At 46.2% G+C, this 70,667-nt stretch overlaps 2 long non-coding RNA genes across 3 annotated transcripts; one reads left to right on the forward strand and one right to left on the reverse strand.

Annotated features, from left to right (window-relative positions):
* Window positions 1–34,929: 34,929 nt before the first annotated feature.
* On the reverse strand, window positions 34,930–52,236 carry LOC125160289 (uncharacterized). Of its 2 annotated transcripts, none has more exons than XR_007150195.1 (2): window positions 52,103–52,236; window positions 34,930–35,252 (listed from the first exon to the last, which is right to left on the reverse strand). It is a non-coding gene; the product is annotated as an uncharacterized LOC125160289 (long non-coding RNA). The 2 variants fall into 2 exon arrangements; XR_007150194.1 differs by lacking the exon at window positions 52,103–52,236 and adding an exon at window positions 51,497–51,680.
* Window positions 52,220–55,562, forward strand: LOC125160290 (uncharacterized). The gene is made up of 3 exons (XR_007150196.1): window positions 52,220–52,308; window positions 53,549–53,617; window positions 55,254–55,562. It is a non-coding gene; the product is annotated as an uncharacterized LOC125160290 (long non-coding RNA).
* The last annotated feature ends 15,105 nt before the right edge of the window (window positions 55,563–70,667 follow it).

Below are 70,667 nucleotides of genomic sequence, written 5' to 3' on the forward strand. Positions count from 1 at the left end.
CACTGACCTAATTCAAAGTTCTCTGCAGCTTACCTCATGGTACTGACAACTGGTCCCCTGCTCTAATTTGGCTTTTGCTGCTGCTTCTGAGTCTCCACAGTGCTGGGAAGTTTCCCTGAACCTTTTTGATGAAATGAATTTTTCGATTTTTTTTTTTTTTCTGGCTCACCTGGGAACCTGGTGCATTTTACCGCATCTCTCTTTAATAAGAGTGACGAAAACTGCAGTAAACATTTTTTTTTTTCTGTGCCAGAAGTTGAAATTGAATGTGTGTACCATTCCGCAAAACAAAAGCATAGCCCAGAAACTAACATCATTACGACCAGGGCATTGGTACACTCCTATCTCATTCTAGAGTCGAGCCAATGAGAAAACAAGCTCGATAGTCAGTGATGGATCCATCTCAGAGGAGCAGAAATGCACACGTGTGTTGCTCTGACCACAGATACATCAAGAAACCAATCCGTGGGGCGCCTGGGTGGCGCAGTCGGTTAAGCGTCCGACTTCAGCCAGGTCACAATCTCGCAGTCCGTGAGTTCGAGCCCTGCATCAGGCTCTGGGCTGACAGCTCAGAGCCTGGAGCCTGTTTCCGATTCTGTGTCTCCCTCTCTCTCTGCCCCTCCCCCGTTCATGCTCTGTCTCTCTCTGTCCCAAAAATAAATAAACGTTGAAAAAAAAATTTTTTTTTTTAAATTAAAAAAAAAAAAGAAACCAATCCGAGGTGCTGTCGTATTCGCCAGCTATCCCAGGGTCATGCTGTCTGAGATTCTGGAAAAATGCAAACTGTAGAGACGGTTACTCCAGCCTTGGGTGGAGTAAGAAATAAATAGTACATCGTCTGCAGGGTGCCTGGGTGGCTCAGGCTGCTAGCGCAGAGCCTGCTTGGGATTCTCTCTCTCTCCCCCTCTCTCTCTGCCCCTCCCCCACAGGCACTTGCGTGTGCTTTCTCTGTCTCTCTGTCTCTCTGTCTCTCAAATAAACTTTAGAAACAGTGCGTCATCTAGAACTCAGCATCCTTATTCAGTTTCTGTATCTGGTGGCGTGTCCTAATTAGCTCAACCATCAGGATTTACCTTTCCCCAGACTCACCTAGTAGATTACTAACGGATGTACGCCAGGTAGAGGTAACGCGATTCAAGATGGGATTGTCTGAAATATAAGAAGATGCAAAGAACAAAGAAAGAGATAAATCTGCAGACTAATGCGAATATGGACTCCCTAACTCTCTGTAAATTAGTAGCAACAATGTCCAGGGGCGCCTGGGTGGCTCAGTCTGTTAAGTGCGTGACTTTGGCTCAGGTCATGATCTCGCGGTTTGTGAGTTCAAGCCCCGCATCGGGCTCCGTGCTGGTGGTGCAGAGCCTGCTTGGGATTCCGTCTCTCCCTTTCTCTCTGCCCCTTCCCCACTTGTGCACACACTCTCTCTCAAAATAAATAAACTTTTAAAAAAATGTCTAGTGAGACTTAAAAAAGAACTAAAGTACATGACAATATGTAAGTCAAGAAGACTGATACGTTACATTAATGCTCAATACATTAGAAAAGCAGTATTAAATATAAAGCCAAAGAAACAGAGCCAGCGGCGGGACGCCTGGGTGGCTCAGTCGGTTGAGCGACCGACTTGGACTCAGGTCATGATCTCACAGTTTGTGAGTTCGAGCCCCACGTCGGGCTCTGTGCTGACAGCTCGGAGCCCGGAGCCTGCCTCGGATTCTGTGTCTCCCTCTCTCTCTGCCTTCCTCCGCTCATGCTCTGTTCTCTCTCTCTCTCTCTCTCTCTCTCTCTCAAAAATAAACATTTAAAAAATAAAAATAAAATAAAATGGAGAAGAATGTTGCCATGATCCCTAGGTGAGGTTAAGCTAAAAGAAAAACCAGCACAAAACCAAAGCAACTGGGGCGAGGTTTTCCATACCTTTGTGCATCCGTGTCTGACCCGTGAAAACAAGTCACTGTTTGAGGAACAGCAACCAGCTGAACTAGCATCCAGGCATTACAAAAAGGGCATAAAAACATTTCTGAAAAAGAACTCGTAGTATATTCATAGCATTGCTTTTTCGTTTTAGCAAGGTCTGCTAAATACATTTGGACACTTTCCTTGGACTCGTCTTCTGCAGACTCTGGGTTTCGCCTCTCTGGGCGGAAGATCACTGTTCCACACCTACCTTCCCGTTCTTTTCATTCTCAAACCACTCAGATATTTTCTTTTTTATTACTTGCTATAGGAAGTACATAAAATAAACGTCCTTAAAGTAGGACTTAGGTTTATTCGCGGTTTAAAGCATACTTAAGTCTCGTCGAAAAGTTTTTTGTATGTGAAAGAGATCATTTGTTTCCGAAATATTTCAAATAGGGCTTCGTATGTGTAATTACATTATAATTATGGTTCCATTCATGTGCTTACTTGGTCTGTTTTTACAATATTTCTGAGTGACTATATAAAAACAAGTTAACACATACAACATGCACGGTTTGGTGTAGAAAAAAACTGTTGGCACCCTTCGCCTAAAAATTGAGGCACTGATGGGGCACCTGGGTGGCTCTTCTGTTGAGTCTCCAACTTCAGCTCAGGTCATGATCTCACAGTTCGTGAGTTCGAGCCCCACGTCGGGCTCTGTGCTGACAGCTCAGAGCCTGGAGCCTGCTTCAGATTCTGTGTCTCCCTCTCTCTCTGCCCCTCCCCTGCTCATGCTCTGTCTCTATCTCTCAAAAATAAACTTAAAAAACTTTTTTTAGCAAAATGTTTAAAAATTGAGGCACTGAGGAACAAATTTGAACGTTTTATTTTTTTAAGGTCCCTTTAAATCTTGACCAGTATAACTATCAAATAATTTAAATAAAATTTGTATTTTCAGTGTTTTCCCTGTCAGTGTTTCTGCCTGGAATTCATTCTTCTTCACCTCCCCAGAGGAAGCGGAGCCTGTAAGAATATTCGTATCCAGCCCCCACTTTGTTATAAAATCAAACACCCGAGTAAATAAAGAGTAGTTCTGCTTCACGCTGAGAAAGCTGTCATCACGATCAGACGGCAAAACAAATTTACCAACAAAAAGCGGTGAAGCTCGAAATTCTTGTCGACAGCCTTGCGTCTCCTAAAGCAGTGCTTTATTCTGTTTCCTACAGTTAGGAAAATGCAGATAAAATTTCCACTACCTGTTATTAGAATAAAATAAATATTGCCCCACTTCGTTTTCTGAATTCTGTCCCCATTCTCTTCAGCAAGACTGAACGCTGTGCTTACAAAAACAGACACACCTAAGAATATATTTAGCTAGATGGCATTGGTGCTCCTGGGTGGCTCAGCCGGTTAAGCATCTGACTCTTGATTTCGGCTCAGGTCATGAGCTCGCTGTTCTACGGGTTCAAGCCCCCCAGTCGGGGGCTCTGCGCTGGCAGGACAGACTTGCTTGGGATTGTCTGGTGTCTCCCTCTCTCTCTGCCTCTCCCCTGCTTGTTCTCTGTGTCTCAAAAATAAGTAAATAAACATTAAAAAAAAATGCTGCAACTAGACACTAGACTGCATTGATCCCACCTTTTAATTTCAAGGTGAGATTTCAGATTTTAAAATTGTAGATTACCAAACTGGGGGTGTAATGATAGACTGCATTTATGATTATTGATGTATCTTTTTATAGATTCATTTTTATGTGGAACTACTTATTTTATATGCATTGATGAGCATAATTGTAATTAGTTGTCTAGCTGGGTAAATGAGTAGCTGAGATAATTTATGAGTGTTTCTAATTTTTAGTTCGGAGTTGACATTTTGATATTGACTTGAGCTTTTTTACATACCTAGCTGGATACATTTGATAACTCGCATTTACAACGAGGGAGAGAGCTACGGATATTTATAAACATAAAGGTAAGCCTTGAGTTTATCCATTCGGTGCTTATTTTCTTTAAAGTGTAGTCAGGGGTGCCTGGGTGGCTCAATCTTTAAGCAGAACCTGGAGCCTGCTTCGAATTCTGTGTCTCATTCTCTCTCTGCCCCTCTCCCACTTGTGCGCGCACGAGCACGTGCTCTCTCTCAAAAATAAATGTAAAAGAAAAATTTAAATTAAAGAAAAGAAAGAAAGAAGAAAGAAAGGAAAGAAAGAAAGAAAGAAAGAAAGAAAGAAAGTAATGAGCTTCTCCAGCCCAGAAAGGACTCTCCAGCCTGGGAAGGAATTCCTAACAATATTTTTTCTCAAGTTAAATGTATTAGAGTTATAAATTGGAAACCTAATGTCTTTTAAAGCTTTAAGCTCACTGAGGGCCCCTGGGTGGCTCAGTCGGTTAAGCATCTGTCTTCGGCTCATGTCATGATCTCACAGTCCGTGAGTTTGAGCCCCGCGTCGGGCTCTGTGCCGACAGCTCGGAGCCTGGAGCCTGCTTCGGATTCTGGGTCTCCCTCTCTCTGTGCCCCTGTCCCACTTGCGCTCTGACTCTCTCTCCCAAAAAAAAAAAAAAAATTAAAATAAAGCTTTAAGCTCAATTTCTAAATCTTGCTATTTCACTTGGAAATCTAACAAATTTTATATAAAAAACAGCAGTCGCTTTGATTTGTTCCTTTGTTAGTGTTTCAGTGAGCTCAACTGACCAAATCATCCTTATGCATTTAACATTACTTAGAAAATTAAATTCCCTTAGACATTTCAAAGTCTAATAAATGCTTCTCTCAAATACTTCCAGCACCTAAGAAAATGTCTTCGGTTGGATTCACCAATAGCACATTCCTTGACAAAAATTCATGTAAACGTGATTTATTAGGGAAAACATTGGTGGGGGAACTGGAGAATCAGGAGCAGAAAAGAAGGCCATGTAACAGGCCTGCAAACTGCCAGGTAGGGCAACTTTGACTCAGTCCCACACAGCAGTGCCACAGGTCACGCTCGTAAATTGTCCTAATTAGGGGTTTCTGGGCAGCTCAGTGGGTTAAGCATCCGACCTCGGCTCAGGTCATGACCTCGCAGCTCGTGAGTTCGAGGTCATGACCTCGCAGCTCATGAGTTCGAGCCCCGCATCAGGCTCCGCGCTGATGGCTTAGAGCCTGGAGCCTGATTCGGATTCTGTCTTCCTCTCTTCCTGCCCCTCCCTCTTGTTCTGCTTCCTCTCTTCCTGCCCCGCCCCTGCTTGCTCATGCTGTCTCTCTCTCTCTCTCTCTCTCTAATATAAATACTTAAAAATTTTTAATTGTCCTAATTCACAGCCAAAAAGCCGGAATACTGTATCCAGGCCTGCACCTAGCAAAATGGAAATTCTCAGACGCTTCCCGATTTGGCGGCCTGAGGGCAGCTCTCCAGCAGAGATTGGGTCCTACCCCTTGAGAGTGAAAGCCTGCCAGGAACCAGAGCACGCCAAAATGGTAAAGGGATCTGAGGGCACGTGGGTGGGTCACCACTCAGAGCCATCCATGCCTCTCCCAAGGTCACTCCACTCACACCTCCTTAGCTTCGGGTCACAGTTCCAAGAAAACGGTTGGGGGACCTCCGGCTGGTTGGTCCTCAGGCTGTAATAGACTTTGATCTCCCTCGTCTACTCCCCCTTTGAGATTCCCCTCATTCTAGGCCATTATTGGCTGATGAGGTGCCCCAGACCCTCACCTCCGAGGAGTCTGAGCCCCTTGTCCCACCATAGTTGCTATAATTGCCTATTCGCAATTCAAAATCTAGAGCACGAAGAGATGTCCCAGAGCGTGACATACTCCTCTCTGCCCCCGCTATGTGGCAATAAGCGGACCTCCTCATGATAGCCTGTCACTGTATTAACTCCCTCTTTGCCTGCCGGTCCGCCGTCAGGAGGAGACCGAAAGGACCTCGACCAGGCGGCACTCACAGCTTTAGGTAGACGGGAAATGTTATTCCGTCCTGCTAGAGGGCGTCCTCTCTCCAAACCCTCACCATCCCACCAGACGCAAAGTTGCAAGGGCAGGAAGCACAAATGACCCCAAGTGCGTCACCAAGAGTGATGGCCAGGGGGGCCACTCGTACCTTGGGTTCCCAGGGACAGCGCGCATGTGACGGCTGTTGGTCCCAAGGTCTATACTGCACCCTGAGGCACTCGAGCTGCACAGGGGCTCATCTCCAAGCTGATGCCTTCACTGTGTTTTTCAGAGGATGCTCTAATGTTCTTTCGGGTCGGGAGCTGGACCTGATTCATGCCTCGGTTAGCTGAAAACAGACCGCTACTGTTCTACGACCTACCCGAGGCGTGACCCTGAAGATCGGTGGTGGGGAGAAATCCGCACAGCAGACGCAGCTTTCCATCAAAGTACCCTGAGAGGAAGATGAGACGACACATGGACTTGGTGGGGTGGCCAGGACCTTGGAAGGACGAAGACTGGATGGCTGGGGAAAAGAGGTTGGGAAAGAGGCTTGTGACACGGGAGAGCCTGCCAAGTGGAGTCCTGGGGACCACTGTCGCACCTCCTTAGCTGTAAAGAGGGCTCTTGGTGCGAGGCAATGTTTCACAAGACCCCGTAGCAGTATTCTGGGCGTTTCTGTGTGTCCTCGGCTAGTGGTAGTGACTGAGACACTTAGGGCAGAAAATTATACCCGGGGGATATGCCGGTCCTGGTCGCAAAGAAATCACTGCCACATACTTCCAGGGTGGAGAGTGTCTAATATAATCAACTTGCCACCAAGTGGCTAACTGGTCTCTTCAAGGGATTTTAGCAGACCCGGAGCCCGGGATTAGCCTCTGCCACTAGCAAGCAGCTCGGTAGCTAAATTAGCCTTGGTGAGGTATGCGGTTCCATGTGGGGCCCATACGTAGCCTCAGCCTCTGCCACCAAAGCTATTCCATTCGCCAGCCCTGAACACGGGTGGCTGAGGACTGGGGCCGGCTGACACCTGCAGCCTGAGGCGCGTTATTTGCCTGGTCATTTGTGCCTCCTCTGTAGTGGGCGCTCTCTGGTGAGGACCAACATACGGCACCCAGACCCTCCCATGTTGGATCCCTCGCACCCACACGCCTCTTCCCTGAACCTCCGGGCAGAGGACTCCTTCCAGGGCCCTGACCCACCAGACGTTCCTCCGCTGCTGCTCAGGGGTCCGTGCGGGTCCTTACTTGTCTCTCCCCATCAGGCAGAAGCTCTCTGTGTGGAAGGCATTTCCGCTCACCCCAAATTCCAGGGCCATTTCTGAGCAATGTCGTATCGCAGCGAGAGTCCATTTTGAACTTGCCCCAAGATCTGAAGACAACCTTCCGCGTGAACCAGGCCCAGATTTTTGTCCTTCATCAGTTGGCCCTAGGGAGCCCCTATGAGGCCGTAGGTATAAGCTTGGGAGAAGAATGAATGCCAGAGTGGTCAGTAAGTGATGGGGTCTGGACCCATTTTTTGTGGAACTTAATCATGCCCCCTAGACATGCTCAGGCTCAGTCCTGGGCACCGCTTTCATTTGGTCATGAACCTCTGTTTACGACTTGGTGAGTCTGACAGCCCCCGGCACCCCATTCATCATAGGCAACTCTGACCACGTATCAGTTGATATCTCTTTGTCAAATGCTCGGTGCCCAACAGCACCAGGGATGGGGGGGTGGTGTTCTTCCAATGGTGGATGGTTTTCTTCTACTGGTGGCATGGCCTGGCTTCCGTCCCAAAGGTGTCTGCACAAGGATTCTCTGATCGGGGCTGGTCAGGGGCTGTGTCTTTATCTACCAAAGTTCCCTCTGGTGTCATGGGACCTTCTTGCCGTATGTTCTGCAGCCTGGACTGCTGCATGGCTCCCTCTCTTGCTCTGGAACCCATGCAACACTGACAGCTTGATGGCACTGTCCCGTAGGCAGGTCCCCTCTTCTGGTCAGAGAGAAAATCACCGGGCACAGTGTGCCTGAAAATGGTAAAGGGCTCAGAGGGGAGGCTCAGAGCGCAGCACCGACAGCGCCTCCCAGAGAAGGCAAATGCTCCCCGAGCTCATCAGTCATTTTTGTAATTCTGATCAATCGTAATTATACATTTAGCAGATCAAATTGTCTTCAATGTTTCCATCGCGCCAAAATCAGAAAATATACTCAAAAAATTCAAAGATTTTCACCGCACCTTGTAAACATTATCTTTAAAATGTGAACTTTAGGGGCACCTGGGCAGCTCAGTCGGTTAAGCCTCTGGCCCTTGATATCGGCTCAGGTCGTGATCTCATGGTCTGTGAGTTCAAGCCCCGCATCGGGCTCCACGCTAACAATGCGGATCCTGCTTGGGATTTTCTCTCTCCCCTCTCCTGCGCGCGTGCGCGCTCTCTCTCTCTCTCTCTCTCTCTCAAAATAAATAAATAAAATGTGAATCATTTCTTTATCATCTCTCCTCCCCCCCCAGTACCTTCCTAAGCAAACAGTGACTTTTGAGTGGCTATGGTTGTTTCCAAAGGAACTCCAGACCATTAGGGGCAAAGCTCTGAGGAGAGCCTAACAAAATGCACTCTTCACATGGAACCCACTGAAACCATCACTTATTTGCCAGGTCAACGGACTTTCCTCCCCTCGTGTCCTTCAGCTGGGTTTTAAGCAATCACATAAGTTTCAGTTTCTTGAAACTTAATTCCTTTCCCCAAATGACCCATTTTTTTTAGATAATAGGGACTTCCTAAAGTCCTTAGGTTTCACTTCATCTTGCCAGTAAAACCTTTTCGTGTGACCTCCTGATTTAAGGCCTGGTGTGTGCTAATATGGCTTGAACTTAGTCCCCATTCTATCCTCTTTCCCCCTTATTAGTTTTACGCATTTCATTGGCCACCATTCTTTGGCTTTGCTAATACAAAGAAATAAAACGTATCAGTGTAATTCCGCTATTATGCCTCATACTGGCTAAAGGCATCTATGTATCACAAAGACTATCATACCTGGAATATAGCCAGTCACAATACAATGCTAACACTTCTTGTTGGGAATATTTTGAATGTGTAAAAAGGCAGCCTCCCTTGGATAAGCACCTGAAGGTTCCCACCTCCTTATCTCCTTTCCTCTTCCCTTCTCCATCCTTTGGTTCCTCCCTACAGAACCAGGTATATCTTGTGGAAGCCCCTGGGGCCCCGGGCTGGTAAGTACCACTCTCACAGTGTGCAGAAAACCTCTTCGCCCCGGGCGGGACCGTTGCATGTTGTGCCCAAGGCCAACAAGGCTCGCTCCCTTTGATCTATACTTCAAAGCGAAGCGTTTTTGAACTTTCTTTCACTGTCATTTTTATGGCAAGCAGAAAGGATGCCTAGACAAAAGATAGGAGGTGATAACGGGAAGAAAAGACCAAGAAGCCATCGTGTCTTTAGCTATATCTCTCTACATCTCTCGCTGCAGCCGGGACCTCGTCACTCCCAAAGCACCTACCATGATGACAAGGCTCACGGGTCCCGCTGCCTCTCCGCTGTGATCATTCTGAGGTGGTCCAGGTTCACGAGGTAAGAGTAAGAAATCAAGACGGAGAGCTGAAACCCTCACATGGCCAGATCTTGCCTCTAAGTATTTCGAGTGATCCGTCCTAGGGAGTTTGCATTTGTGGATTATTCCAACAGTATATTTTATGGACTTGGGGCTTGTCGCCAGTCTGAAACTCCTTGAGGAAACTTGGGGCTTTTATTTTCCTGCCTGTCCCCAGTTTGTTCCTCCCTGGCAAAATGTAAAACACTTTGCTGTGTAATCGAAATGTCGCCTGGCCTCACTGCTTGGATATCTACAATGACAATTAGATAACATTAGCTTTTTTTTTTTTTTAAGAAATTTTAAAAGTATTTATTTATTGATTTATTTATTTATTTAGAGAGAGGGTGATCAAGACGGGGGGGGGGGGGCGGGGGCAGGGAGAGAGGGAGAGTGAGAATCCCAATCAGGTTCCTCGCTGTCAGTGTGGAGCCTGACACTGGGCTTCATCTCTCTACATGTGAGCTCGTGACTTGAGCCGACATCAAGGGCCAGACGCTTAACCCACGAGCCACCTAGGCGCCCCAACATTAGCTTCTAATGCCCAAATTATTATAATACCTCAGGCCTTTTACTAGGTTTCCTTCTATAGGTATTTTGAAAACTGCAAAGAATAATAACATGCCACCACCAATCTATCCAGTTTGAAGCTTGCTTCCTTCACTGGCAATCTGACTTGGGATTACTGTCTCCTACTTCCCTGCAGATTACTTCCTGTAGAGTCTGTACCTTCTTCCCTAAGCTGTGGCTGTTCTCCCACTATGCACTTTACTCCCAGGATGGGTACAGACCTTCCTGAACATCCCACAGTGATGGATGAGACGTGGCTTATACATTTAACAAGATATCTTCAGGAACAAAGGACAGAAGCTCCGATTAAAACTGACAACCCAGAGGCACCTGGGTGGCTGCGTCAGTTAAGCATCCGACTTTGGCTCAGGCCATGATCTCATAGTTCATGAGTTCGAGCCCCGCGACTAGGCTCTGTGCTTACAGCTCAGAGCCTGGAACCTGCTTCAAATTCTGTGTCTCCCTCCCTCTCTGCCCCTCCTCTACTCACATTTTATCTCTCTCAAAAATTAATAAACATTTTTTGAAAAAAGTGAAAAAGGAAAAAAAAACCCGAATCCAAAAAAGGGATTTATTGCTTCACAGAACTGAAACACTGCAGGCATATTCTTAGTTTGGGCGTGGCTATATTCAGAGGCTCAAAAATGTCCTCAGGATTCAAACTTCCCTTCTAGACTGTTTTGTCCCGTACACTTTAATCTCCCATGGACGGCCCCCAGCAGCTCCAGACTTGTTCACCCCAGTTTTAAGAGGATGACTTTTCCACACTTGAGCCAGTAAATTCTAAGGCTGGCTCTGATTGGCCCAACGTGGGTCATATGCTCAGCCAGGAGCCAATCACTGTGGCCAGGGAGGCACAGCACTTTCACTGACCAGACCCGTGTCACATGCACAGCCCTGAAGCTGGGGGGATGGGGGCAGCCCTGGCTGAGACCCATGGAATATGCGGGGAACCCAACTGCCTACAGAAAATAGAAGGTGCTGTCCCCGGAAAAGGGTAAAATGAATATTGAGAAGGCAAAACAACAGATGTCCACCACTCTTGGGGATAATAGAAGGGAGCTGCAGTAGGGCAATCCTTTAAAACTTCATTCTACAAGTGGCTGCTTTCAGAACTTAGAGGCGCAGATCAGTCCACATGCATTGGACTCAGCCCCGTGAGGCCTAGGGAGAGGCAGTTTCTGCCGTCTTCCGGGGTAGGGCCCACCCATTCCCTGTCTCAGAATTAACCTCTTCCCAGGATGAACTGGTGGCGGGAACAGCCACTCCTTTCAGGGAAAATTCAAGTCCTGCCGACGGTGTGATCTGGCCATAGGATTCCAAGACATTCATCTGCAAACTTTAGATTTCCCAACATCTGACTTATTCAGCCTGAACCAACACCACGAATGGAACACAGCATTTCAGGCCACATCGGGCTTAGCCAAGGCAAGCCTGGTTCCTTTTCTCCCGATGAAGATTGGGCTTATATGTCTTTCCTTTCCTCCAAAGCTATGGGATCAGCCGCTCCACGAGGAAGCCATGTTACCCAAAGAACAAGCTATAAGTTATGCGTCTGGAATGGTCTAGCTGAAGTTGTGGATAGTTTGTTGGGGGTGGGGGGGGAATAATTCACTCGAATCGCTTAGCACTTACGAGCTCAAGAAATATTAGCTATCGGTTTTTTCAGGGACAGTGACAATGTTCTGGGCAGGGGTTACTGCTGTGGTCATGTTGAGGCAATGCTGAGGATGGAAAAGGCCTCCAGTTGGGAGAATGGGAGGGAGAGGGGGAGGAGGCAGCAAGGCCACTGCCCTCCAATACAGCGAGCAATCCCATAAGGAAAGGTCCGGAAGTGGCTCTTGAAGCTTTGTCCGTCCGTTTGGAGGGGGGTTCCCAGCCAGGGGTCACGATCCTAGGGACTGCTGCGCCTTGCTTCTGCAACAATTCCTAGACTTGGTACATTAAGTTCATCAGGAGAAGCAAGTGACCGTAAACCTTTGTCATATTTCTCGCAAGACAAAGATCAAAGGTCTCGCGACCCCATCGATGAGAAGAGGAAGTGTTTCCGGTGATAAAAAGTGAGGGCTGCTCCTAAGTGTGTTTCAGTTTGACTTTAAATAGCTCAGCCACGATATGCTGAGTTCATCTGTGGACTTTGGATACCCGGTGAACTCTGGCACCTGCTTATGGGGCTCAATCGAAATAGCCACCAATGGCATTGCTCTTTATAGCGTGCAATACCATATTGGGCCTTTCTGCGAAAATCAACTTGTAATAATATATTACTAAACAGTGACAGCATGGGAGCGCCTGGGTGGCTCAGTGAGTTAAGCATCGGACATCGGCTCAGGTCATGATCTCACGGTTCTCAGGTTCGAGCCCCGTGTAGGGCTCCGAGCTGACAGCGCAGAGCCTGGAGCCTGCTTCGGATTCTGTGTCTCCCTCTCTTTCTCTCTCTCTCTCTCTGCCCCTCCCCCACTCACACTCTGTCTCCCTCAGTCTCTCAAAAATAAATGTTAAAAAACTTGTACACAATCACAGCATAAATATTAACTAGTTGCTAATTTAGGCAAAGAAACATCTCTCTTCGAGTAACAGTGAAGCACACACCATCCCAGAGCCATCTACTGTTGGTAACAACACTTACTACCACCCTGGTTTTCCCCAGTCTGTTTTTTTTTTTATAAAAAAAATTTTTTTTTAGTGTTCATTTACTTTTGAGAGAGAGAGCGGGAGCGGGAGTCAGAGGCTTAACCGACTGAGTCACCCAGGGGCCCCTTCCCCATTCTACTCTAAAGGGAAACCTCAAACTCTCCCTTTCATCAACAAAACTTTGTCATTTGGGAGTCCAGAATGTTCCAATGATCATGTTCCTTAAAATTAAGTGGCAGTCTTCGCTTTTCTTAGAGTCAAAAGCTTTCCAAACTTTCTCACAGAGAAAGAGCATTGGTTGCCCTTCTCAAGTCCTCCAATTAGCGGTCTTGGGATCTGCTCCCTCGGGGCCTTCTGTGCTCTGTGTGAGCAGAGCGTCTGGTTTTCTGCTGGAAGAGTTGCTTCCAACCTTGTCTCCTGCCCACAGCCTCAGTTCTCTGCGTGTTCACGGCTGGACAGCATGGGGAGCCCACGCATATGCCGTAAATAAGGAGGTTTACTGCCCAGTTTCTACCAGAACTACCGAGATCTGATTAATTCAAGGGACGTAAGGTACACTTCTCACCAGTAGACCAGTCATTGTTCAGATATTTAAATTTCACAAACAGAATCAATGGCCTGGTGGGGGCGTTGTGGCTTACCGGGAGAGCTGGGCCATCTGTCGCAACACTGACACTTTCAGGCATTTTAGGTGACAGGGTTGCAGGATCTTTCTGTTGGCGGGTTTTAGGATAAAGTCCTCCAGTAGGGGCTGCGTGACTCGACCAGGTTTGGGTTCCTCATAATGTGCCCAGATGGGGCCCCGGTAATGAGACCCCATGCCACAGCAATGAGAAGATCATCTAGTGTAAAAACTGGTTCAAGAGCGAGAGGCAGTGTCCCTGGGGAAAGAGATTCAGCAGTGGAAGAGAAATCCAGATCTCCGTTCTAGAAGCAGAGATTTTTAGTTTTCCCTAAGAGGTCTTGGCAGTTCCCGCTCTCGGTTATGACCTGAGGAAATCTCAATGCCAAGGTACCAATCACAGAAATGCCCAGATACTCCCTGAATCCAACTTGGGTCATTAAAACAAGTTAGACTTGTACCTTGGCTCGCTGCACCACTAGGTGACCAGTTGTCTCAAATCCAGGAGTATTTAGGAATAACGTCTTCCACCCTGGGAATTCTCTGACTTAACTCTCCTCTGGGACCCACTGGTCTCGACCAACTGTTAGGTGCTTGCAACCTAAGGTGTTAACCTTTTTAGAAACAGCTTGGGAAATACAACTACGAGGTTTGTCCATGGCTCTGGTGGCCAAAGGCCAAGTAGCCAAAAGGCAAGGCTGGAGTCAGTGTTGTTAGCTTCGGGTTCAGGCTTCCACAGAAAGTTCTTGGCGCTCCAGCCCCACCTGCTATAGGCAATCACGACCCCTGCCATCCACGGAAGCATTTATAGAAAAAAATATTCTCCCCTAGCTTTCCCTGAGGGCAACGTTGAGCCCGTCAAACTTTCCCCAGTTAGTACACAAAGTAATCTAGGGGAAAAAAACACCCCAAATTCTCTTCTTTATGTTTCTTCAGATGGCCCTAGGGCACAGACGCTAATCAGGTTCCAGGAACAGACTTAGGTATCCCATAATTCCCCAAGGTGGGTCTGCAAACTCGCTTTCATAACAACACTGCCTTGTAACGAGTCTGCCTTTCTTATAATGTTAACCTTTTTGGCACTTCCCGGAAACTCTAACATTTCTACCATTTTGACCCATCCCAAGGGGTTAAATCACAGTGCATGATCTTCCTGCCAAACAGTGTTTCAACCGGTAACGTAGGAAAAACAGATCTTCAGTAGATAGGCTGAGCCCATCCCTGGTGATTCATGAAACCGTCAGTCCGGGTGAATATCCTTCCATTAATTCCTCAAATTATAAGAGCAGCAATGGAGGGAAAAACCATTCGATTAAGTGACAATTCCAATGTGTAAATCTTACGGTATCTTTGCATCTGTGACGTGATCCTACAACGGAAAGCGTAACTTACCTAATCTAAATGAGACTTTTCAGGATGCAAGTCCCAATATTTTACTTTTGCCTCTTGGTTTAGCAAACCCCCAACCACTTTTTCTTTAAAAAAAAAAAAAGTTTCTCATTAGGATCCGAGCCATTAATTCTGATTTTAGCGGTTTTGGATCATTTCCTCTAGGTGTTAATCAGTTCTGGCCATATGGTGAGGGTGAGGTAATTCATTATTACTTTGCAATGAATGCCCTTAATTACATTTTCAGTAGTAATATTAGTCCTTCTGTTTATTTGAGTTTCTAGGCGCTGCAGGCAACGTGATCCGAATTCCATGGAGGATGAGCCCCAGCTGACTTTCTGTAAATTCGCATTAGGATTCTAATCTGAGAAGACAGGAGCAGGTGGGGGTAACAGGGCCCACGAGCCTGCCCATTATCCCGCCCAACCGGCCCCTCTTTCACCTCCAGTTCGCTGCAGGCATTTTGTACTTAGCCATGACCTCACTTGCAAGCATGCCAATCTGGTGGTCAGGAGAGGGGCGCCGTCCTGTTTCTGAATCTTCCAGCTGCCCCTGGGCCGAGGGGTGACTCGATTTCAATTATTGGTGGGGGATTGTTGCCCTCCTTGGCAGCCTCTGGGAAAGGTCATTACCTTCCCAAGAGGCTAGTGGGAGCTCACAAGCCTCAGCCTTGAAAAGTGGCCCTGGGGATCTCCAGGTCCTGAATGGGAATGGGAAGAGCTCTTGCCCGACGGGGACAGGCACCGGAGGGACCTCCGCCCGGGGGGCGAGGGCAGCTGCCGTTTGGGTCTCTGGCCGTGGTGAGCCAGGTGGCTGTCACACTGCCGCAGAAGACGTAAGGTAAGTTTATGATTCTAAGATGGACCGACTGCTGTTGTAGCCGGAATCATGCAGTGACTCCATTCGTCTGTTCACCGGGCTGACGGTGTGTGGCTGTCAGCCGTGTGTCTGGGCACCGGGCTGAGGGACGTTGAAGACCACAGAGACCCGTTCGCTTGCCCTCAAGAGCCTGGGGATCTCCTCTGGGAAAATGGTTCTCACGAAGCCGCCCACTCGGTAGTCTTTTGCTTAACCCCTGAGTCATGGTGACTTGAAATTTTCCAGCATAAAGACTGTGTATTTGGACCCACTAAGGTAGAAGGAGTAGTGCTGTGCCGCGTCCTTCTCTGGCCAGGAACCAGGGCTCGACTCCCAGACGAGATCCTGCCCGGGACGGAAGTCAGTAGCAAGCCTCCGTCTCGGTCGCCCTCGGGCGCGGGGCCAAGCGCCTTCCATACACAGGCTTTGTGTCTCTTCCAGATTTCCTTCCTAGTCCCTCTCTGTAAAGACCCAGACTTGGACCCATTGCTTACCTTTATTTTTTTTATTATTTATTTAAGTTTCTGTATTTATTTTGAGAGAGAGAGAGAGAGAGGCAGGGAGGGGCAGTAAGAGAGAGAGAGAGACAGAATCCCAAGTAGGTTCTGCACGATCCGCGCACAGCCCAATGTGGGGCTCGAACTCCTGAACTGTGAGATCGTGACCTGCGCAGAAATCAAGAGTCTGGATGCTTAATGGACTGAGCCACCCAGGTGCCCCTGACCCAGTGCTTACCTTTGACCCCTCTCACCTCATCTCAGGCTTTGCCATGCCTGACTCCCCACACCTCTCCCTGCTGCCAAGCATGCATTTTTGGAGCCAGTATGAGCCCTCTCTGGATCTGTCTTGATCCCACGTGTCCAGTTCAACGGACAGGCTTTGTCATCTAGCCTCCTGCCATTTTCCAGATATTGGCCCTTTCCAGTCACCCACGCTCTGTGGCATATCGCCCCAAACCGACACATGCCACAGGCTCAGAGTATCTTCTGGGCCAGTCATTAGAGGGCAGAATAGCTTAAGACCTTCCCTTGAAAACAGCTGCATGAACTAAAGGGTCAGCAAGAGAGAGAGAGAGAGAGAGAGAGAGATCTGCCCACCAATAAGGGCTCAGCTGAGGGCAGCCATAATTGGTCTGCTCCCAGTGTCAAGGAAAGCCCATCAAAAGAGCAAAGAAAAGAAGAAAACACCTTCTAGGCCAGGGGTATTTTGATGTGAACCAATGAAATTCGTCTTCGAACTATGAATACGAATGATAATTAAATGACATGTGTGTTAAGAAAAAAAAAAAAAGATGAAGAAAGGGGTGCCTGGCTGGCTAGGTCAGAGGAGCAGGAGACTTGATCTCAGGGTCATGGGTTTGAGCCCCACTTTGGGTATAGACGTTACTTAAATAAATATTTTAAAAACTAAATAAGATAAATTTTAAAAAGTTAAAAAGATGAGAAAAGATGATCGCTGCCCAATCCCATCTTTTGAAAGAGGCCTACAAGTGGGTGGGTGGCGTATATGGGGTAGATCTGATTGAAATCTAATTAAATCACTGGAATATACATCACAATCTCAACAGTAGTTGTCTCTGTATGCCACTGTGGCTTCTTTAAGACTTTTCCAAAATTCAGATTATTCTCAATGTTTAAAGATTTTTTTTTTTTTTTTTTTAGCATTTGTTCACTTTTTGAGAGGCACAGAGAGACAGCATGAGCAGGGAAAGGACAGAGAGAGAGGGAGACACAGAATCCGAAGCAGGCTCCAGGCTCCGAGCTGTCAGCACAGAGCCTGCTGCGGGGCTCGAACTCAGGAACCGCGAGCTCGTGACCTGAGCCGAAGTCGGACACTTAACCGACAGAGCACCTTTTTATTCTGAATTTTTAAAGTAAAAGAATATAAATACAATCAACCCTTGAGCAACACGGATTTGAACGGTGCACATCCACTCAGATGCAGGGTTTTTTTCAGTAAATACACTGCAGTACAGTAAATGTATTTTCTCTGCCTTACCATTTTCTTAATATTTTCTTTTCTCTAGCTTATTTTACTGTAAGAATATAGTACATACACAAAATAATATGTTAGTCAACTACTTATATTATGGATAAGGCTTTGGCTGACAGTTTTGAGAGTGTCAAACGTTACATGCAGATTTTTGACTGCACAAGGCATCAATGCCTCAGCCTCCGTGTTGTTCAAGCATCAGCTGTGTATATGTAGATGTGTGTGTGTGTTTATGTGTGTGTGTTACATGCATAATAAGATTTTTTAAATTACCTTTTATTTACATTGTTAATTAGGGGCACCTGGGTGGCTCAGTGGGTTAAGCGTCTGACTTTGGCTCAGGTCATGGTCTAGGAGTTCGTGAGTTCAAGCCCCACATCAGGCTCTATGCTGACAGCTCAGAGCTGGAGTCTTCTTCGTTCGGATTCTGTGTCTCCCTCTCTCTCTGCCCCTCCCCCATTTGTGCTCTGTCTCTCTCTCTCTCTCTCTCTCTCTCTCTCTCTCAAAGATAAATAAACATTAAAAAAATTTTTTTGAAAAAAAATAAACATTAAAAAAGCATAAAATGTTAATTAACTTATTTTTTTATTTTTTTTAACGTTTATTTATTTTTTGAGTGACAGGATGACATCTATGCAAATGTCACTCCCATCTCTGTGCCACGACAGAGAGGAGAAAGGTCACTCCCCACTCCAGACACTGCCTGGCCCTGAGACTCATCAGGGGCTCCAGCAGGAGAGGCCGAGCAAGTCCCGGCCACATAACAATCACTAGTCAGGTTTCCGGGGTTATTTTCTGAACATTCATCAGGTCACTTTTGGTTGGATGCTTGTTTGCTTGCTTGCTTGCTACTTTTTTTCAGTATTTTTGACTTCTTGACCTTCTTTTAGCCTTAAAGCTGTTTAGATTCAGTATTACAAAAGGAGACTTTGCCTTAACCAGGTCGTGACCATCCAAATTTTACCTTTTCACAATTTAGTGAAAATACTGGCAAGAATTAGCAATCACGAAATTACAATGGGACGTGTGCAACTTAACATTTTTTTTTCCCAAATAGATTTTGTGTTCACATGAAACATTCCAGAGTTATAATCTCTATTCTGTGGTTGAGGCATTTGGGTTTGAAAAAAGAATGAACTTCTGCACAGGAATGTGGATTTTTAAAATACCTTTTTCATGAACAAATTTTGTTTTAAGAGCAGTTTTGGGTTCACAGCAAAATAGAGCAGAAAGCACAGAGAGTTCCCATACACGCAGCCCCCCCCCCATCAACATCCACGCACACAGCCCCCCACCGTCAACATCCCCACCAGAGTGGGACATTTGTTACAGTCTGAGAACCCACACTGACACATCATTATCACCCAAAGTCCCCAGCCTACATTAGGATTCACACTTGACGTTGTACATTCTCTGGCTTGGACAAACGTGTAATGACATGTAACCAGCCTTAAAATAGCACACAGAATTGTTTCACTGCCCTAAAAATCCTGTGTTCTGCCTGTCACCCTCACCCCTGGCCACGATTGCTCTTTTTCACGGCCTCCATAGTTTTGCCTTTTCCAGAACGTCCTAGAGTTGAAATCATACAATACGTAGGCTTTTCATTTTGACTTGTTTCACTTAGTTACCCGCGTTTACTTTTCCTCCGTGTATTTTCATGGCTGGATAGCTCGCCTCTGTTCGGTACTGAGTCGTATTCCATTGTCTGAGATACCACGGGAATTTATCCGTTCACTTCCCGAAGGACACGTTGGTTGCTTCCAAGTTGTGGCAGTTGTGAATAAAGCTGCAGTAAAGATCCGTGTGCAGGTTTTGGCGTGGACGTTTAAGTTTTCAGCTGACTTGGATAAGTACCAAGGAGCGTAAGTGCTGGATTGCATGCGTGAAAATAAAATATCTGTTTTACAGAAAGTGCTAAGCCGAAATTAAAATTGAAATACTTCCTAAATGTATTTTTAAATGTTTCAGACAGAAAGACCCAAAATAACAAAACAAGAATCTTGATCCCCACTACCCAGCATACTTGACTGGTGATTCCTAATCTCCCTCCCCCACGAAGCCACTGTTCTCTTGGATTTCTTGTTGACCCTTCCCTTGGAAGTCTTACACTTTGACTACTCATACACGTATCCCTAAACGACACGCAATGTTTTCTGCATGTTTTCAACTCTATAAAGTGGTATTACAGAGACATGTAATCTTTTCCCAGCCTGTCTTCCTCCCCTACCAGTACAAGGCCTATAAAACTCATCCATATTGAAAAGTGCAATTCTGAGTCATTGACTTTCATCGCTGTGTTGTGTCCCATCCTGTAAACATACCACTATCTGGTTTTCCATTCTCTTGTTGTTGAACGTTTAGGGTGCTCCCAGATTCTTGCTATTACAAACAATGCTGTTGGTAAACATTCTGGGACGTGACTTTTGGGGCATGTTGGCAAGACTTTCTCTGGGGCAGCGCTCCTCAAAGCACGATCCAAGTACTGTTTGTCTCTGGTACATCAATGTCTTGCTTCCTTCATCGAGGAATTCTTGCTGTGAAACAAATTTAAGCTACACTAAATAGTTTGCTTCGTGATAAAGTTGATGTACTAAAGCTCTTTTTTCTTCCTGCAGAACTGGATCTCTGAATACCACTGCATATATCTAGGAGTATATCTATCTGGGCATATATCTAGGAATATGGTCTACTCTGTAGAATAGACCTGAATGGTCTACTCTGTAATCGCGGCAAACTGTTCCCCAGAGCTTAATACCTAGCAGCAAAGTATGAATTCTCATAAATCTGAAAGGCTAAAATAGATCTACCTCAAACATTTGTCCCAGGGCCTGGGGCAAAAACACCATTGGAAACCCACATACCGTATATCCAAATATTTATAAATTATGTTAACAGATTATTAAGTAGGTCCTATCACCCAACCTTGACAATTATGCCTTCATAGCAACCTAGGTCCAATGCAAGTTTAGAATTCTTGAAGTCCCTAAATTTCACTCTGTAGTGTGGGTGGTTAGGGAGAGCTGGCCCCTGACCTGCAGCCAACCTTCCCCTCTCCCCATCCCCTGCGCCATCTTGAACCTCAAAGTGCCTCCCATGCTTGTGTATGGACACTCCCTCTCCAGTCCCACAAACAGCCATCCCTGGGTCACCTTGAGAGAACAGGCCTGTGTGCGGGAAAGAGCCCACTCTAGCCCTGGAAGTAAACTCAGACGGAGCTTGGACAAGAACTCCGTAGCCCTCCTCCTTGGTCTAGCAGGAGGGGACAGGCTCCAGTGGACGCATCCTCTGGTCTCTGGATACCCCCTGGCCATCTGGGGAGAGGCAGAGCCAGAAGAGGGGCACAGTTGGGCCCTCCAAAGCAGGGTCAGGGTAGGGGCCCCTCTTGCCAGGATATGAGGACAATATTGGGAATTTGTTTCTTTCAAAAAGGTTTTTAAATGTTCCGCGTTCTGTTGTTTATAGTACTCGTTAGGAAAAATCTGATACTCCTGCCTTCCTTTTAATTCTTTGTCTCTTTTCATCTTTTGTGTTTTCTTGATCAATCTTGCCCGTGTTCTATCTTCTTAATTTTTTCAAAGGACCACGTTTCGTTAATCGCCCTCATGTTTCTGTTTCCTCCACTGCATTGACCTCCAAAATCCTATGAAGATCGCTTTGTAGGCTCATTTTGTTTAAATTTCCATGTTGCCTGGTAAACTGATTTTGAGCTAAAAATTTTCCTCTAAATTCTGCTTTGGTGATTTCCCACAAACTTTGACAAATAGTGTTTTCACTGTAGCCTAATTCTACATATTCCTTATTTTTATGATTTCCAAGTCCTTCTCAACCCCATGTTTCTTTAGTAATGTGTTGGTTTCCAAGTAAGTGGGCCTCTTTAAGCCATCCGTTGGTTATTCCTTTTTAATTTTACTGCAATGTGGTTAGAAAACATCCTGTTGGATATTGATCCTTTGAAATGTATTATGGCTTTCTTTAGAGCTTATCATGTGACTTAGACAAATTCCTAGAAAAAGTTAGCGTCCTCAAGGAGGACTTGGAAGGGAGAGGCACATTTTGAACAGTGAAAAAAGAACACCAGCAATGGAAATTAAAGGTCCAGCAGAAACAAAGGAGTCCTATAATCAAAGATACACTGACCTTCCCCAGCACCAAAATGTAGGAGTCATTTATTTTTTTTTTAATTATTTCTTTAAAGATGTTGGCTCTTTTTTTTTTTTTTTTAATGTTTATTTATTTTTGGGAGAGAGAGAATGAACAGGGGAGGGGCAGAGAAAGAGGGAGAGGGAGAATCTGAAGCAGGCTCCGTGCTGTCAGCGCAAAGCCCAATATGGTGCTTGAACCCACGAACCATGAGATCATTACCTGAGCCCAAGTTGGATGCTCAACCAACTGAGCCACTTAGGTGCCCCAGGAGTCATTTATTAAAGAACCCACACTTTGCTGTACCAACAGCAAGACTTCCTGGACTAAGGAACCTGGTAAGCTACTCAACCCTTCACTCACGCCTTGGACACGTGCACTACTGCTGATGGAGAAAGTGCCAAGACACTCCCATGCACAGAAACAGGCCGACCGACTCCATGCCAAGCTACCATGAGAAGAACACAGTGAGAGTCCAAATTTACCGATAGAACATTTTTTTAAACAGAGGAAACAAAAACATTGTAACACGTTTCAACGTGACTTACATATAACTAAACAAGCAGCAGCAACTCTGACAGAATGCAGTGAAAAAGAAACTCTGGACAGAGAGAGACAAAAAGGATGAGTGAAACAGTTGAACTCAGAGAAAAAGTAAAGAAAGAGCACCTCATAAAACGGGACCAACTTTCAAGGTGTTCAAAGGGAAGAACAGTGAAATGAAAGTATCCAAAAGAAGGAGTGACACAGACCTCATCTGGCTATGCCAGAGTGCACGTACAAGTTGGGGGGGGGGGGGCGGGGAGGAGAGAGAGGGAGGGAATGAGTGGGGGAGGGGCAGAGAGGGAGGGAGAGAGACAGAGAGAGAATCCCAAGCAGGCTTCGCACTGAGCTGAAATCTAGAGTCGGAAGTTCAACCGACTGAGCCCCCCGGGGGGCCCTTGAGAGATGAGTTCCATGAAACTGTAGAACTTCAGAAAGAGATCAGACCCTTCCTGCTTGATTTAATTTTCTTAACGTTTATTTATTTTTGAGAGAGAGCGCAAGTCGGGGAGGGGCAAAGAGAGACCTGCTGGAGTTTCGGCAGTAAATGCTCATTGTCTGACTGACCGGGACACCACAGCCTTGGGATAAATATAACCTAGACCAATCTGCTGCTTCTAGTTTTTGGACCACTCATTATTTTGACCAGACTTTAAAAAAAAGAAAAAAAAGAAAAAAACAACTCCCGCAGGATATTTCCACTTAAGCAACCACCAATAAATGTACTGTTTGTCCGTGGCCTTGTACAAGTGACTCAGGTCTGAAGAGGTTTCTTTCATTGTGCCCTGGTGAGCCTTGAACTTCTGGTCCTCTTCCTATATTCTTCCCTGCTCTGAATCCGTTGTTTCTCTCCCTTTTTTCATGGCTCCAAGCCCCTTCATACTACCCCTCTCCTAAAAATTATTAATGAGTTCTTTCAATTCTTCAGCCACAGGCGCCCCCAATGAAATGCCCTTCAGTTCTTGCTTCTGCTTCCAATGGGTTCTCTCCCATCCCTCAAACTCCAGTGAAAGGTTTTTATCCATTCCTACTTAATGAGATAGGTGGAGGAAAATGAGATCTTTCTCCCCAGAAATCCAGGGGCTTGGAAATTATGAATAAGGTAACCAGGACACGTGTCAATACATAGCCTCCAATAATCACTCTGTGGACTGAAATGGACACAAGAGCGGGTTTGACTTCCCATGGAGATCACAAAGAAAGGCAAAATAAATCTCACTGTGAAGCTGGCCTGTCCCTTTACGACATAAATGGCTCTGTTTCCTGCCTCTGACGCGCATCAAGTCCTGCTAAGGGTGCTGCGTAGAAGGTTCCTTAGGTAAATAAAAATGGCTTTGCTTTGGCAAATGCTGTTGGTGATCTGCCCTAGCTCGGAGCTTAAGGGCTTAACACTCCTTCTTACCTTGAACGAGCCAAGGGTTTTTTTGTATGGAAAGAAAAGAAAACATCTTTAAAATTTTGGAGACACTAGGAAAAAAAAAAAGGGTCCAATGTAAGGGGCAAGGGGCAAGAGGCAGTGCATAAACAGGACCCTAGAATGAACGGAGAGCAAACCCTCAGCCCCCAGAGACTAACTGCCATAGACGATCTACGATGTTCAAGCTTGATAGGGTCTCTCTGGTATAAATTATTCTTACAATTCTGGGCCCGGGGCGAGTGTAAACATTCAGAGGGCTCTTCAGTAACCTTTGGGCTTCTGTAACAGAAGAAGTCAATGTGTGTGCCTGCTTTCAGACACGGAGTAACAGCAAACCCCACTCAAAGATCCTTCCAAACAAGGAAATACATTCGTCCCCAGGAGGAGAAGTTCAGAGATAAAGACGGGCTTCATTCAGGTCGCCCTCAGTGATGTTAGCAAGGGTCCAGTTCTTTTCAAATCCCTGCTTTGCAGTCCACGCTGACATCTCCATCGTCGAGCTGGTTCTTCTCCTCCTAGTTATAAAGTGGCTGCCAGGAATAACTGGGGCTTCTCTCTAAAGAGGGAGGCAGGACTCCCTTGGACATCACAAGCGACCCCTCTTCAAGGTTCTGTGGCCAGAACTTGGTCCCCTGTCCATTCTTCAACCAGTTCCTAGAGAGGGGAAATGCATTTCCCTTCAATTATTCTAGCCCGGGGCAAGTTTCCCCCCACCCCCACCCCCGTGTTTGTCTGTGTGGGGGATGGAGGAGGCTTTGAGCAAAATCAGGGCTCTGTTAGAGGAAGAAGGGAGTAATGCCAATTAGGCCACCCACAGAGTCCCCCGCCTGTGGGGACAGAGTCTCCACTGAGTAGGAGCATAAAAATGGCTACGTTAAAAATGGAAAGATAGGGGCGCCTGGGTGGCTCAGTCGGTTGAGCGTCCGACTTCAGCTCAGGTCACGATCTCACGGTTCGTGAGTTCGAGCCCCGCGTCGGGCTCTGGGCTGATGGCTCGGAGCCTGGAGCCTGCTTCCGATCCTGTGTCTCCCTCTCTCTCTGCCCCTCCCCCATTCATGCTCTGTCTCTCTCTGTCTCAAAAATAAATAAACATTAAAAAAAATTTTAAAAAAAAATAACAAAAAAAAAATAAGAATAAAAATGGAAAGATAAGGAGGACCCTTCCGATCAGCAGGTCCCGAGAAGCCTAGATAAGTCCTCATCCTCAATCCATATGTTCATCAAGTATTAGCCGAGGTGCTGTCTGGAATCAGGGCTCTCTGTGCGGGTCCCACAGAGGCAGGAAGGTGAATGAAAATGGTTCTGCCTCAAGAGTCTGTTAAACAATGAGATAGAATTGCCAAATCGCTCTGTCGTAAACTAATATAACGTTATATGGCAATTTAATTCAATTCAATTAAAAAAAAAAAACCATAAAGAAGAAAGTGGCGTCTGTGTTGAGGTTTGTGAGAGCAAATTTCACACACAAAGGTATGGGGGACGGGCGTTCCTCGGCACAGGGAGAGAAGGGGGGGGCAGTTAAAAGACAAGATGGAGGAATCACCTGTCTTTTTTTTCCCTCTTGTTCTTCCTTTTTTATTTTAGAGAAAGGGAGACTGCTCACGCAGGCGCACACGTGAGCAGGAGAAGGCACAGAGAGAGGGAGACAGAATCTGAAGCGGGCTCCACGCCCGACATGAGGCTTGATCTCAGGGTCATGATGTTCAACCGGCTGAGCCACCCAGGCGCCCCCAAACTCCGTTAGACCCGTCAACAGACACTTCGTCCCAATGTGTCCTGGACGAAAGCTCTTGCCAAGTTGTAACATGGTTGGTGGGGGCCGGGGGGGACCCAGAGGGTGCTGAAATCTAGGACTCTGGGAAATCATTAATGGTGGGTTTTGCTGGGCTCAGGACAGAGTAGGAGCTGCCTGTGAAGGTGCAGGATGTAGCTTTCAGGCTGCAGGTGGATCAGGAAAGGGTTTGTGGAGACCAGCGGGACCTGCTTCCTGACGCTCTAGGAAATCGACTGGACACAGGCTCTCGAGTCCATCGGACAGAAGTAGACTTTGGAGGCATCCAAGGCCCAGGGGCCCCAGCGGGAGGCCCAGAGGGTGATGATGCCAGGCCTGGGGAGGGACAGCCAGGCCACATAGCTCCTGCCACGACGTCCCCTCCCACCGGCGCCCCCTCACCTGGCTGGCAGGGCAGGTCCCTGCTGGTTCTACCCACAACTGAGTGATTCTCTTTTCAAGCTGGACAGGTGCCCCGTTCTACGCCAAGAAACCTAATGAGTTTACTCCTACGAGTCGATGTGCTTCCGAGATGAGAAGGGGCACAGCAATTCAGTGTGTTCCAAGAAATGAGCTGTCAAGACTATGCCGAGACACAAATGGAAATAGTTCTTTGTGCGGTCGGCTTACGGGTAAGACGCTTCACGATCATTATTTTGCATTTTGAGTTAATCTCGTTACGCTCTATTTTGCACAAACTACTTTTAGACCATACGCCGGGCTGATGCATGGCAGGCTGGGTTTTGGGCTCCCGTTCCGCACCTGCCGACATTCAGATTGCCGTTGCCAGGGCGACCCGTGACCTTCCTGCTACCTCCTCCTTCCTCCCACTTGTATTTACTTTTTTAAAAAAGTAATTTATTTTTTGCTGCGGTGGTAGTCTTGTAACATAGAATCAACTTTTTTTTTTTTTTTTTTTGGAGAGAAAGAGAGAGAGCATGAGCTGGGGAGAGAGGCAGAGAGAGAGAAAGAGAGAGAGAGAATGAATCCCAAGCTGGGATTGGAGCCTCCATGCCGGGCATGGAGCCAGACGCAGGACTCGATCTTACGACCCTGAGATCGTGACCTGAGCAGAAATCAAGAGTCAGGCGCTTAACTGCCGGAGCCACCCAGGTGCCCCCATATCCAAGCACTCCGGTCATCCCCGGAAGGAGACCCCAGACCTATTAAGTGGTTGCTCCCCTTTCTTGTCTCCACCTGCCCTCGACCACCGTCAGTCCGTGTTCTGCCTCTGCGGATTCACTATCCTGTATAGTAAATGTAAATGGAATCATACCGTATGGGATCTTTTGGGACCGTCTCCTCTCACTTAGCACGTTCTCAAGGTTCGTCCGTGTTGTAGGCTGTGTGTGTGCGCCTCATTCCTTTCCATGCCTGTGTAATATTCGTTCCATGGCTAGTCTTCATTTTGTTTCTCATTCCTCTGTCAATGGACGTTTGGGTTGTTTTACCTTTTGGCTCTGGGGAATAGTGCAGCTATGAACAAGTTTGCACAAATGTTGGGCGCCGGATCTCGGTCTTCTGGGTAGGCACCTTGCAGTGGAATTGTTGGGTCTTACAGCAACTCTATGTATTTACTTAATTTTTAAGTTTTTGAATCCTTATTTGCTTTTTTTCAGTGAAGAAGTAATAACACGTACGTTAAGAGTGCAAATAGAACATTGGGGCACCTGGGTGGTTTAGTTGGTTGGGCGTCCAACTTTGGCTCAGGCCGTGATCTCGCTAGTCTGTGGGTTTGAGCCCCTTGTCGGGCTCTGTGCTGACGGCTCGGAGCCCGGAGCCTGCTTCAGATTCTGTGTCTCCCTCTTTCTCTGCCCCTCCTCTGCTCACGCTGTCTCTCTCTGTCTCTCAAAAATAAACAAATGTTTTAAAAAAAAATTTGTTTTTAAAAAGGAATTCAAGTAAAACAAAAAGGAAATATAGGAAAAGGTAGGCTCTGTCCCACTGTGACCCCCAGCCTCTCAGAATAATTTCTGCCTCCCAGGGTTAACAGCTCCCTGTGTATCCCTCCATGCAGTTTCTTTTATTTTTTTAATGTTTATTTATTTATTTTTGAGAGAGAGAGAGAAAGAGAGCACAAGTAGGGGAGAGGCAGAGAGAGAGAGGGAGAGAGAGGCAAAGAATGTGAAGCAGACCCCAGGCTCTGCACTATCAGCACAGAACCCCAAGAGGGGCCGGATCGTGACCTGACCCTTAACCGACTGAGCCACGCAGGCGCCCCTCGGTCACCTCTTTCCCAGCCGATGCTGAATGACGCTTGCTCGGCCTGTCCGCACAGCCCTGCCCCGAGCATCAGCCGGGTGGCCCTCCACTCTGCCCTCTGGGCGTGTGGCAGCAGGCTCAAGACTGCTTAATTATGCCGTGGAATGTGAGCACCCAAGACGCACTATACTCATTTAAAAGTCACTCAACACGCAGCGTTTGTTTGACCTACTTTTTGAAGAGCCACCAAGTAAAGGCGAGGGGCGGGGGGGGCGGTTCGAAGAGCTGCCTTTCCCAGGGAATCTCAAAGAGTTGATCAAAACATCCATCAGCTTGTGAACTCCTTGAGGGCGGGACTCCCTTCCCCTCGCGTCTGTGAACGCCACCTCCCCCCCCCCCCACGATACCTTGAAACAGAGCAGGTGATCAGCACACCCCCCCCCCCCCCCCCCGACGATACCTTGAAACGGAGCAGGTGATCAGCACGTGTCTGTTGTACGGCCCAAAGGAGCTTTACTTGGAATACAAACAACCTCTTGAGGACGCATTTAGATTGAAGATCCGGAGGTCAGGAAGTAAGGGTCCGCATAGCCTGATATTAACGAACAGGAGAACAGCTCAGGTTCTGAATGCGGAGTAGTAGAGCCAAGCTCCCAGGTTAAATGTCAGGACACCTTCACTCACAAAAGCGCTGGGAGTCAGATGTTCCGATGGGACATGAATTGGGTGGGAGGATCAGGCAGGCCAGAGCCTCTCGTTAATCTACAGCTTTGAAACGGAATGAATTTCCTCCCTCCTGATAACCGGTCCCATACCTTTACTTTCCTCTTTGGTTAAGGCTGTCAACATCCTCATGATGTGAAGAACCAAGAACCTTGGAGATATTCTAGAGCCTTGTGCTCTCGCCCATACGTATCCAGTTGGTCACCAAGTCGCTCCCGTTGAGTCTCCGCGAGGTCCTTGAGCTGACAACTGCCCCAGCCTTGGGTTGTGATAATACCATTTTTTCTTTTCTTTAGGCTGTGGACACGTTTCTGGGAATATCTCTGGCTGTCTCTGGTTTTGCTGTATTCTAGCTTAGCCCGCCCTAAAACTCTGATAAATCTAACCCCCGCCCCCAAACTTAAAGTATTCCACAGCTTTCTTCATGGCAGGATGGTTGCATAGCGTCTTTTACGTAACAGCTGACAGAGACAGCTGTTACCAGTAACAGGTGAATTACAGCTGTGAATTCAGTAACAGGTGAATTCCAGTGCGATTCAAGTATAAACTCCAGGGTCCCATCGCTGGGGACACACCTGGCCGACGACGGTCAGGGAAACATGTCTGTCCTGGCCCTGTGGAACCTTTCTGTCCCTTACAGCCTGGTTCCTCATCAGTTACTGTGCACACACCTGTGTTCACTCACCACTCCGATTTCTGTGGGTGCAAATGCATTTCGATCGGCGTAGAGCTTTAGGATTTTCCATAAAAAGATTTCATGGAAATCTTTCATCCTGAAGATGTGGGGTGATGTGGACAATAATAATTTTAGGGTAAACCTGCTGCTTCATTGCCCAACAGTATTTGCAATTTTTAGGTAAAGGTAGATGATATGAATGCTCAAGTTGATAGATTTTTTTTTTTTTTCTTGAGTTGGGAGTTCCCCAGAGATACTCTAGGTGGAGGCTCTGATTTTCTGGAGCTATTTGTGCTGAGTGATTTCCCCAAGGTCACATAACTACTGAGGCCCCTGGCTTCCCGTAGTGTCGTCTTTCTACAGCACGAGGCTAGCTCAGGAATGTTATTTGCATAAACAAGTTTCGTTATATGAGCTCAGTTACTGAACTCCTCTTTTGTTAAAGTCGCCATAAGTTCACTTAATAACAGCAGTTATCATGAATACAAAGAAGAGGGGCAGGATGTCAATGAGATGCTGTGGGAGGTCGGTAAAAGGTGTTTTTCTTTTATCCTAACAGAAGACACTCTGGCAAAAAAAAGCTTGTGATCAGTTCTGTTTCATGCTGGATCTTTGAAGAATTAGGAAATACCAGGCGTGCTAGAAAGAAGCAAGCCCTCCAAGTCTTAATTTGGGGGAAGTTTCAGAGGATCCCTGAGATTTTCTTAAGCTCATCAGTTCCAACACCCTTCAGAATTTATGTTTAGGGATGAATCATCTGCTCTCCTCTCAGGCTTCCAGGGGTTACTCAGAAGGGGGGAGGTAATTGGAGGACAGAGTAGAGGATATTCACAGAAATGTGCGACCATCATCCGGTTAATTTTAGAACTTTTCATCACCCCAAAAAGAAAGCCTGTATCTATTAGCAGTTACCCCCTGTTTACCCCCAAGACTCCCAAGGTAATCACTAATCCACTTTCTATCTCTATGGATTAGGTTGTTCTAGACATTTCATATGAATGGAATCATACGATATGTGGTCTTTTGTGACTGAATCCTTTTGCTTATCCTGTCTTCAAGGTTCGTCGGTGTTGACATGTGTATTACACAGCACATTCTGTGTATCCATTCGTTAGTTGTGGACATCTGGGTTGTTTCTACTTTCTGGCTATTATGAATAATGCCCCTACGAACATTTGTGTACCGGTGTTTGTGTGAACACATATTTTCATTTGTCTTGGATGTATACCCAGAAGGGGAATTGCTGGGTCCTATGGTAACTCTATGGTTACCATTTTGAGGAAGTGGCAAAGTGCCTGGCACCTTTCTGCATTCCACCAGCAGTGCATGAGGGCTCCAGTTTCTCCACATCCTCCCCAACACTTGTTATCTTTTTATTATCACCATCTTAGTGGGTATGAAGTGGTAATCTCATGGCGGCTTTGATGTGCATATCCCAAAGGCGAATGATGTCGAGTATGTTTTCATGTACTTACGAGCCATTTGTATATCTCTTTTGGAGAAACATCTGTTCATATCCTTTCCCATTGTTTCCGGTCCCGTGGGTTGTCTTTTCACTTTCTTGATGATACTCTTTGCAGCAGTTTTGATGAAGTCTAATTTTTATCTATTTTTTCTTTTGTCTCTGGTGCAATTCCAACATTTTGAAAGATATATCTAGTTCCTCGGGGAAGAGGAACTTATAGGTCTGCTGGGAACTTAATTATTATTATTATTATTACTTTTTAAGATTTTATTTTTAAGTAATCTCTACATCCAACACGGGGCTCGAACTTACAACCCCGAGATCAAGAGTCACATGCTCCGCCGTGAGCCAACCAGGCGCCCTGGGAAGTGTATTATGGATGTGACCCTTTGGAGATGAGGAAACAAGACACCTAGAACCAAGATATACGAAAACAGTGGACAAAGGAGATTTAAAAAAAAAAAAATCAGTGGCTAACTTCAGTTGACTATGAAGTTCTCTCTGTTATTCACGATCCTGGCGGGAAGCAGATGGGCTACTCCAAAGAGGTGACTCTGGGGAGTTTAAGGAAAGGACTTTTATATGAAGGTGTTGACAGTGTGGAGGGAAACCGACAAATGATGACAAAGTATCCACAGCTGGTCCTGCTGGGAAGCTGCTAACTCAACTCGGTGAACAGGGAGAGCAGTCGCTGGAAACAAGTTGTAGGGAAGGGCTGCGCGAGGGAAGCCGTGACTTTTAGTAAAGGAATGTGGCCACTGCCAGCCTACGGGGTGACAAGGAGGGGACTGGAGGCATAATGCCTCCAAGTCTGTTTCCTTCCGCTCTGTGGTCTCCAGCCCATTCCTTCTTTTAGTTGAACCCAACTAAGGGTCAGAAGCAAGGGGACCTGGTTGACACAGTTCATAAAAGCCAGCCACTGGGGCCACCGAACCCGATGGAGAACCATGGGAGATGGAGACAGGGTTTGAAGGAGAAGAGCCAGTGTAGTCACTAGAATGGCGAGGTGGACATTTTGCTCCCTTCCGTCGGGGGGAGGGGAGCAATCTACAATAAGAAAGGAAGAAAGGGGCGCCTGGGTGGCCCAGTCGGTTAAAGCGTCCGACTCTTGATTTGGGCTCAGGTCATGATCTCAGGGTCGTGAGATTGAGTCTGAGCGTGGATATGCTGAGGATGAAGCCTGCTTCACTTTCTCTTCCTCTCCCTCTGCCCCTCCCCCCGCTCATGCTCTCTCTCTAAAAAAAAAAAAACAAAATAATAACAATACTAATAAAGAAAATCTTTTTTAACATAAAGGAGTTTGTCATACTCTTCTTGAAACTCTTCTGTAAGTTTGAAATTTTTCAAGATAAAAATACAATGAATGAATACTCCAAGAATCTGCCCAAATCCTTTTCTAAACCGAGCCAGTTTGGGGCATTGTGGCCCCTAATGAAGGCCCCCGCCACGTCTCGAGGAGATGGAGACATTCCTTGGAGCTATCACTGGCACTCGGGGCTCAACCAAACCCGCTTAGCCCCAGACCCTCCCTGTCCAGAAACAGACCCCTCATGCTGCCAGGGAAGAGCGAGACACCCCTGGATGGGGTGGGTGAGCATCTGCCCCACGGGCTGCCCTCTCCCCCTCCAGCGCCACGGCTGCCTGCTGGCTCCCCGGAGTCCCTCACTGCCACCAAAGCCCTCCGACTGGCTTCTCCTCTAGTAGAAAGTGTCAGCTGAAGCTTCCTGGTTGGAGTAACTGAGCGTCGATCTAGCTTTCTGTCTGGAGCTGCCCCGTCTCTTTGTCCGCGTTCACACATCTGTCGACCAGGCTGCGGTCCGGTCTACTTGCGGCTGGCTCACCTGACTGCTGACTTCTAGCCCAGCCTCCTCTGAACTTGCCTTGTGGCTCCTGGAGATTCCCTGACTCCCCACTGCTCTCCGCCTTTGACCTACCAACCCCTGAGTGCCCTGGGGTTTTCTGCCTGCCTGATTCCACTCCCTTGAACCACCTATATATTAACGTTAAATTAATGTTTAAAAAAATCAACAACTCAATAAAAGGAATTGACAAAATATAGGAATGGACAGTTTACAAAAGACAAAATGCAAATTGCTTTAAGACACATAAAAGAGTTCATGGGGCGCCTGGATGGCTCGGTCGGTTAAATGTCCAACTTTGACTCAGGTCATGATCTCACGAACTGAGGTCTCACGTTTTGTGAGATCAAGTGCCACATCAGGCTCTGTGCTGACGACTCAGAGCCTGGAGCCTGCTTCAGATTCTATGTCTCCTTCTCTCTCTGACCTTCCCCTACTCACACTCGTGTGTGCTCACTCGCTCTCTCTCTCTCTCTCTCTCAAACATGAATAAATGCTTCAAAAAAAAGACATAAAATATGTTCAGCCTCACTCATAAAATACATATGCCAGTTAAAACTACACTGAGGGGTGCCTGACTGGCTCAGTCAGAGAATGCTTCTCTTGACCTCCGGGTTATAGGTTCGAGCCCCACGTTGGGTGTAGAGATTACTTAAAATCTTAAAAACAAAAAAACAAAACAAAACAAAAAAACCCTACATTGAAACATCACTCTTACCGATCAGTTTGGCAAAAATCAGAGTTTGTTAACACACGCTGTTGCCAAGGCCATCAGCAAACAGACCTTCTCATGCATTGCTGGTACAACAATAAACTGGTAAAACCCCTTGGGAGGGTAATTTGGTGGTCTCTATAAAAATTATAAATGCATGTACATTTTGTTTCAGTAGTTCTACTTCTAGGAACTTTTCTTTAAAGATTTTATTTTGGGGCGCCTGGGTGGCGCAGTCGGTTAAGCGTCTGACTTCAGCCAGGTCACGATCTTGCAGTCCGTGAGTTCGAGCCCCGCGTCAGGCTCTGGGCTGATGGCTCAGAGCCTGGAGCCTGCTTCCGATTCTGTGTCTCCCTCTTTCTCTGCCCCTCCCCCGTTCATGCTCTGTCTCTCTCTGTCCCAAAAATAAATAAATGTTGAAAAAAAAATTAAAAAAAAAATTAAAAAAAAAATAAAGATTTTATTTTTAAGTAGTCTCTACACCCAACGTGGGACTCGAACTCACAACCCCGAGGTCAAGAGTCACATGCTCCACCCCCTGAACCAGCCAGGCGCCCCCTTCTAGGAACTTATTTTATGAATAGTCTCACCTTTAAAAAAAAAAAAGTGAATGTTCTGACCTTAGTGTGAAATGATGAGGAATCAGTTTATTCCAAAATTGTCTGTCTAGAATAATCAGAATACATCCAATGTTTAATAAAAGTGAAAAGATAAAAAATTTTGAAGACTTTTTTTAACTTCATTGCGGCAGGAGCATTTAACAAGATCTACCCTCTTAACAAATTTTTAAGTGAATAATATATTGCTGCTGACTACAGGAAGACTATTTTTAAAATAATAAGCAAGGGGCGCCTGGGTGGCTCAGTCGGCTAAGCAACCGACTCTTGATTCCAGCTCAGGTCATGATCCCAGGGTCGTGGGTCAAGCCCCACTTTAGGCTCCGCATGGATCGTGCAACCTGCTTAGGATTCTGTCTCTCTCTTCCTCTGCGCATCTCCCCCACTCATGCTTCCTTTCCCTAAAACATAATACAAAATTAAAAATAAATTAGCAAGTGAAATAAATTCTGAGACTCGAGAAAAAGGTTTAGAGAGTTACACCTCGAAATGTCGTGATTGTGCCATTCTGGCCCTACATCTGGGTCTGCAGATTTTCAAAATGCATTCCTCACAGAAGGAATTTCCCACAGGGTTGGTTATCAGCACTGAAAAGCCTACATCTCCAAAAAGCTGCGTCCCTTGACAAGCAAGCTCGCTCCTGTGGTGACCCACATCTCTCTGGTTTTTACTACTGTGTGGACAGTGTGGTATAGCCCTGAAAGCACAGCCACACGGGAGAGAAAGCAGCCAGTGAAAAAGACGACCAAACCTCCCTCTCCGAAGGGATTCCTTTTGATTCTCGTAAAACGTGATGGAGAAATTTTAAATAAAAACCACAGAAAGTGAAACATTCGCAGCAGGTGCACTGCTACAGATGAGAGTTTGGGGAAAATATCACAACTGGCCGTGGCTACAACGAAAAACCTTTTAAAGGCTCTCTGGAAAAGCCGGTCATCTCAATCTTTCCAGTGACAGAGAAGAAAAGACAGCACCCTTTTACCGGTCTTCACCTCCCTAACCTGTTTTGTTTTGTTTTGTTTTTTTAATTTTTTTTCAATGTTTTTATTTATTTTTGGGACAGAGAGAGACAGAGCATGAACGGGGGAGGGGCAGAGAGAGAGGGAGACACAGAATCGGAAACAGGCTCCAGGCTCTGAGCCATCAGCCCAGAGCCCGACGCGGGGCTCGAACTCCCGGACCGCGAGATCGTGACCTGGCTGAAGTCGGATGCTCAACCGACTGCGCCACCCAGGCGCCCCTGTTTTGTTTTTTAAATTCAGGATGCAGTTAATTTGAAAGCTTGAGCTAAACGTAAATTGAGTGGATTGGTGTGGAAAGGTAAATCGATACACCTCAGATTAAAGATAACTAAAACGGAGTGACCTATTTATTCAGCACATTTTGATAATGGTTACGTGTCTCTTCGGCTCAGTGCTAGAGAAAGAAGTGGCTGGAAGTTGGCAAAGTAACCACAGGGACGCTGTAAAACTGCCTGTCTGAAATCTGTTCCTTTTTGTGGTTATTTGGGCCAGGAGAGCCGGTGCCATCAGCAGGCTGGATGCACGGCCTGTCACACGCTGATCACATGCACTCCGCCCGGCCAGCCTTCTTCTCCTGGTCCGGATCCCATGACATAACGGCGACCGGCTGATTTGGCGTGACAGTTCCCATAATTTCTCACCTGGAGACTGAAAACAAAAACAAAAACAAAACCCGGGCACTTGCAAAGAGCCACTTTTAAAGAGTTATAAGCAAGCACGAAGAGGCTTTCCTGTCTCGTTAGCAGATCTCATTCTGCAAAATACATCCTCTGGAGGCTTCTTGTTTAAGGAACAACCGGGCTAAGCCCCATGTTAATAAAATGCTACCAACTAGCTTTCACGGTTTCAAAGTGGCCATTTTCCAATTGTCCAAAGCCAGAGTTGCTGTAACTTCTGAACATATTCTTCTAAAGTATCTATGAAAATATTATGGAATAATATGGAATGAAGTTCCGTTCAGCACCAGTTCAACACGCTCGGCCTAAATTTTTTCCAAACTGTAAAGTTTTCCCTCCTTTAGGCAGGAAGTTAGAAAAGAAATGAAAACTAGAGCAGTTTTACCTTAATTACTGACAGGCAACCAGGGTCCCCCCCCCCACCTTACTTCTGGAATATTCCATTCCATATTGGCAAAACACATATTTCATAACAAAAGCAGAAACGGAAGAAAAGGATCGTGAAAACAACGCCGATGCTAACGCCGATGCTAAGTTCCAAGGCTCCCTTCTACAACACTATGTACCTGTTTGTTCCCTCCCATAACGCAAGCTTTATTTCCGGTAAACCACGCTGAGCCTCATCTCTCTCCTCATAGAAGGGCAGGGTTCTTTCCAGCTGTTGGTGTCAGGCAGGAGAAACAAGGTCAGAGGCAGGTTGAGCTGAGGTCAGGTGCTTGGAGACGCCAAAGAGTAGAAAAGCAGAATTGGGGATGGGTGGAGGTCAGAACGTGAGTCAATCGCCAGAGACACCAAGTTCAAACTAGGACAAGCCACAACCAGCGTCTTGGGGGCACATCTAAGAACAAATCAGGCAGGGATGGACGAATGGGCAAGCTGAAAGACACTAAAGAAACATATGAAATAGGTGTGGCTAGATCGGCACAGCCATTCACTCTGCTCAGTGTCTGGTCGGACTTCCTCTGCAAACCAGCTTCTCCTGGACTTAAAGGAGCCGTGCTCTGAAAAGAGTAGAGAGGAGACCAGAAGCGATGAATGTAAGGTGGAGACGTTGTTATGCACAAACATGCACCACCACAACCCCCAAAGGAAGAGCTGTGAGAACCACACAAGCTAAAGATTGGCATCATTTGTTAGAACAATAAATTACACGTAAGGAAGCAGTAGCTACCCTTGAAATACAAAGAGGTTAATACTCATCCCATGATTCACTCGTTAAAATACTGGGTGAGTACCTACAGCTGGACACTGTGCCGAAAGCCGAGGATAAAAAAAGTCAAACCAAATAGAGTCTGTGCTCCCACGGAAGTCACCGAGAAAGAAACAGATGAGTAAATAAGCAATTTCAGGACAGTTGGTGAATACATTGCCCGGGGGAGGTTGTGGGGCGTGAGATCAGATAGAAGGATAATGGTCGGTTTCCAGAGGAGATGAAATCTAAGCTGAGGAACCGGGGGAGTGATGCAGGAGAACCTCTCTCCTGACTTGTGCCCTGTGTGTGATTCCTTCTGCAGAGCCACAGAGAACGGGGAGGACTCAGAAGAAGACAAAACAACGGAAGCCCCAAAGACGAGACCCATCTGCCAGGAGTGAAGATGGTAGCCCGGTGTCATCTTGAGTACATTCAAATGTGTAATTCTCGAAGTGCCAAAAGGCATATACGGAGAGCATATGTCAGAGTTTCACTTAGCTCACTCCTGAGGGAACCAACAGAATGATTCCAAGGCAGACACAAGAAATGGGTGTATATACAGTCCACTAAAGAAAAAAAGACCAGGGACACCTGGGTGGCTTAGTCAGTTAAGCGCCCGAGTCTTGATTTCGGCTCAGGTCATGATCTCACAGTTTGTCAGATCGAACGGCACTTGGGGTTCTGCGTTGACAGTGAGGAGTCTGCTTGGGATTCTCTCTCCCTCGCTCTCTCTCTCTCTCTGTGCCCCTCACTCCCTCCCTCTCTTTCAAAATAAATGAATTAACTTTAAAAAAGAAAACACTAGAATAAAAGTGTTGAATTAGAGGGGTGCCTGGGTAGCTCACTTGGTTGAGCACCCAGCTTCGGCTTAGGTCATGGGCTCACGGTTCACGGGTTCAAGCCCCGTGTCTGGCTCTTAGCTGACAGTTCAGAGCCTGGAGCCTGCTTCAGACTCTGTGTCTCCCTCTCTCTCTGCCCATCCCCCACTTGTGCGTGTGCGCGCACGTGCACGCTCTCTCTCTCAAAAATAAACAAATAAATATTAAAAATTTTAGTGTTGAATTAGATACAAAATTCATTAATATCGATGTCAATTCATCAGTATCACAGGGCAATAAACTATCATCTCCATGGTTAATTTCAATAGCAACGAGAAATCATTTGCATTGTTCTTGCAGAAAACTGATTCTTTATCTTACTCATTTCTTACATATTAACTTCTAACTTGTGTTGCAAAATGTCTGGGCCCTATTCTTTAGTAAATAGTAAGTTAAATAAAGTTACATTTGCTGAGAGTCAAATGATCCTTAGGCTTACTAAGTGATGTCCTAGCATAACAATAAAAAACTCAAGGGCGCCTGGGGGGCTCAGTCTGTTAAGCGTCTGACTTCAGCTCAGGTCACGATCTCGTGGTCTGTGAGTTCGAGCCCCGTGTTGGGCTCTGGGCTGATGGCTCAGAGCCTGGAGCCTGCTTCCGATTCTGTGTCTCCCTCTATCTCTGTCCCTCCCCCGTTCATGCTCTGTCTCTCTCTGTCTCAAAAATAAATAAATGTTAAAAAAAAAAAATTAAAAAAAAACCTCACACCACCAAGTTTTGGATAACCTTTTAAATAGTAACCCTCTGTAATGTATCAAATATGAAGGCATCCCATGAGGAGACTTGTGACCATCCTCAGTCTGCACAAGTGCTAGAAGTTAAAGTTACAGAAAAAAAAAAAAAACTTTTTTTCTACCTGATTCTAAAGCATACAGATAACCATCTACATTGCAAGTGCTGTTTTTACACTGGTTTTTCTCATTTAATCACTTTGCCCATCCTGTATAGTAGGTTTTACTGTTTTTCATTTCTGTAGTGGAGGAAAGAAAGGGGCCAGAAATTAAATAACTTTCCCCAAGTATAAATTAGTAAAGTTGTTTGGGAGGGCAGTTGTACAGAGTCAATCCAAATCTGAAATATACATATCCTTTGACTCAGTTAATTCTCTGTTAGAACTCTTCTAAAGAAAGGTTTGCTGCTTAGTACAGAATGTTTATATTGGCAAAGGAGAAAGAAGGGAGGGAAGGAAGGAAGGACAGAAGGAGGGAGGAAAGAAGAGAGGGAGGAATGAAGGGAATAAGGACAGCCTATGAGTCATCAAAAAGGAAGTTGTTAAATAAATTAGGGTATATCCATATTATGACATACTAAGCAATCTTAAAAATAAATGAGGTAGACCCATATTGACCTTCAGCAAAAGGAGCAATTTACAGAATAATGTATTATGTAAAATACAATTGCTCATTAAAAGGCTGTAAAGGTCACATATCAGCTGTCAATGGTGATTGCCTCAGGCAAGGGGAGCAGGCTTGGGGAAGTAAAGGAAGATGAAGGTGGTGAGAGAAGAATTTTCTATTTTGTTCTGTATTTCTACATTCCTGGAACCATTTATAATGGAAATTGATTACTTACACAATTTTTTAATAACAAATGGTACTGGTTCAGGAAGGATAACTTGCCGGAGATTACCCAACTAATAAAAGGGATTCAAGTTACAACTCAAACTCAGGTCTGGCCAACTTAAAAGCTGTGGGCTTTGCAAATTATTATTCACCTCACTGATCACCCATGATTGCATTTACACAGGGATGTTATTCAGGATTGGTCCACCACATCTGTCGGCCAGAAAATTCCTTAGGAGTTAAGGGATGGGACCTGCTTGGCTTCTTCTAAGACATTGGTGTGGTTTGATTGCTTCCAGAACCATTCTGTGCCAGAACATAACTGCTTTTCATCTTGATCACCAAGAAACTCAGAGCCAGACCCAGCACCTAATTCCCATATTCTGGTTTCAAGGTAGACACCCAGTTTCAGGAACAAACTGGAAGTTAGTTAAATTGGGATCCAGGTCTACAAGAAAATGTGGCCACGGAGTCAGACCCAACATGTGGGGCTAGGTCTCCTTCAGTCACCTCCGCAGAAAGTCAGGATGCATTCTAACAGACAGATTATCACACTTGAGTGTGCCTAAGAATCACCTGGTGTTACTCATTAAAAATACAGATTCCTGAGCCTCATCCTTGCAAAAAAAATTTGGACATGAATGTTCATAATAACCAAAAAAAAGAAAAAGAAAAAAATTAAGACAACCTAAATGTCCATCAACAGATGAAGAGATAAACTGATGCATTCATAGAAAGTTGTCTCTGGTCATCTGTAGGAAGTAGGTAGGTGGGTAGGTCTGCTGCTACATATATGTACCGAATGTCTGACACTTAGGTGACCCACTAGGACATCTCTTAGTGCCCTACACTGAGTTTTAGAGGTAAAGTGGCAAGTTGAGTAGACACAGTCTGCGAAGAACAGGGTAACCAGAGGCTTGCACTCTTCAGGGATGAGTCAGGATCACTTAACTGAACAAACCATTAGATCAACAGGAGTGCTGGCCCAGGGACAGAGAAATCTATAATGGGTTGCAGGGGAGAGGAGTGATGAGCATCAGTTATAGCCTTGCGATCAACTATAACATCAGGCACTGTAGTTCATACTACTAACTCTTCCCTTATAAGTTCCCAGGAAATAAGACTGACCGGAATTCTAGAGGAGCTATTCCTAGATAGGTCAAAGTTGCCTTAAGAAGGGAATGGAGCTGGGGCTCCTGAGTGGCTCCATTGGCTGAGCATCAACTTTGGCTCAGGTCATGATCTCCCGGGTTGTGAGTTCAAGCCCACATCAGGCTCTCTGTTGTCAGCACAGAGCCCACTTCAGATCCTCATCTCCCTCTTTGTCTGCCCCTCCCCTGCTCACACTTGCTCTCTCTCTCTCTCTCTCTCAAAAATATAATTGAAAAAATATTTTTTTAAAAAAAGGAACAGAGCTGAGCAGCTCAAGGGGCGGACTGTAACAGATACTGTGGCTCTCACTCAGGTTCCTTCTTCAGAGCCGGTGCATCTATCCTCCAGCTGCTGGAAGGATGAGCTGCTGAGGGCTTGCAGCTGTGCCCTTCTTTGGGAATTGCTCTCAGCCACAGGACACTGCCCTGCACAGGTGGCCATCTCTTCCCAGGGGGTAGCCCACGCCAATAGTATGACAGGCTCGTAGCTGTCAGTCTTAAAAAAAAAAAAAAAAACTAAACTAAAAGCTTCTCTCTCTTTTTTTTAAATAAATTAAAGGGGTCTCTTTTTCAAATAGATTTCTGGATAGATATTCTCGGGCTTAAACAAGGACGTGGGCTAACTAATTACGGTGGAGCATAGCGGGGGAAGTGGTTGTCTCGACACTCAAGCTTGAGTTCAAAGGCCACATGGGCAGATGTTTCCAGCTTTTTAAGATTCTCCCAGTTCATGTTTGCAGCTGCATACCCTCTGCCCCAGCCCACCAGCCTTGCTAGCTGGGGTTCTCAAAAGAAGGTGCCCTGCCCTATCCCCCTCCCTCCTTGTCTGCTCAAATCCTGGCCCCGAGGGTTTTGATCCTGACCTCGTTTACTTGATCGTCCTCCTCATCTCATTGATCGTCCTCCTCATCTCAAACCTTCTGACTTCTTCAGTTTGCAAAATGAGAGTCTCTGCTTGCTTGGTCCGTCTTCTGAAGCCTTTCTTATTGGGGGTTAACCGTCACGTGGCTCTTACGTATATCTGGAGCATAGTCTTCCCTCTCTCACTGGAGGAGGGTTTTAGATGACGGTGATAAGGGACACAGCATAGCTTTCAGCTGTGCTGGGTAGCTTTTAAAAGCCATGTGTGGTCCAGTCCCCACAGGTGCACACCCCTGGGTCTTAAAGTCACAGTGCTGTGCTCCTAACCCCACATCCAACAAAGGATTGACAGCCTTAGAGATGCCTAAATGCCTTTTTCTTTTCAGGCAAATGACTCTTGAGAGTCAATCTACCAGCCAAACATAGGGAACTGAAGAGCCCCGACCTCAGAGGGATAATTATTTAAAAGCTGGAGCTCATGGCATCTTTAGTATATGTCAGGATTCCCTTATCTTTGAGGTAAGTAACTTAATTAGCTGGAATTCAATGAGTTTAATGGGTATAATCGAAACAAAAATAATCACTAATATGATTGCTTAGAGCCTGATTTGAAAGCCTTGCTCTGCTCCTTTTGAACTGTAATTAATTCGTATTTGTTGTGAAATATGAGTACATTTTGAGTACATCAAAATACGTTAGAGACCTGAAAACGCATACTGCAGTTGCAGGGAGGTATGCCAGGGGGCGCTCTGGCCCAAGGCTTGTGTTTTACTCTTAAATCTGTTTTTGGGCAAAGCGGGTTTTGCATGAGATTAGTCGGGAATTTTGTTTAAACATAAAATACTGTGACTGAGGACATTCTCTTTTCTTTGCATACATCCCATTTTTTTCTTTTCTTTTTTCTTTTTTTTTTTAACCTTCTATGCATGATTGCCCTATCATTTCCCCCTCGCCTCCTACACTACTTTTTCTCTTTTTAATGTGTCTCTCCCTCTTTCTTTGGTAGCTTCTCTCTTCATGCAACCTTTCTCTCCCTAAGTCCAGTACCGAGGACTGAAATGCACATACCAATTATCGTCAGGGAGGGAAACCCCAAGAGTCCACATGCTGGAATGGTTATCAATCAGCATGCCTGGGGACCACCTCTCCTAAGCCAAAAATTGAGATATGCGTTCTGATAAGTATGGGGGTACATTTGAGAGCAGCCAGATATTATTTTTGGAATTGAGCCTGTTCCATAAAGTTCAGATCACCTGGGTGTGGGCTTTTTGCAGAGAGGACCTCAAGCGCACAGCCCCGTGTACTCAAGAGAAACTCCCCATATAGGCTGACACCAGTGGTGCCTTCTCACTTCTTGGACCTAAATGTCCTAACGCTCATGTCCTAACTCTGGAGTATACAAGAAAATTTTTCATCACGTTCACAAAGCCTTTATTAAATTGCACATAGTAGCCTGGGCAAGGAAGAACCAACTCCTTGTTGGTTTGTGGGCACAAATTGACATGCAATCGTGTCTCAAAAGGTACAAGAGTATCTCTGGAGCATAGAACTAATATGTATTAATAAGAGAACAGAAAAGACAGAGAGCAACCAGTAGCAGAGAAAAAGGCTCGGCTAGTTGGGGTACCTAACCCCAAAACCAGGAGCGAGGAAAGAAATCTAGCTATGGGACAGGACCGACGTGGTCCCAAAGAACACATGGCTCTTCTCCTGGCCAAGAAGCAAGAAAGACGTTTACGTGTTTTTCTAGTTTTCCCTCTCCGTCTCTTTCCAAACATCCTCACCTGCCCTCATTTTCTCTTGGCTCTCTGCCAGATTTGTGCCTTGGAAAAAGCAGTCATAGGTTCACAGAAATATGGATCTGGAGAAGGGACTTCCAATATCATCCTCCCAATCCCCTGAATAATCAATGAGCCTGGAGCCTGCTTTGGATTAGATGTCTCTGTCTTTTTCTGCCCCTCCTCCCCCTCTCAAAAGTATATAAACATTAAAAAATAATAATAATAAAGAAGTAGCATAGGCATATCTTGAATGTAGCCCAAGAATCAGGGCTTTTTCCGTCGACACCATGCTGCCTCTCTCTGGAAGAATTGTCAGGACAGTGAGAAAACAGTAATAAAACACGATACTATCAAGAGAGACAAGAGGAGAGAGAGCAGGTGGCTTATAGAAAGAAAATAGGGATGTGGAAGAAAGGAATCAGTAGAAAAGGAAGAAGAAAAGAGAGAAAATAAGATGGATGGAGGGGTAGAGGCATGAGGTATTCTGAGCTACAGTGACATCACCATCTAGTGCTAAATTAAACCATTTAAAATCCCACTGTGGGTTCCATTCCTAAGTATTTACCCAAGAGAAATGAACACATATCCACACCAAAAAATTTGTACAAGAATGTCCGTAGCAGCTTTATATATAACATTCAAAAACTAGAAACAGACCAAGGTGCCCATTAACGGGAGAATGAATAAGCAAACTATGATATATCCAGAATGCTGGTCAGAAATACTTCTGATATTCACACGACCAGGAGATGGCTCTCACAGACATTACGCTGAGCAAAGGAAGCCAGACAAAAGAGTATATACTCTTTGATTCCATTTTATGAAGTTCTAGAACAGATGAAACTGATCAGTAGTGGGAAAAGTCAGAGCAGTAACTGCTTGGGAAGGGGCAGATAATGGTGAGGATTAACTGGGAAAAAGCACAAGGGGAAGGTTCTGGTATGATGGTAATGCTCTATGTCTTATTAAGGGCTTGGGTTACACAGGCATGTGGACTTTGTCAAAATTGATGAAAAAATATACCTAAGATCTATGCATTTAATTGGATGTAAATTTTATCCCAAGAGGAAAAAAAAAAAAGAAATACTAAACCCTAGTTAATGATATACGTGCCCACATGTTTAGGAGAAAAAGGATATGACAATTTACTTTGAAATGCATCTGAAAAATAAAGGAATTGATCAATGGAGAGACAGAAAATATGTGATAAAGCAAACACAGTAAAATACTAATTGGGACAGTCCAGCTGGTGGGTATATGGGTGTTCACAATAAAGTTCTTCCAACTTTTCTGCATATTTAAATATTTTCATCAATGCATTTTGAGAAAAACTCACTAAAGGACACACTATATTTAAAAAAAAGAAAAGACTGGGGTGCCTTAGTCAGTTAAGCGTCAGACTCTTGATTTCGGCTCGGGTCACGATCTCAGTTTGGGGGACGAGCCCCACATCGGGCTCTGCACTGTCAGCACAGAGCCTGCTTGTGAGTCTTTCTCTCTCTCTCTCTTCTCTGCTCCCCCGCACACACGCTCTCTCTCCAAATAAAAAAAAAAATAAAAAATAAGTAAGAAAAAAAAGGCTAAGCGGTGGTGCCTGAGGACTTTCAACTAGAATTTTCCCCAAATATGGGTGTGTGGAAGGACAGCGAAGAGAGAAAGAACGTTCCTTGGTGTTTCCGGAGGTCGCGTGAGACCGCATAAGCCAGCTGTTCCAAGTTCCCCTTCCAGTCCCCTCCTTCCTAACTACGTTTCCTGCCTTTCTCATATTCCCTACCGCTCAGAGTCAGATGTGCGATTGATACGACCTTAGAATTCATCCCTTGTCACAATCCTGCGTCATTCACTTTTTCAAGAGATCTGCGTGTCGCGTCCAGCTCTGCTCCAGCCAGACACTGAGCTCCAGGAGCTGGTGCCAGAACACGATGTGCGCCTCTGAACCCGAGCCGGGCAGTGATGGGGTCTGTCGGGCAGAATAATCTCGTGGGGTGGAGTCCTGGGGATCAGGACGCTCAGGGCTCACACAAGGATGGCACGGTCGCCCCGGCATTGGCAGGTGACGACTCCTATTCACAAGAGTTCAAGTTCGTGATGGTGAACTAATTCAATGGACTTTACATTTTACTTGGTACAACATTATTTTTATTTGAAAATATCTGGTAATGTTTCCGTCACATTTGGCCCATAGAAGGCCCTGAAATACAATGTCTCTTACCAAAAATTGGCTGAAAACCCCACATGTGTTTATGATAGAGTTCATGGGAACCACATACGTGTCAGTAAAGCAAGCAAACATGTTGTCTGGCCCCCAGCCTGTGACCTTCACTTGTGGGAGGCCCCACGGAACTCGACCTGGAATGCCGCAGGGTATAAGCCAAGACTCTTCGTGACCTGCTATTATCCTCTGTCTCTGCCAAGAGTGAAGCCACACCTTCCCTCTGATTGGTATTTTTCTTTTTCACTGTGAGTCAAGACAGCGATACTGATTTCTACAAACCAAAGATAAAAAGCATCCCTTTTCTTTACAAACTCCCATAGCTACTTATGTGTATTGTAAACATTCAATAGTCACCCGGGTGATAAAATTCAGTGTAAGCGGATAACAGATTCTCACCATTAAATCCCCTTTTGAAACGTGGCCCCTACCACGTAGTGAAAAAGAATCACTAATGGCAGAATAACAGAAGGCAATTTTTGTATGGATCGCGGTAGCAAATACAGCAAAACCTGGGACTGCAGGTAGCTGCTTCTGCGAGGGTTCCGAAAGACGAGCACCCATTTCTAAAAAGTTGCAACTTGATAGACGAGCAATGTCTTGCAATACGCGTGGCACGTGATGCAGAAGGTCACATGGTCGCAACGGAACCAATGGTTCTTGAAAGTTGCTTTCGATATAGATGAGTGCTTTGGATGACGAGCACGTTTCTGGAACGAATTGTGCTCGCAAACCAAGGTGTTACTGCAATTCTCATGTTTAAATATTTGGTCTCCTGACTCTGAATACCAGAAGTGAAACACTTTGAAGTAATTCGTACAGCCTACATCCCATGGATGACGTGGTTTGTTTCTTTCCAGTAGGAGTCCAGTCAGATCCCTATATGTGGAGGCCATAAGGCAAGTCCCCAACTCCCTGAATGCCTGATCTGTCCAAGACAGTCCTCTGCCCTGCCTCATTTTATACACAGCAACAGGATCGTAATCTCACACACCCTACAAGGTGTAACTCGTTATCTCGTCCATAGCAGGCAACAATCAAGAGCAGAGTGAATGAGATGTCCCAGCGTTAATTGTAACTGCAAAATTCACAAAACCTTCCGCCCCACCTTCTCCCAGACCACGTTAGTATCTTTCACTCCAGCACGGAAAGAACGGCGATCACTAAAGAATTTCCCAGCCTCACATGAAAGATAAGAGGGGGGCTACGCGGACCACGGATGGCTGCGAAAGTCCCACACGCTGTCCTGCTGTACTGGAGTATCCTGGTTTTCAGGAGCCCCGGGGAACCTTGTGCCCACCCAAGTCTCCAGCAAAAGTAAGCAGGAGGCGAAGCCGGCCTACGCTAGCTTTCGTCCACGTCTTGGCCACTTCCCTCTCCCCCCATCATCGAGGTTTAGAGCCAAGGACGTAAACTGGCAGTCGAACCACAAACTTGTTTTGTTCACGCCAGGATTTTCATGTTTTTAAGTTGGCTGCCTAAAGAGTGCGCAGTGTCCCATGAAAATTCAGATGAACTGCTTCTCTTGGAAAACGAAATCTGGACAACACCCCTCATTCTCCTGTGGCAGTGGTCAGCTGAGCGGAATGAACAGGGGTCACTGCTAACGGGGCATGGTCTCTCCGGGGTCACGGTCGCCTGCTTCACGTATTTGTTTTACCTTCCAGAAGCATCTGAGCAGGTGCCTCCTGGTGTAGAGGCAGGCCCCAGCGCGGGAAGCCTAGGGTTGTGTGCCCTCCCGGGTTCAAGGCTTTGGTTGGCCACCCTCATTCTTCTACCAGACCCCACGGGGGTCTCACGCAAGCCGTGGCCGCCTCTGGGCCTCAGTTTCCTCATACGCTAGCTGAGGATACCTCGACAAGTTCGCACAATCTCTTACTAACATGCCCCTAAAGTTGAAAGTTCTGAGTCCACATCCGAATACCTTGCCCTGCCCATGAACTTTGTCGGTGAGGGTTGCCCCTCAAAATGGAAGTTGTAGAAATGTAACCACTCTTGGGCACTTTGGGTGGCTCAATTCGTGGAGCGTCCGACGTGGCCTCAGGTCATGATCTCACGGTTCGTGGGTTTGAACCCCGCATCTTGTTCGCTGCCGTCAGCACAGAGCCCACTTCGGATCCTCTGTCCTCCTCTCTCTCTGCTCCTCCCCCACCCTCTCTCTCTCTCTCTCTCTCAAAAATAAATAAACACTTAAAAAAAATGTAGCCATTCTTCAGTGGCACTGCTCATTATCCCCAAAGGCATTAGGAGGACACCGTCGGCCCCTAAGTATCTACTAATCTCCGGTCTTTCCTCGGTCATCCGCCTCTGCCTCTGAAGTCTACTCATTATCACTCCCTCCTTGAAACACTGTGCTCACTTGGCTTCCATAAATCTACATGCTCTGCACAGCCTGTCCTCTCCAACTGTTCCTGTATTTTCTTCCTTTTCTCTTTTACCAAACGTAGAAATTCCCTAACGTTTCAGTCACTCCCTCAGCCCTCGTTGCCCACGGCCACTCTCCCTTTCGGAACACCCACGACGGTGGTCCTCACCGCAGCCTCTGTGGGGGTGACCTCCCTCTCTCGTGCGCCGCACCCAGGCTATCGCCGAGCGCTCCGTCGCCGCACCTTCCCCGCACCCCAGCCGTGACTCGATGTTGACGTGTCCAAACGTAAAATATCCAAACCCAAACTCGCTGGCGTGGGTATCTCCTGTTTCTGTCTGCCCCACGTCTCGGTTTTCGCTGGCAGACTACTGCCTTTTCGTCTAGTGGGACTGCCAGTCGGTTTCCCCGCTTAGCCCGACCGGAAGGAGGCATGACCAAGCTTTCACCGATGGGCGGTGTGGCATTTTCCGGCTCACACCGATGGGACCAAAGACTTAGCACCTGACCTCAGCAGGAGTTGGCCTATGGGTATGGAGAGGCAGCTGGAGGGTCTCTTCTTAGGTCATCAACTGTCAGGATGGCGTAACCGCCTTTCCCGGCCGCACAGAAAACATGGAAGGAAGACAAGACACACAAAGGAAGCGAAGCCAAGACAGAGGGAGGGTCAGGCACAAACAACAGCCTCTGAGCACCTGAAACCAGGGCTGTGGAAAATCGGTGGCTCCCCGCCCCCCACCCCGCCCCTGGATTTCACAATGACATCAGCTAACTGACTCCATGTTTCCTGAGCTAATTTGAACTGGGTTATTTTTGTCACTCGTAGTCAAGAGTCCCCTTTTGGTACCCCATCCTCCTGGTTAACATGTTAGAAAAATCTAAAACACCTCTAACTCTCTAGTTCCCTCTCCTCCAACGTTCAGTTCGTGACCAAACCTTGGGAGTCGCATTCCCATCGCGGAGGCCATATCCCTAGCCTCTTCTCCACCCACACGCTACTCCCCAAGCGAGTGTCATCAGCTACCCTTCCGAAGACAAATGCGATAGCCTTCTCACGATCTCCCAGTCTCCAGGCGCTGCCTCCTTCCTCCCCTTGTATACCATGGCTACACCTGTTTCCCTGAAGCATAAGTTTGACTTTAAATACCCATTGCTTTGAAAATAAAAAAATCCCATATGAGTTTGCTAGAGCTTCCATAACGGGGGCTTAAACGGCAGAAATTCATTTTCTCATGTTTCTGGAGCAAGAAATCTAGGATCAAAGTGCTGGCAACATTGGTTTCTTCTGAGGCCTCTGCCAGGCTTGTAGATGGCCATCTTTATCCCGTATCTTCGCACAGTCGGCCCTTTGTGCGCAGCTGTGTCCAAAACTCTTCTTCTCATAAGGACGGCAGTCATATTGAGTCAGCCCCCCTCCCCCAATGACCTCAGTTTAACCTAGTGACCTCTTTAAAACTCCCATCTCCGGGACGCCAGGGATGCTCAGTGGGTTAAGCGTCTGACTCTTGATATCAGCTCGGGTCACGATCTCACAATCCGATCCGTGAGATCAAGCCCCACGCTGGGCTCTGTGCTGACCACACGGAGCCGCCTTGGGATTCTCTCTCTCCCTCTCTCTCTCTCTCTTTCTCTGCCCCTCCCTTGCTTGTTCTCTCTCTCTCTCTCTCTCTCTCTGTCTCAAAATAAATCAATAGACATTTTTTAAAAATTTTTAAAAATCCTATCTCCAAACACAGTCACATTCTGAGCTATTGGGAGTGAGGTCTTTACCATATGAATTTTTGCGAGGGACACAATTCACTCCATAACAACCCCCGACTCAGATTTCTTTCTGTGGCTCCAAAGTCCACCTTTTTAACCCTATCAACCTTGTCTCCTTCCCCGACTCCTATACTAACCTCTAGCAAAACTGTTCTCAGATAGTTTCTGAGAGTCTCCTATTACCTGTCTCTGGGCCGTCAGCGCCCAACCTTCCAAGTCCTTCACAAATGCCCTTTCCTCTCAACTTGCCTGGTTTCTTCAACGGAGATGTTCTCATTCCTCCTGAGCAGGCGTTAGCCGTTTTGTTCACCTCCACCCACCCCTACGTTCCTGTACTTCCCCTCTTCTCGGGAGCTCGGCTTCTCCCCCTTTCCATTAGGTCTGCTGGAACTTCCAGGTAGAGAAGCTTTGGCTACAGGTATTGTCATGTGACCCAAGCTCTGCCAATCAGATCCAACCTCCTGAGGCTTTCCTCCTGAGTGGTAACACAGCAGTCGGAGGGTGGTTGGAGCTGAGTCATTTGGTCACCACACTCCTGGATTCCTCCTGTCGCAACCACCACCACTGGCCTGGTTCCCGTTATTCTCAAAGCATCTGTTAAGCTCTCCCTTTCCTCTTCAGCGAGGTACCCAGAATCCTTCGAATGAACCCCATGTTTTTCTTTTCTCCAGTTAGCCAACGTTCATTTCTTCCCTGTGCAGCTAAATATCTCCATTGATTCAGTTTGAATCCCAGAGCACAGCGCCCGTCCATCTCGTAACACACCCTATTTCTGCCTTGTATGAAATGGGGCCCACGGTTTCCCTGCATTCTTTTTCCCCTTTGCTCAGGGCTGGAAGTAAGAAGGAAAAAAGGAGGGCAAGTGAGGAGAGGAGAGCCCAAATGTCAATTGGTCCTGGAGGGACATTTGATCTCCTGTTCCACATAGGACGTTGGGGGACGTAGTAAGATCCTCTGAGGAAAATTAATGGAGGGCGTGTGTCTTAGTCTTTTCGGGCTGCTATAATGTAGTGTCATAGACCGGGTGGCCTATAAACAACAGAAACGTATTGTTCAGAGTTCTAGAAGTTGGAAGTCCAGGATCGAAGCACCAGAAGATTTGGTATGTGGCGAGAACCCAACTTCCCGGTTCACAGATGGCTGTTTTCTCAATGTTTCCTCATGTGGCAGGAGGATTGAGGGAAGTCTCTGGGATCTCCTTTATAAGGGTGTTAATCCCATTCATGAGGGCTCTTCCCTCATGACCTAATCACCTCCCAAAGGCCCCACCTCCTGGTGCCATTATTTTGGGGGTTAGGATTTCAACACAGAAATTGTGGGGGTAGAGGGGACACAAACATTCAGTCCATAATGGTGTGTTTAAGCATGTCGGGAAGAGTCCCAGTGATTACCATGTAGCCCAGAAAGGCCTAGAAGTAGCAGAGAGAAACAAAAAGTCCTAAAGGGACCATGCAGAGCAAATGAGTATGTCCCTACGGACACCTGCATGCACTGATAATGTAGAACCACAGGGGGGCAATGGATGTTTCAACGGATAGTGCTGACAGATAGTATTGAGGACCATAAAGGCACCTCATAACTGATGCCTTAAGATTATGTAAGTCCTGAGAATTAGTCATGACCCCCAAAATGGTGGGGACCCCCACTGAGTTTATTCCAATCTGGTAAAAAGCAGGCTCAAAACAGAAATTACGTTGTTAGAAATATAGAAAGAAATGGTCTCCTGAGTTGAATACAAAGATTCACATCCCAACACATTTATTTCTGTACCGGTCTTATTCTTCCTCCTAGACTGTAACAGGGCAAGGACTGTAGCTCTCTTTGTATCCCCTGCAACTGCTGTCTCGGTATCTCATGCAGCGTAGACACTCATCGATCTGTTTTTAAGTTGAATCTAATTGAATCAACTGCAGATTGGGAAGTACACAGCAGGGCTGGATCACCAACGTCCCTGAGACGGTTAGGCTTGATTTAGGGGAAGGGCCCTAAATCATTTTTCATCTTTGCATGAGAAAATTAAAGAGTTGCATCGATGGTCTCGAAACATTAATGGAATGTGCTTCTCCAGCATAGTGCAGATCGTTTGACCCCGGTGATTAGAAAGAACTGGCAGCTGTTTCTCACTCATGGCCTGAGAGTGCCTGCATTTTTGCAAAATTGAACCGCAGAACTTTGGAACTGGGAGGGATGTTGACCAAACGAGCCAACACCCTCACTTACAAGCGGGGGGCGAGGGGGGGGGGTACCGAATCCCAGAGATCTGTGGCAATTTGCCCGAAGTAACAGAGTCCATGAGAAAGTCAGAGCAAGGATCTGTCCCCTCGCTCCCTATTTTCCCCATCCAGCTGAAACTCCACCATCTGCCCCCTCAGCCAGGCCCTCGCGGACCCCCACCTCTCTTGCTTCGTCGTCTCGTACCGTCCACCCTCCCCAAACACCCGGAAAAACCTCACCTTGGATCATGCCACAGTTTCTGAGCACTTTGTACACCTGGGCTGCTGAACTCTGCTTGAGAAGATCAGATGACCTCGCAGACTGGTGCCACCATAAATTCATGACTGCCAGACTCCACGGGGCCCTCCGTGCTGCCTGCGATCCGCTCTCTCCAGGGCCGCTGCTCCAGTTGACTCATGCTTCTCCCCACTCACGCTTCTGACCTCAACACACCTCCCCTTTATGAAGTCAATGCCTCTAACAGGAAAGCCCTTGACCACCCACCACCAAACCTGTGGACACATCCGCCTCCGCACCCACCCCAGCCAGACTCTAAACTCCACCTCGTCTCAAAGAGCTCGTTCTTTGTTTGGTCCCCTCTCTGCTCCATCTGTCATTTTTTTCTGAGCCACCTCCTTGCCATCAGCACCCGAGGAGAACACAGGTGGTTCCTGTATTTAAAAATCAAACCAACTTCCTCCCCCTTTCCCCGTGTCCCCTTCCCCAACCACCTCGCTCCTACGCTCATTATCTTCGTTCCCCACCGCAGTCTGCCTACTACCACCGGTCCGCTACAGTGTTCTCACCAGGGACCTCATTGCTGTTAAGCCCAGAGGAGTCCTCACCTTGCTGGACAGCATCTGACCCTGCCCAGCAGTCCTCGACTTCTGGAGACATCACCTTGATTTCGATGACGACCAAGTCCTCTGATTTTCTCCGACTTCTCTGGGTACATCCTGTCAGTCTTTTTCAAGTCACCCATTCCCTACGTGTTGGAGTCTTCGGGGGGCGCTAAGCTATCTTCTCCGGTCACCGTACACACTCTCGCTAGGTAAGTTCGTCTACTCCCTTGAGTCTAATTACGATCAGGTTGAGAGGACTCCCAAGCCTACACTTCCAGTCCAGAACTGGCAATGGAGCACTAGATCTGTAATTCAACTGGACACCTCCCCCTCGCCCCCATCCCCCCCCCCAAAAAACCTTCCATTCTCCTCCCATTGGAAGGCAATACCACCCCCGCCCGGGCATCATCCTTCCTCATGACTCCGAACCGCAGTCACTGAACGTTCTCAAGTCCACTTTCTCAATATCCCTCTAATGAGCCTCCCTCTCGAGAGAGATCTGTAGGGAAGTGGTTAAACTTGCAGCCAGCTGAAGTAGATTCAAGTCCCACATCTACCACTTGGTTATGCAAGTAACTCGGCCTCTCTGGTTTCCTCATTTACAGAACGTAGGTGCTAATAATAGACCTTCCTGGTGAGGATGCTACGAAGATTCAAGGAGATGGTGCATGTGAGCACTTAGAAGAATATTTGGCACAAGGAAGGTACTGGCTCTTGTCTTAGCTCTCGCTGCCACTCTCCAGAGCCGGGCCATGTGCTGTTGTCTCTTCCCTGGCTGAATCCTGATGCCCTTCCTATCTGGGGTCTTGTCCCTCCTCCAACTCCCATCAAGAGGATCTTATGAAACAAAATTTGCCCAGGTCACTTGGCTACTAAAAACTCCACGGTGGCTTCCCGCTGCGCTGAAAATAAATTTCAAATTCCCGAACGCGGTCTACAAGGTCCCGCGTGATCTGGCCGGCAACACTCCTTCCTTCCCTCCACCTCAAACCCCCACCTACATTGGCTGTACCAGCTCCCCCTCAGCCTTCGGGTCTCAGCTCAACATCACTTGCTCTGGAAAGACAGCCTGTCTCCTCTCAATCCTCTCCTTGTCCAACAAGCTCGCCACGGAGCTTTTCGCGGCCTACTTGTCTGTTTCTTGATGGAGTAGGAGTTCTGCTGGCTTTTACATTCATTGCTTTATCTTTTCGTTGCCTCCCATTAGGTTATGAGGTCTTTGGGGGCAGGGACTTCATCTGGCTCACTGCTGGGTCCCAAGAACCCAGAAATCTGTCTGGCACACAGGACGTGTTCAATAAATATTTGTTGAATGAACTAAATGACACCAAGGCTATCATTTTCTCAATACAGATGTTAGGTTTTTAGGCAGCAGACAGCATTACGATTCATTTGGGAAATCGAACACCAGCAAATCTTCTTAAAATAATATAATCTGTTTTCGTTCAGATGCCTCTCACCTTGGGAAGCCTGGTGTAATCTTCTCAGACGACTTCTACACACTCCATCATCTCTACGGTAATATATCTCACGGAATAGGCTCCAAAGACCCTTAACCTTGAAGAAACCTTAGTTCTTCTTTTTATGGAGAGATTTTTACCCTAGAAAAGCCTGTGGGCTACTTCAGCATGAAATAATGGCCTTAATCACATTGGACAACCTTTTCTACTTAAAATTATTTATGAGATTCAAGTGAGGAGTTAGTAAATTAATGACAGATTTAACTTTAAACGGTCCTTCCTTCCTAATGCTTTTGCCATAATGACTTTCAATACAAGGTAGCCTTTGTTGGTTTTAGAAAATAGAAAAAAAGAGTTTCTTTCATTTTAGAATGTTCTTTTACAATATCTTTCCTTTAGGCGAAAACAGATGAGTTTTTAAAAGGGTGTGTGTCATTAACTATTATGATTAAGCATTTATTCTTCTCTTATTAATGTGTGAACATTTTTTGGTCAACCCTCCTCTCTTTGTTCTCTCCCTTCCTCTTCTTGAGGAAAAAGAAAAGAAAAAAAATAAGAAAGAGAAAGGTATACAACATACACACATATATATGCATGTGAAGGGAGAGGGATCCCACAGGATTCTCATATATTGAGAAAGAAGGGTTTGCATATATGCATATGTTATCTATTAATATATGCATGTATATGTGTATGTTTGTATGTATGTGCACATATATATATATATATATATATATAAATACTTAGTATGTCCCAACATGTTTATTAATTTCCAAGGCCATCTTCATAAATGGGTAAAATTTCCACATTTGCATATGAATATATGGATGTGTATATAAGGATACACACATACATACATATTATGTATGCATAACATATGTATATTCTGTAATATATGCATGTGATATATACATATAAATAACATATTCATATTAATACATATGTCCCATATGTGAATGCATATATGTAATATATATGTAACAAATATGTATTATATAAATATATAGGTATATATTTGTATATATATGTGTGTATATTACATATGTATATTATTTATACATAATATGAATACATGGCCATATGTTCCTATGAATCTATGGAAGGTTTACCCATTTAGGAAGATGACCCTGGAAATTAATACACATGTTAGAATATACTAGACATTTATGTCCCTTATGAAGCTACACTACCATATATATTAATCCGATTTTTTTTTTAATGTTTATTTATTCTTGAGAGAGAGACAGACAGAGACAGAGTCTGAGCTAGGGAGGGGCAGAGAGAGGGAGACACAGAATCCAAAGCAGGCTCCAGGCTCCAAGCTGTCAGCACAGAGCCCGATTCTGGGCTCGAACTCACAAACTGTGAGATCATGACCTGAGCTGAAGTCAGACGCTCAACTGACTAAGCCACCCAGGCGCCCCCTTGATCTGAATTTTTAATTCTTAGTAATCACCAACCTTGTGGGAAGTGTTGGTAACCTTTTTGTTTGATCTAAACTTGATTCATTTCCTTTCTTCCAAAAACTGCCATACTTCACCAAAGTAAATGAAATGCATTCTGGATTCGGAGGTAATTCAGTGAGATCACGTGAAAAACCCAGAGATAAGAATGTTACAGAGGCAGGCCCAGACATCCTAGTGAGGACCACCTTGTGCTTCTTACATTGTATACTGTCTACTTGTCTCGGACAGGTCTCCATGCAGCCACCACGCTGGGTCCCTGTCCCAGAGAACAGCGGGCCTTTCCAGAAGAAGCGAAGGTTCTCCTCATGTACCGCTTTTGCAGGAAGAAATAGAGAAGCCAGATATCTTAATGCCTGACCAGGGGCCGGCCGTGGTCCCCCCGCTCCCCATCTGCTAGAAAGTTTCCACACCCACTGGGAGTCCAGCCTGCTGGGAACCAGGGTGGACCTTTGAGTGTTTCTGTGGACTAGAAGACCTGAGTTTCCACTGAATTCGATTATTAATTAGCTGTGCAATCCAGGGCACGTCACTCTCCTTCTCTGACTCTCACTTCCTCTCTGTAATTAAGGAATTTGGACCAAATGATCTCTTAAGTTCTTTTTAGCTCCACTGTTCTAGTCTCACTTTCTAAGTTGCCGTTTATAGATGTGGAAAGGTAGGGGCACCTGGGTGGCTCAGACGGTGAAGTGTCTGACTTCAGCTCAGGTCATGATCTCACGGCTTGTGAGTTCGAGCCCCACGTCGGGCTCTGTGCTGACAGCTCAGAGCCTGGAGCCTGCTTCGGATTCTGTGTGTGTGTGTCTCTCTCTCTCTCTCTGCCCCTCCCTACTCACGCTCTCTCAAAAATAAATAAACATTAAAATAGATAGATAGATAGATATGTGGAAAGTCTACCTATCCCTCTAGTCTCAAATCCATGTGGTAAAAATGTGGGCCAGTCTAATTAAAGTATCTTCTGTACTGGACACAAAATTAGGATTTGGGGAAGTGCTAAAAGTGGCTTTCACAGTAGTCAGTACTAGGAAAAAGGAAGATCTTGAAGCTTAATATTCCTCTACTAAAGATCTTAAATGAAGGAAAAGGAATTAGGAAGCCCGTTTACAGAATAGCTTACCTCGTTTTTTTTCATTAACATTTTTAAACGTTTATTTATTTTTGAGAGAGAGAGAGAGTGCAAGAGTGAGGCCCACACAGAATCAGAAGCAGGCTCCAGGCTCTGAGCTGTCAGCACAGAGCCCGACGCGGGACTTGAACCCACGAATCGTGAGATCATGACCTGAGCCGAAGTCAGATGCTCAACCAACTGAGCCACCCAGGTGCCTGCCTTCTTCCCTCACTTTTGAGAGTTCTAGTAGCAACAGAGGTTACTGTGACCTCACCGTCCTGGCACACTGATCGTTAGGACAGGCGTATAGAAACATCTGGAGAGCTCTTGGCTGGCTCAATCGGTGGAGTGTGCGACTCTTAACTCTAGGTTATAAGTCTGAGCCCCACATTGGATGTGGAGATTACTTGTAAAAATGAAATCTTAGGAGCGTCTGGGTGGCTCAGTCGGTTAAGCGTCCGACCCTTGATTTCGGCTCAGGCCATGATCTCACGGTTCATGAGTTTGAGCCCCATTATCAGACTCTGTGGTGACAGCGTGGAACCTGCTTTGGATTCTGTCTCTGCCCCTCCCCTGCTTGCTTTCTATCTCTCTCTCCAAAATAAATAAAAATAAACTTACGAAAAATGAAATCTTTAAATTTTTTTTTCAACGTTTATTTTTTGAGACCGAGAGAGACAGAGCATGAACGGGGGAGGGTCAGAGAGAGGGAGACACAGAATCTGAAACAGGCTCCAGGTTCTGAGCGGTCAGCCCAGAGCCCGACGCGGGGCTCGAACTCGAGGACTGCGAGATCATGACCTGAGCCGAAGCCGGACGCTTAACTGAGCCACCCAGGCGCCCCCGGAAAATGAAATCTTAAAAAAAAAAAAAGTCTGGAAGAGACTGGGAGGGGTGGGTGATGGGAGACACTCATTCCTGGATTTATATATTTATTTATTACATTTGACGAGTTAAACCGTGTGCTCTCCTGCTCTCCTTGAATCCAGGAAAAAGACAAAATTTACGAAATAGAAGGTAAAACAAAGCTCACTGGTAAATATAATTAGCTACCACAATGAATTCTGATCCATCTCCTACAGGGTTTACTTTGTTCCAGTGAGAGCTCTCCAGGGTGCCCCTGTCTCTTCTCCGTGTCCACCGGGGAGACTCTGATTCTTAAAGTGACATGTAATTAAGTGCACGATCACAGGCCTGTCCCATCTGCCAAGGAGAAGGGGAAAGCCACAATCCTTGTCTCGGGGAATTCTCTCAGCGTGTCCTCTGTGTTCTCTCCGGGGCACTCGGCCCACCTCATGGCATCTTCCTTCTCCCAGGCCCTGGGTTGAGACAACAGCCATTCTGTCACCAAGGCGAAAAACAAGGCAGGAGGTTTGCCTAGTAAAAGAACAGTCAGCATGACAAATAAAAGCATAATTGAAATTTACCAACTAGACTCTCAACGAGAGCCTTAAGCAAATGTGCCCTGCACAGCGTCATTTTGTTGATTTAAATTAGTTACTGGCGCTAACCATACTAAAAAGGGGGGGGGGGGGGGGAGGAAGGGACTTGCCAAAGTTAATGTCGCTAATATCTCTGCTACCTGCTGTAGAAGTTCTAGCTTTCCCCAGGATCTGTTTTACCCATCTTCTTAATGTGTATTTATTTTTTTTTTAATTTTTTTTTTCAACGTTTATTTATTTTTGGGACAGAGAGAGACAGAGCATGAACGGGGGAGGGGCAGAGACAGAGGGAGACACAGAATCGGAAACAGGCTCCAGGCTCGGAGCCATCAGCCCAGAGCCTGACGCGGGGCTCGAACTCCCGGACCGCGAGATCGTGACCTGGCTGAAGTCGGAGGCTTAACCGACTGCACCACCCAGGCGCCCCAATGTGTATTTATTTTTGAGAGAGAGAGACACAGAGCGCGGGCAGGGGAGGGGCAGAGAGAGAGGGAGACAAAGACTCCGAAGCGGGCTCCAGGCTCCGAGCCGTTGGCACCGAGCCGGACGCGGGGCTCGAACTCGTGAACCGTGAGACCAGTGACCTGAGCTGAAGTCGGACACTGAACCGACGGGGCCACCCCGGCGCCCCTGTTTTATTCGTCTTCTTTAGGAAGGGTCAGCCTGGGGCCCAAATCCAGCCAATCGCCTGTTCTCATAAATAAGGTGGCATTAGGGGCGCCTGGGTGGCGCAGTCGGTTAAGCGTCCCACTTCAGCCAGGTCACGATCTCGCGGTCCGTGAGTTCGAGCCCCGCGTCAGGCTCTGGGCTGATGGCTCAGAGCCTGGAGCCTGTTTCCGATTCTGTGTCTCCCTCTCTCTCTGCCCTTCCCCCGTTCATGCTCTGTCTCTCTCTGTCCCAAAAATAAACGTTTAAAAAAAAAAAAAATAAGGTGGCATTAGAATGCAGCCACGAGCGTTCATATGTGTAACATCTGTGGCTGCTTTCACACACAACAGCAGAGTTAAGTAGCTGAGACAGAGGCCATGGGCTCAGAAAGCCTAAAATATTTTCTATCTGGCCCTTAACAGAAAGAGTTTGCCCTATATTAATAGGCAACTATATTAATTATAGTTTGCTCTATATTAATAGAACACGCAATTCTGAGCTCTGTGCACGGCTGCCTGGAATAGGGACCTCATGTCCCCACCTGCTAGTGATGATGTCATGTGGCGAAGCGTTGCCAGTAAGATATAAGAGGAAGTTGGGTACAACTTTATCTGGAACCGTGAGATCAGCCTGAGTGCAGAGGCCGCGCACAGCAGAGCAATGAATTGGGAAGGGCCTGGTCTGGACACCACGGAGCGCCTTCTGGCTGGACTTGAACATTCTGCCCCGATTTCTAGATGAGCGGGAAATAAATCCTTAATTTGGATTTTTTTTTTTTTGTCTCTCACAACGAAATCTAATAATATATCGGGGTATGCCCATTTTTAACATAAAATGTAGCTACAGCTAGGATTTTTTCAATGTATCTTCCTCGAACAGAAACCCAGGTATCTGCTTTCAGACGGAAGACCAGATGTTACTAGAACTTCTTAAAATGACTGCCGATAAATGACCTCCAGACCATTCAGGAAAGAGCATCATCACGGAGAGATGAATGCGTTCCTTGTTTGTATCCGAAGCTTTATTTTTATAAGCTATAATTTCTCAATTTATCATCCTCGTCCTTAATTGGGTGAGGACAGGATGTTATTTCTAGTAATTACAGTAACTATTAAACAAAACTGTCACGCCCTAAATAATTGAGAATTGTCAAATTCGAAATGAGTGTTTTCCTAATGTGTCATCCCAAATTAATAGGCATTTGTTGGGGAAATCAGGGACATATTGGCTACAATTCGACTTCTCCCTCGCGCTATTTGCTTTTTGCCTTCATTGTTAAGCAGTAAAACAGTTCTGTCACAACAGGCAAGCAACCTGTGCCTGGTGACACAGCAGGTGTGGGGCACATGTTTGAACAAAATGCCTTTTTATTAATTTAATTAGCACCTGGCCTCACAGGCTGCTGAAGGAAGAGAAGCTTCCTTCCCGCACAGCAAACATCTCTCAGGCTCTTACTCTCCGTCTTCTTTCAAGGTGAAGCCTCTTGTGTATTCCCGTTTTCACCTCTTAGCACTTTCTCCTGGGTTGCAAAAAAAAAAAAAAAAAGGAAAGAAAGAAAATACGAGCCTTTCTAGACTGTGACAATTTATCCAAGGATTTTGTTCGCTTTGGTGAGAGAGGATTTGAGAATCCTAGAGCAAATACTTTGTGCTATGTGTGTTTTTTTTTTTAATGTTTATTTCTTTTTTTTTTTTTTAATTTTTTTTTCAACGTTTATTTATTTTTGGGACAGAGAGAGACAGAGCATGAACGGGGGAGGGGCAGAGAGAGAGGGAGACACAGAATCGGAAACAGGCTCCAGGCTCCGAGCCATCAGCCCAGAGCCTGACGCGGGGCTCGAACTCACGGACCGCGAGATCGCGACCTGGCTGAAGTCGGACGCTTAACCGACTGCGCCACCCAGGCGCCCCTAATGTTTATTCATTCTTGAGAGAGAGAGAGAGTCAGAGCACGAGCAGAAGGGCGGAGAAAGAGGGAGGCCCAGAATCAGAAGCAGGTTCCAGGCTCCGAGCTGTCAGCACAGAGTCTGACACGGGGCTCGAACTCACGAGCTGTGAGATCATGACCTGAGCCGAAGTCGGACGCTCAACCGACTGAGCCACCCAGGCGCCCCTATGCTATGTGTTTAGAATGCAATCCTAGAATGTGGAGTAGTGGAAGGTGCTACCAAACTCATTTAGCCTCAGCATCTTAATCCGGAAAAGGAAACTGAGGCCCAGAGAAGTGAGACGTTTTGCCCACAGTTGTGGGAAATTCTGAATTGGGAAACAAATCCCTGGGTTTCTAATCCAGGGATCTTTCCACAAATTGGGTGTATTCTTTTAGTTTCAAGTCTTAAAAATGTTGAGGAATTGGGGCACCTGGGTGACTCCGTCAGTTAAGCACCGACTTCGTCTCGCGGTTCGTGAGTTCAAGCCCCACGTCAGGCTCTGTGCTGACAGCTCGGAGCCTGGAGCCTGCTTCGGATTCTCTGTGTCCCTCTCTCTCTGCCCCTCCCCTGCTCACGCTCTGTCTCTCTCTGTCTCTCAAAAATAAATAAACGTTAAAACAAATTAAAAAAAAAACAAAACAGAAAGAATCGGTTTCCATCTTTCCACCTTGCTTTCTCCTGTGTTGGTTTCCTTCTCAGCCAGTCTCTCTGTGGTGACAAACAGGCTATCACCTGCTCCTAACTTACATCCTACTAACTTAGGGACACCCAAGGAATAGTTTCTGCATGCTGTTCCGGGCTTGTCCCCATTCCTGGGGCAGGAACACGTGGTCCCACTACTCGAGCCACATAAGCTGAGCTGGGCACAGTGAGGGACACCCAGCACTGTGCCGGTAAATATTTGGCAACCGGTTCTGGGGGCGGGGAATAGCGTCCTCATTTGTAAAGCCTAGCAGTTTCCACGGCAGATCTCAAGCTCTCCCCAGGTGGCCCCAGAGCACCGAGTTGGGACGAGATGTGCGGGAACACCCATGAGGTAATATTTCTACCGTACAGACAAATAAACGTAAATAACCTGGAGATCAATGACAATAATAAAATGCAGTTAATTAGTACCTTACGAGTTTTGAGCACGTGCTGCTTTGTTTTAAATACAATGTATTTAATCTCAAGTGTGTAGAATTTAATGGTAAGTAATGGCTGTGTCCGACCACGAGCTGGCCAGATTCCTGATATTTTCATATTCGGCTCTCGTGAACCAGTATGAGCCAGCTGTAGCATACCAGTGGGCAAATACTGCAGAAGGAGAGGTCATCTGTTATCAGAATTAGGGAGAATGGATGCTGAGCAGGCAAAGACAGTAAATGTCTCTTCCAAGCAAGAGGGAAGATTTCAGTGCAAATGGAAAATTGGTTATGTTGTAGCAGAGGAAATGCAAAAGAAAAGTTTTGTCCTTGCCAAAAACGTATTTTGAGAGGCAATCTTGGAGCATCAGGAGACACATAAATCATGTGTGTGTGCGTGTGTATGTGTGTGTGTGTGTGTTTATGCCCCATGGTAGCCGGCGGTAAAGAGTTCCTGAGTATTTCTGCAGCCTCAGTCCTAAGGGTTGGTGGTTTGGAACAGGACAGCCCAGGGGACATCCTGAAGACCCCAAGGACTTGCAGGGATGGAAAGGGCCTTCTCAGTATTTTGCTCCTATCTCGGTCCTCCAGAAAAGCTGATCTCAATAATTAGAATTAAACGCAGGAAAGTCCTTCGCAAACTGGTGCGAGTCTAGACTGTAATTTTTTGTTTTGATGTTTGTTTGTTTTCAAGAGTAACAGAGAGACAGAGCACGAGCAGGGGTGGAGCAGAGAGGGAGACACAGCATCCGCAACAGGTTCCAGGCCCCGACCTGTCAGCACGGAGCCCAACGCAGGGCTCGAACTCACGGACCATGAGATCATGACCTGAGCTGAAGTCGGCCGTTTCACCCACTGAGCCACCCAGGCGCCCCGAGACTGTAATTTTTTTGAAAGGACTGAAGTTGCATTTTCATCCACATGGCAAGCATCCTCCAGAAAGCCTGTCCGTCCTCACTACCCCAGAGCACATGGCTATTTCCCACTTGAACTTCTGCCGTACTTCATCACAACACCATTTACATACACTATGATTATATACTCTCTCATTTTGTTACAAAAATATTCATGGGAGAGAGCTCTATCCTGCCAAACACATTATTGCCTCCTTAATGTTTATTTTTTTATCCCCAACAAGGCTGAACATAGTATTAAGCACATAGAATGTGTTTAACAAACGTGTATTGATGTGAAAACTGACGTGCAGCGGCAAATTACTAGCTACTAAAAGAACTTGTGGGGTTTTTTTTTAATTTTTTTTTAATGTTTATTTTTGAGAGAGAGACAGTATGAGCAGGGGAGGGACATTCTGTCTCTAGAGAGAGACATTGTGCCTCTAGAGAGGGAGACACAGAATCCGAAGCAGGCTCCAGGCTCCGAGCTGTCAGCACAGAGCCTGACCCAAGGCTCGAACCCACAAACTGCGAGATCATGACCTGAGCTGAAGTCTGACGCTTAACCGACTGAGCCGCCCAGACGCCCCCCAAAGAAATTGTTTTATGAAAAAACAATGGTGATGTGATAACCAGGATAATAAGATGTGTGTAAATGGTGTTTCTAAGCCCTTCAGGGTGTGACCGGAAATTATTTCTTCCCTTTGAAATCTTATCAAAAATGCTGACTTGGTTTTCACAAAGACGGTGTCATGGTAAAAGGCAAGTTAGGCCCTGTGCAAATTAATCAGGTCCAAAAGCTGAGATTGTCCTGTAAATAAAATTCATAGTGACAATTGTCTCTCAGCCAGTCCTGTAAGCTCATTGCCCATAGCACGAACGCTGGCCAAACCTGATACATTCACAGAATTTTGCGAAGGTGACTTCCAAGGAGGTGGCCTCAGTGAGCCAATGCCTTAGGTTGATTATCGGAAGAGAAATGACCAGAGGCTAAGGCAGCACCTTCATCCCAGAGGCAATTTTCGAGTTGAACGTGGGGATCCGTGTTGACATGGTTGATGCCATTTTACTTACCTTTAGACAAAAGTCAGCTTTCTGGTAAGAAAAGTGAGGCATTTGTCACTTAATCATCTTAATTGTTCACACTACATATTTGAAAAGTTGTAGGGTTGCAAATGCTATAATTATAGTGTCTTCTTCAGACTTCAGCTGTTCCCCAGACAATGCCCCACCCCTCACCAAAAGCGCTTCTTAAAATTATGCTGTTCAGCTTCTGGTTGGAGTTTCCCAGTTTAAAGGAGATTTAGACCACAGATCTGAAGGCCTCTTCTTTCGATTTTTATTTCTCAGTCTTGTTGGGCCAGCTGCCTTCAACAGATGGAAATGTGGTCCCTTTTGAAGGCAGCATCTGCTATGGTACCTGCTGGCATCATTTTTTCCCGTTTCATGTGGAATCACATACGTTTTTGCCCATGGCCTGCTCTAGCCACACTTTAAATTATACCTAAATTTAATTTTAATTCCAAACACAATCTCTCAGAGCAGCAAATAAAAACAAGTAATTAGAAGTGTGCAAGTTTCTGATTTGACAGCAATTTGAAGCAACAGAAAAATGGTGTCAATGTGGAACTTAAGAAAGGGTACGTGAAACTCACAAATGTTGCTAAACCTGTGCGCGTGCACGCACACGCATTATTATTAAACCATAGTCAAATTGCCCCAGTATCCAGAGGACATAGACAATGCAATTTGGTACAGCTGACTTTCCCCGACGGTTCAACAGGGATGCCCTTAAGAATCAAAACTTTGGGTGGCTCGGTTAGTTAAGCGTTCGACTCTTGATACTGGCCCAGGTCATGATCTCATGAGTGAGAAGAATACAGAACCCCAGTTTTGTGGGTTCGAGCTCCCCATCGGGATTCTGCTTGGAATTCTCTCTCTCTCTCTCTCTCTCTGTCCCTCTCCCACTCACACTGTCTCTGTCTCTCTCAAAAAAAATACATACATACATACAAGCTTTCTAAAAATTTTAAAAATTAAAAAAAAAAAGAAAACTTTAAAATCATAACAACTCTCATGTCAGTGCTTTGCGGGATGTATTACATTCAGTTTATAATTTCAACCACTTCGTAATGAGTTATTGGCATCCTTACGAACATTCGTCACCACGCTCCACTGTTGTGACAGATAGTGTGTCCAGGACGAAAATAATTCTTATTCATCTCCATTCAGTACCACAAACGTTTGTGTGTTTGCCCTGTCCACACCAGAAATGATGCTGAGTCCTAAGAATAGAGATGAACGAACCTGGTGTTGTTTCCAGCCTCGCTCTTTCCCACTCAAGGAAAAACGAGAGGGCAGGAGACACACGATGAGTCGTCACGGACAACTGGCCTTGGAGGTGAGCAGGACCCAGATCGTGAGGGAGTTTGAACTTGGGCAGTAGGAAGCATGGAGCAGGCAGATGGAAAAGTGGACACAATGAGATGTCTGCTCTGGTCCAAACAAGAAATGACACAACCTGAGCCGGGCCAGTAATGGCTCAAAGAGACAAAACCCACAGGATCTGGTGTCTCCCTTCATGATGGAATAGAGAAGGAGAATCTAGGATGACCCCTAAGTCTCTTGCTATGGCACCTGGGGGATGATGCCATTAGCCAAGATGGGAAATTCGGAAAGAATGGGCTTGAGAAGGAAAGGTACTGAGTTTGGCTTTTCATTCATTTCTTCAACAAATATTTATGGGTCACCTAGTGTGTGCCAGTCACTGGGTTGGCACTGTGGGTACAATGGTGAGCAAAAGAGGACGTGATCATGGCCTCTTCTCCGAAGGTATCTCATCGTTCTTGGATTAAACACCAAACTTGTTACTTGGCCTATAGGCAGGGAGCATATCAGAAACTGTCCAGACACTTAACAAGTAATACTACACAGGTACTGGTCATCAGAACAGATGCCGGCATCTTGGATCAGCATTTTAAGAATCTGCATTTCCTGCCCCCTTATGCCAGGCGTTACTCTTCTGGTTACTGGATCACGGGGAAAGTCCAGAGGAGGGGCTGGGCAGCGGGACTCATGGAGGGGGTGGGGGAACACTGGAGTAGCTCAGCGTAGCAGCTATATTTATCAACTGTACAGAAGTATGTTACTGTCTTAATGACAGCATGGCCATATTGGTACAGATTGGCTGACCATCGGGCCTGCTTCCAAGGCCTCCTGTGGTCTGGCATCTCTCCCCTTCTCTGGCTTTGTCTCCTGCCCTCGCTGTTCTAGCCACACTGGCCTTCTCTGAGTGCCTTGAAAATACCACACTCCCACTATGGAGCCCCCAGCCATTGTTTCCTCTGCAAACAGCCTTCTTGTCCCCCCACCCCCACCCCCTCAGCTAACTCCTCTACATCCTTCCTTCTCGACTCTGACAGATTCCTCAGGAAGCAGGCCTGACTTCCCTGAAGAGGGAGCCCTCCCTCCACCCCCACCGCCAATTCATCGCCCAGTAATAATCCCTCACAGCACCGTGTCCTTCTCCCTTGCCATTATCACTGTTGAAGTTTACAAATATATTTATGTGGTTACTCAGTTCACCGTCTCTTGTAAGCTCCAAGAGCGGAGAGATCGTGTCTTCTTTTGACTGGGGCCGGGGGATCTGTTTCTGAGATGGTGCCCTCATGTGGCTACTGGCAGGAGACCTCAGCTTCTCACCACGTGGAGCTCTCCTCACAACATGGTAGCCAACTTCCCCCAGATCAAGCCGTCCAAGAGAGCGAGAAGAAGCCACAGTGGCTTTTGTGACCCAGTCTCCTGAGGCTCACCGTGTTGCTTCCAGTTTATTTAGAAGCGAGTCATTATTAAGTTGAGCACACACTTAGAGGGAGAGGAATATGGCTCCACCCCTTAAAGTGAGGAGTATAAAACACTTTGTGGACGCCGAGTAAAATCTTCATAAGGAGCATTAACTCTGAGGACTGCTATAGGTCAGAGGTTGACATCTCTTTGAATGCAGAGAAGTGACGTGAAAGCAAATAAAATATTATACAATCGTACCCATATAGGTAACGTGTGTTAACGGATGACCACTGACTTTGGTAAAAGCCACATCGCTGCTGACTTTGACATTAGACAAACCCTTTGCATTCTTACTAGTTTCTTTGAGAATACCAGTCACGATGAAAAATTAACATTCAGAAAATTCATCTCTCAACAAAGTGATATTTTCAGATAATCATATTGAAAATAATCTTAATATACTCTAGGTCATGATTCATAAAAAGTATTCTAAGCATACTGAATATCATATTTATAGCTGTAATTTGGAGTTTTCTTTGTACATTATTTACTAGCGTATTGAATTCCCTGCCCGTTAAGTGTGTATATATTTCAACCAGACTAAAATACAGCATTGCAACCCAGACTAAAGTTGCCTCAGACATTCAGAAATTCTTGACAAATCCTTTCTGTAACATTGTTTTCTTGTTTTTTGCATTCCTTTTGACACATTTCAATCACCAGTTTCTAAAAATTTCTTGTTAAGATCTGATTTAAGAGGTGCCTGGGTGGCTTAGTCAGTTGGGCGTCCGACTTCGGCTCAGGTCATAATCTCATGGTTCACGGGTTTGAGCCCCGCATCGAGCTCTGGGCTGACAGCTCGGAGCCTGGAGCCTGCTTCGGAGTCTGTGTCTCCTTCTCTTTCTGCCCCTCCCCCATTTGCACTGTGTCTGTCTCTCAAAAAATAAATAAACGTTAAAAAAAATTTTTTTTTAAAGATCTGTTTTGACATCATGCTTATCTTATGACAGTTATTCCATACTCAGAAGTTTGGGCCAAAAACACATTTAATGTGTCCCTGTTCTTTCACATGTATGTATCCTTAACTAGTTGACCTTCTAAACAGAAGAAATATTTTTTTTTTAATTTTTTTTAATGTGTACTTATTTTTGAGAGAAAGAGACAGAGTATGAGGGGGAGAGGGACAGAGAGAGAGAGAGAGACACAGAATCTGAAGCAGGCTTCAGGCTCTGAGCTGTCAGCACAGAGCCCAACGTGGGGCTCGAACTCACGAACCGTGAGATCATGACCTGAGCTGAAGTCGGACGCTCAACCGACTGAGCCACCCAGGTGCCCCTAAACAGCAAGAAATCTTAAATAATGTGAACACAGCAATGTTCCTTCTCTAATATTTCCATTATATTTAGCTTCCTTTTCCTTGTCTTTCAAATAAAGTCAAGAATCATTATTTTACCTGTTATTGGGAGCGTATCTGTTAAAGTCTTTGGGGAGAGGCAGCATTTTAGATGGATGTTATGCCAGGGAGACTGCTTCTGTGCTATGATTTCGGAAGAAATCCTCCACTCTTCCTGTGTTTGAAATTTACCCAGCAGGAGTCATGGTGTTTCGCTCCATGGTTTGTCTTAAGGTTAAATGAAAATGATTTCTAGTTGTGTGGAACATCATAAGGAATGAACCCTGTCGCACGCACCTCGCCATTTCGTCCGCACATCAAAGCCGTGAAGCACGATCGTCAGAGTCTTTCTCCTGGTAAGGTGCAATGGATAAAGTGACTTGACCAAGATGGCCCGTGTCCTGTTGAATATTGCTCAACGAGTAAACGGTAGGGGCCAAACTGAAACTCTGGGCTTTTTATTTCAAGGTCCTGGAGCTTTCCACCCTAACAGGCTGACTTCATTCACACCGATGCGTAAGTTACAGCTCTCAGAGCTATGACTAGGAGCATTGTGGCATAAATGGAGAAGGGACCCCGACAGATGTCAGTCGTGGCTGACCGAGTGTGCAGTCTGGGTCTGCTCAGGAGATAGAAGCCACAGGGTGGGTTAAACAGGGAAGCTGAATATAAAGAATTATTAATTGTGATGAAAGGGAGGCTGTAAGATAGAAGGAATCTCTTTGTGGTGCCCCGGCGGAAGGGAGAGGGCCTAAGGAAGGGCAAGCTTGGAAGGGGTTCGGATCTCATTGGAGAAGGTGTGGTTCGGCCCACCCTAAGCATGACGCATAAGAGGACAGTCTGATGCACTGCACATCATCAAAATTAAAAACTTGGACGACCAGGTTAAGAGGATGAAAGACGGGGAAGCCTGGAGGCTAGTGCGGCAGAAACACAGACTCCAAGAATCCGCGTCTATCCCAGAGGCGCAGGCAACGTGCTTAGAACACAAAGGAGACGGAGATTAATTTCAGCCAAGGGGATCTGAGGAGTCAGAGGAGGTGATAAGTAAACCGGGATTTGAAAGGCAAGCAGGATTGCAACAGATGGACCCAGAAGTATGAAGAGCATCCCAGGCAGAATGAGCAAAGGCCAGAAGGGAAAAAAAGTGCAAGAATGTTTACCCGGTTCGTAGCCCGGTGCGTGGGAAGTGAGCCTGGAAAGGTGGGACAAATAGTGCAACCGAGTGCCCTGCGCATATAGCCCCTGTGCCCAAAGCCCGCGAGGCCAGAGAATGTTAAGTACAGTAAGAGGTGCAGAGAACCCTGGCGGGGGTGCGGGGTCAGGAGGTGGGGGGAACTCTGGACCTAGGTAAGAAGAAGATTATTTGGCCAGGGGCCATGATGCAAGATGGCCATCTGTTCTGGGGGGCATTGCCCGAAGGGGAGCAGGAGGGAGGAGCTACAGGGCCCCTTCTGGAAGCTTTCCCGCTTCTGTCCCCTCATCTTAGACCCAGGCTGGGACACCTGAGTCTGTCTCTTTCCCATGGGCATCTCTTCCTTGCTTCTTCCCAAGGCCTTTCTCAGACTGAGGGAGGGGCTGCAAAAACTCACCTGCCGTAGTGTTTCAGGGGGATTGATCCGCCGCGGATCCCCGCTTTGTGCAAGGGAAGAGCCACCCCTGCTTCCCAGGTCTGAACTACGGGGTAGTATTTTAGCCGCAGGGGGAGAAAGTAGGTCAGTTAGCAAGTGGTTTGTGAAGTGCTTCCTCAAGAAACACATCACAGTAAATGCTTTACTCTGCTTTTCAAAACCGTGGATACCCTGGGATTTAAAAAAAGCTCAGTTTATTTTGACCATTAGAGTTTTACATCCACTCTTTACATCTACTGACCTAATTCTATCAGGAAAACTGAAGGGTCTCTGGTTCCAAGTATATTTCATCCCATTGCCAGTTTCTTTCAGGCGGTCTTGCTGGTAGCTGGGAGGTGGCAATCCTTCCGCTCCGTCCAAGTAGCATTTGCTAATTTAAAGGCACACAAGTCAGCAGTCTTTTAACAACTAGGGGAGCACATTGCTGGGTATTTACCGAGTTCTAATCTTCTGGTAAAAGGTGAGAACAGTTAGAGGGAGAAATGAAAGAAAGTAACACTGACGAAAGAAAGAACGGGAGGGAAAAGGGGCGCCTGGTTGGCTCAGTCGGCTGAGAGTCAGTTGACATTTGATTTCAGCTCAGGTCTTAATCCCAGGTTCGGGGGATCTGGGATGGAGCCCTGGGCTGGGCGTGGAGCCTGCTCGAGATTCCCACCCCCAACCCCTTTTCTTTCTCCCTCTGTCTCTCTGCCCCCTCCCCCCGCCCCCCAAAAAGAATGGAGAGATGGATGGGCTTCCTGAATGGGAGGAAAATCTGAGTGTCTATTTTGGGTATTTAGCTGTTGCTCCCCAAGCAAGTTATTCTGGGGGGTGGGGGGGTGTCTGTAATTCCTGTTCCATCCCAGAATTTCCCTTGATTAACCCCTTAAGCTCACAGAGCCACACTTGTCCAAGTCTCTGCGACATTATCAGCAAAACTGAACTGTAGCCCTTCACTCAACGCGAGTTTGGTTTCTGAACTTGATCTGCCAGCACGACTGCCCCAGCCAGGAACTCCTCATCCAGATTCCAAGTCTAAATTAAACACACGTTCTTAAAAAATGGTCAGAGAAAAAAAAAAAAAAATGGTCAGAGGGATCATGCAAATTCCAAAAAAGGTCTCTTCACTTGCCGTTCCCCAGAGACCGTTCATGGGCAGGGGATTAGTTCCCTCATAAAATGGCAGTCTAATGTCTTTGTTGGGTATTATCTGTCCTTCGAGGACTCCAGGCTGCAGCCTCCTTTAGCTCTTTAGCGTCCATTTAGCCCTGATTTTTTCCTCCCCAAAGTGAATATGGAGTCAAAGCAACTGGCCTCCCAGACCCAGAAAACCAGGCTCTAAGGTCATTGGAATTTCCTAAATTCTCTGTACATGTTATCTAACTACAACAGCTGTTCTTTAAAATATATCATATAAACAAACGGTGCCGATGGGCTCTCAAGTTTTTCCTGGCGCAGACATCGTATGACCTGGAAAACACACTCCATCATTCACGACTAGCATGTCCTCTCCGATGTAGGCCAAGAAAAACTTGGAATACTCCAAGATACGCTTTGTACAACATCCATTACATACGAAAATACAGGAATAGTGGCTCAACACTGAAACCCCACTGCTGGCAATCAAAAAAGAAAGTTCGGGGGGAGAGGAGATTTCTCAGAGGACTTGTGGCCAACGTTCACGCAAAAAAACATCAGGACACAGGGTAGA

This window comes from Prionailurus viverrinus, chromosome A2 (genome assembly GCF_022837055.1).
Source record: "Prionailurus viverrinus isolate Anna chromosome A2, UM_Priviv_1.0, whole genome shotgun sequence".
NCBI classification, from domain to species: domain Eukaryota; kingdom Metazoa; phylum Chordata; class Mammalia; order Carnivora; family Felidae; genus Prionailurus; species Prionailurus viverrinus.